General features: G+C 34.7%; 1 protein-coding gene and 1 non-coding gene across 10 annotated transcripts; both read right to left on the bottom strand.

The window, feature by feature from the left end:
• Positions 1–25,421: 25,421 nt before the first annotated feature.
• Positions 25,422–53,552, bottom strand: LOC110114366 (putative protein FAR1-RELATED SEQUENCE 10). 9 transcript variants are annotated; one of them, XM_020847229.2, is made up of 6 exons: positions 53,123–53,552; positions 52,706–53,055; positions 28,015–29,068; positions 27,486–27,929; positions 26,112–26,160; positions 25,422–25,844 (listed from the first exon to the last, which is right to left on the bottom strand). In XM_020847229.2, the coding sequence occupies exons 3-6, from the start codon at positions 29,035–29,037 to the stop codon at positions 25,837–25,839; spliced, it is 1,524 nt and encodes a 507-aa protein (XP_020702888.1). In that variant the 5' UTR covers positions 29,038–29,068; positions 52,706–53,055; positions 53,123–53,552; the 3' UTR covers positions 25,422–25,836. The 9 variants fall into 9 exon arrangements, with proteins under 9 accessions (XP_020702888.1, XP_020702884.1, XP_028548495.1 ...); XM_020847225.2 differs by lacking the exons at positions 25,422–25,844; positions 26,112–26,160 and adding exons at positions 26,254–27,212; positions 52,461–52,622 and having other exon boundaries at positions 53,123–53,550; XM_028692662.1 differs by lacking the exons at positions 25,422–25,844; positions 26,112–26,160 and adding exons at positions 26,254–27,212; positions 38,078–38,165 and having other exon boundaries at positions 53,123–53,550.
• Positions 37,137–37,242, bottom strand: LOC114579015. The gene has a single exon (XR_003699897.1). It is a non-coding gene; the product is annotated as a small nucleolar RNA R71 (small nucleolar RNA).
• Positions 53,553–72,089: the final 18,537 nt, after the last annotated feature.

The following is a 72,089-nucleotide window of genomic DNA, read 5'->3' as shown; positions in this document are numbered from 1 at the left end:
CTTAGAAGAATTCATGTATCACTTGATATTTTCAAATGCTTGATTTCAAATTTTGTGATTGTGATAAATTACTTTGATATATTATTTTATAAGATATTTTTCTGAAATGAAGTTTTGCACGGATCTCTTTTTCTTATACAATTGCTTTTTTTTTAGTTAGGTCTTCTATTTTCAAAAGATAATTTTGCCATGAGAGAAGTCCGAGCAAGGGCCAACATAATTGGTTATTCTACTATTTTTCAGATTTTGATGATGTTAACTCATTGTTCTTATAAATTTTTTAATTCTATCACATGGAGACTTCATTATATTCATGCTTTGATAAAAATACTTTATTTTTGTTCTTCTTTTTTATCTTCTATTTTACTTATCTTTTTTAGTTTTTTTCCTCCTTTTTATCATGTCAAAAGGGGGAGAACTAGGTAATGCTTGAGTTGTTTTGTCATACTATTTTACTTATGTTCATGTTGTATTTAGTTTTTATTATTAGCCATGATCAAGAAGGGGGATAATGTTGCGAATCTGATTTCAATGAATATAATTTTGATGATAGCAAACAATTCTATTTTTCTATGACTGTCTTGCCTACTAACATTTTAGGCCCACAAGATCAAATTATAAATCGAACCAGTTTAGAATTTGATAGAATAAGACTGAGTCAGTTTGTAATGTTTGTCAAGTGTTTTTTATTCTTTCTTGAGTCCTTTGAAATATTGTGGGTCCTGATGCTAAGTAATCTTGCACACACATAAACTTGGTGGAATATTTTTGTCTGATTGTCAAAAGTTTTTTGTTTTCGATCACATCATCCGGGATGATCCAAAAATCATCTTGGATGATTAATTAAAAATAGAAACCTTAATTAGGGTATCCTATTTAAGGCAGTCGCAACCAAGCAAATTGTCCTGGATGATAGTATCATCGTATGGGCTGATATGATCAAATCAGAAAGAATCATCCACCATATCTATTTCGGCATCTTTCATTTTAGAACATCATCTAAGACATCGTCCTGGACGATGCAGTATAATTATTCCTAAATTAATATGGTAATTAAGAAAAATAATTAAGGTTTGATTGCTCAATCATATCAGCCTGGATGATCGCTAGATTATCTGTGATGATTAGTTCACAAACCTAAGTTCTTTATGGATGATCAATAATTAGCCTAGCTCCATTCAAGGAGATGCTCTAGATGATAAATACTAAATTAAACTAATCATCTTGGAAGATTGTGAGATCGGCTTGGACGATCAAGTTATTTTTTTATCATCTAGACATCTATTCAGGGTAATCTTCTGGACAATATTTATCATTTTATACTAATCGGCTCGGATGATTATGAGATTATCCTCAATGATCTTGTTATTTTTCCATCATCCAGACATCCATCCAGGGCGATGGTCTGGATGATATTCAAAGACTTGAACAATTCTTACAGGATGATATACTATCATCCTGGATGATATGAACAAAGGAATATTCTAATCGTCTTGGCTGATTGATCTAAAATTGAACTAATTATATAGGACGATCGGTCGATCGTCTTGGATGATATTTGATGATTAGTTGCTAATTAGGGCAATTTATGGAGCTCTTATTTAAAAGATCTCTTATTTTCTTAAGAGAAAATCTTTTGTTATTGTCCTAACCTGAGAGAGCTAAGAGGAGAGGGAGAGTAAGGGAGAGAGAGAGGATCTTATAAGGGGGAGTTTGTGAGGGGTTTCAGAAAGGTTGCTCTAAGCAAGGATCAAAGACATCTTCTCCGATCTTCATCCTTAGTTCCTTAGATGTTTGAGAGAGGTCTACTTCAACAGCTGATCAGGTTCTCTGCCTAATTCTAGAGGAAGCAAAAGGAGTTGGGTTCTCTACCTTATCAGGGTCTATGGAAAGGAGTTTTTTTACGGGCTTCTCCGCCTTGCTGTGGGGGCAATAGGAGAGACACTAAGTTTAGTGCAATACTCAGAGGAGCGGCTCTAGGGAGTGGACGTATGTCAAGTTGATCGAACCACTATAAAATCTGGTGTGTTCTTTCTTATTTTTTTTAGCATTTAATTTTTCCACTTTGTTTCTCTTGTGGTGAATCTTGGTTTGATTGTGTTTGTATTTTTTCTTGGAGAAATTTTTAAATACCAATTCATCCCCCCCCCCACTTGGTTAGCCTCAGGACTAGTTCATAAGTGCTTAATATCCCTAACAAACTTTTAAAAAAGGATGGTACAATGCGTATGTGTATTATCTATAGAGAGTTAAAAAAGTTTCTATCAAGAACAAGTATGCACTACCAAGGATTAATGATCTATTTGATCAGCTTGTTGGATCTTTTATATTTTCAAAGATTTATTTGTGATTTGGTTACTATTAGGTGAAGGTGATGGAGGTTGATATGATGAAGACAACTTACAATACTTAGTATGGACACTACGAGTTTTTTGTCATGTTATTTAAGGTGATGAATGCACCAACTGTCTTTATGGATATGATGAGTATAGTATTCAGAGAGTATCTAGATTAGTTTGTGATTATTTTTATAGATGATATTTTGATATATTCTACTTCTAAGAAAGTTCATGTCAGACATATGAGAATGTATTGGAAATTTTGAGGTAGCACCAGTTACATACTAAATTCTTTAAATGTGAGTTCTGGCTGAGGAGTATTTCTTTTCTAGGACATGTGGTAACTGGTGATGGTATCTTTATTAATCCCCAAAAAGTTCATGAAGTTTTTGATTGGTTGAGGGATACTATTATGTGTAAGATACACAATTTCTTGAGTATGGCTAGATATTATAGGAAGTTTGTCTAGAGATTTTCTTAAATTTTTGAACCTCTAACGAGAGTGAATTAGAAGTTAGTAGCTTTTGTCTACACTAGAGTGTGAGGCTAATTTTTAAAGATTGAAGGATTGTTTGACTTTTACTCCAATTTTGGCCTCTGATGCAGAAAGATTTCATGTATTCATTGATGCTTCACTAAGAGGTTTGGGGTGTGTTTTGATGCAGAATGATCAAGTGATAGCTTATGCTTCAAGATAATTGATGTCGCATGAAAGGAACTATCCAACATATGATATAGAATTGGTTTTGTTGTATTACCTTTGAAGATTTGATAGCATTATTTATACAATGTCAGGTGTGAGATTTTCACTAGTCATTCGAGTCTTAAGTACATATTCACTCAGAAGGAATTGAATTTGAGGCAAAGGAGTTGGCTTGAGTTGATCAAGGATTATGATCTGACTTCAGTATCAAGTCGGTAAGGCTAATATGGTAGCAGACGCTCTTAATAAAAAACCTTCTGGATTATCATATATGCAACCCACTTGTAATGAGTAATTCATACGAGATATAGAGATATTATAGTTGGAGGTGATTTCTTCTACTGATTGGGATTTTGGTATAGTGACTTAGATGATCATTCAACCTTCTTTAAAAGAAAATATTCATGAAGCTCAAAAATTAGATGAAGAATATCTGAAGTTGATTGATCAAATTAGATCTGATAAAAAGTCTAAACTATGAGTTTCTAATTCTTGTACTATTATCTATAAGGATACACTTTGGTTTCCATTTTTTGGAGATATGAGGCAGGAGATTCTTCATGAGGAGTATTATTCAGGCTATATTATTCATCTTAGAAGTAGCAAGATATACAAATATTTAAAGGGTAAGTTTTGGTGGCCAGAGGAAGGTATAGTATCAATAACCAGGAGGTCTTTTACAATCATTACCTATTTTATAGTGGAAGTGGGATGAGGTAACGATGGATTTTACTATAGATTTTCCTACATCAAGGCAGGGGCATGATGCTATTTGTGTTATTTTTTATTGACTAACAAAATCTACAAATTTCATTTCAATTCAATAGACTGATCTGGTGGAGAGGTTAGCACAAATCTATGTTAAAGATATTATCAGATTGCATGATGTACGGAAGGTGATTGTATCTTATCAAGATGAAAAGTTTATCTCTATATTATGGAGATGTATTCAACAAGGACTGGGTATGAGTTGCACTTTAGTACGACTTTTCATCTGCAGATAGACAGATAGTCCAAAAGGACTATCCAAGTATTGGAGGATCTTTTGAGACAATATGTTTTGGATTTTGGGGGTAGTTGGGAGGTTTATATCCTGTTGATAGAATTTGTTTATAATAAATATTATCAGTCTAGCATAGTTATGGCTTATAATAAAGCTCTGTATGATTTAAAATATAGGACTCATTTGACTTTGACAAACATGGGAGATATACTTATAATAGGTTCAGCCTTTGTGGATGATACTACTATAAAGATCAATTTTATTTAGGAAAGGTTGAAATTTGCACAAGATAGGCAAAAGAAATACTACAATCAAAAAAATAGGTTGGTTTAGTTTTAGATTGATAAACTGGTTTATATCAATGTTAGCCCTATGAAAGATGTTAGTAGATTTGGGAAAATTTTCAAGCTCAATTAAAGGTATATTGGACATTTTCAGATCATTGAGCAGATTGGTAGTTCTACTTTCTGGTTATTATTAACAAATTATATGTCTGATATACACAGTGTGTTTTATGTATATTCTTTGAGAAAGTGGTTGTCTAATTCTGAGAAGAGATTATTTATTGATGATGTTGAGGTTTGTTCGAATCTATAATATATGCAAGAACTCAAAATAATTTTGGCGTTTGATGTGAGAAAACTTAGAAGTAAATAAATTCCTATAGTCAAAGTATAATGGAAACACAGGATTATTAGAGAGGCTACTTAAGAGAAGGAATCTGATATGAGACAATTGTATCCAGATTTATTCTGACTCATTCTAATTTATGAATATCAAAGATGACATCTTTTTAAGGTGTGTAGAATATGAAATCGTTAAAATTTTCAAGATTTTTTTGTTGACCTGGAGAAGTCCAATTCATAAACCATCCTTGCTATAACTTTTATAGTGTTGTGTTTTAGCTTTCCTATTTTTTTTATATTTTTTGACACTATTGAAATTTCCTAAAGAAATTGGCACCTAACGGTGTTTGTTTTGCAAACCAATTTAATTAGAGTTTTCTAAATAAAATTTACTAATTCATGAATATTTTTTTGTAATTTTTGGATTTTTAGATTTAAATATATAAAATAATTTAGATAAAATAAATATTTTGGATTTTATGTTGTCTACCATCATACAACACTGTGGAATTTGAATTCATGCTCAAGTACTCTTTAATTATTATGATGTGATGATATATGTGTATATGTGATTAAATTATATATGTTGGGAGCCATAAGGAAAAAGAATCCTCTGATATTATGTTTCTATCAGGAAATTACTGGGAGCTATAATGGGCCATAATCCTTAGAGATTTTATCTGAGATAGGGATATATGATATGTTCCAGTACTATAAGCACAAATGAAAAGGGAGTCATACGGGACCAAAATCCTTTGAGATTTTGTATGGGTCCGAGAAATGTGTTATGAACTGCTATGTGAAATGAATTCCAGTTTATTTATTTGTTCAATATTGTTATTTAAATCAGAGAATAATTGTTATGCATTTATTATTTTTCTTAGTATATTAATTTAGATTGATTTATGTGGCTTGCTGAGCTGGTGTAGCTCACTATAATTTTGCTTATGGTTTTTAGGATCTGGAAATGGGAAGAAGGTTATGGACAAGCAGTTCAAGTTCAAATCTAAGGTCAATGGTATTTTGATTTTTTTGTATAATTATGGCTAGTTAAATTTTTAATTATATAGCTCTTGCATGTAGTCAAGTACTATTATATAGATATTTATTTTAATAAAATAAAATAAATTTTTTGGATGGACTTAATTTCAATATTTAGTTGTTATAATAGCTCTGTAGTCTGTAATTTAATTCATTAAATATTGGCAGAAAATTTGAAAAAAAAATCAAAACTAAATCTTAGGATTTGTATGTCACGGCTCAACACAATAGGACCATTCCTGGCCTAGTTAGGTTGTGACATTAGTGTCAAGACTTACCAATACTTTAAGATCTAAAATATTAAGATTAAGAAGTTAATATGGGATATGTTGGAGGAAGAGATCATCAGGCTAACAGTTAGTCCTTTTATTAGCCCAGTCTTATTGGTCAAAAAGAATGATGAGAGCTGTCAATTTTATGTAGATTATCTGGCTCTAAAGGAGGAGACTTTAAAAAAAAAGTTTCAAATTTTTGTTATATACGAGTTGGTAGATTAGCTATATAGAGTGGTGGTGTTCACAAAGATGGATCTAAAGTTTGAGAGTCATCATATTTGGATGAGAGAGGAGGGTGCCCCAAAGATTTCTTTATGGACACATGAGGGACACTACGAATTCTTGGTGATATCGTTTGGTCTTACCAATACCCCTGCTACAATCCAATCCCTCATGAATAGGGTGTTTCGACGCTACCTCACGAATTTGTACTAATATTCTTTAATGACATCCTGGTGTACTATAATTCAAAGGATGATCATTTGGATCACTTGAAGGTGATATTGGAGGTATTATAAGAGCATCAGTTGTGAGCTAACAAGAAGACGTATTTCTTTGCACAGCCCACTGAGGAGTACATGGGGAACGTCGTATTTCAAGAAGAGGTGGTTGTTAATTAAGACAAGATAGAGGCTATGAAGAAATGGTCACTACCTAGAACTCTAAAGGAGATAGGTTTACCAGGGTTGATCATGTACTACAATAGATTTGTAAGATGATATAGCACTACAGCTTGGCCACTAACGGAGAGAAAAAAAATTAATATGGGGAGAAGTAGCTACTTGGGCCTTTGAGAGACTAATGAAGGCCATGACCAAAGTATTAGTCAAGTCCCTACCAGATTTTAGCTAGGTTTTTATGGTGGAGACTGATGCTCTCAAGGATTTACCATAAAAAATCCATCGGGAATACTAATTACATATGGATTTTAGTCATTTTTTTGGCAAAAAATGGTCATCATAAAATGGCATTTCTCCTAGTGTTTTAAACTACATCGATGAAAGAAATTGACTAGAAGCTTGCCGAAATGAATTTTTAGTTTATAGAAGCTTTTTACTTTCTCTCGAGTTAGCACCCAAATGAACAAAATTATTTTGGCATTTTGAAATTTTATTATATTTTGATATTTTATAAAATATTTATTGTTTGTCCCACTATGCTCTCAACCTAGAGCATGGAATCGTAGTATATTAATCCCAGAGTTGTACATTCCCAAGGAAAAAAAATTTTAAAATTAGATTTCATATAAAGAGACCCTTAGGATATGCTTCAGAACATAATTCATATATTTGAATACCTTTAGAACTTTAAAAAAAATGTGTCATGCTTTAAGTTATGGCATATAATAGATGTATTCAAGCGCCATATCGCTCAACTTTTGGAGCGTCACGGCGAAGCGGTTGATGAAATATGGAGTCATATTGAATCTACCACAAGACATGTCGATTCATCCAATAGTCACACTAGATCATTCGAGCACCACAATGGAGCCTATTCAATAGTGCTAAGGTACTAATTCATGTTGTAATGCCATGACGCCATCATGTCAAGCATTGTGGTTCTTGAGTCTATTAATATACTTAATATAAATAGTTTTTCATTTTTTTTATATGTGAGTTTTGTCATTTTTGTGAGTCCTAAGTACTTAAGTGTAATGCCACCTTAGAGCTAAGTCTAAGGTGGATTAGAGGAGAAAATGATATAATAATTGGAGTTATTGGCTGCATGAGTTGTTTTCCTATCAACACCATCTTCATCCTCAGCTCTAAACTCCTTAGAATCAAATTCATCAAACACTACATGAGTTGTCTCTTCCACTACCAATGTCCTCTTATTAAACACTCTAAAGGATTTCCTAACACTTGAATATCCTAAGAACACTCCATCAGATTTTGGGTAGAATTTCCCTAAGTGTGACTTCCTATTATTAAGAATGAAAACCTTAAAACCAAAGACATGGATGTGGGAAAGGTTGGGTGTCCTACCCTTAAGGATCTCATAGGGTATCTTATCAAGTATGACTCTAACATTCATCATATTCAACACATAACAAGTTGTGTTTACCGCTTTAGCTCAAAATTATTTTGGAAGTGAATACTCAACAAACATGGCTCTTGAAGCTTCTACTAAGGTCCGGTTCTTCCTTTCAGCTACCCCATTCTACTAAGGGGCCCTATGAGTTGAGAAGTTGTGGCTAATCCCCTTATCCTTATAAAAGTCTCCAAATCTCTCATTTTCAAACTCTCCCCCATGATCACTATGGATTGTCAAGATCTTACAACCTAACTTTTTCTGAATCCAAGTGAAGAAGGATCTAAACTCATCAAAAGACTCACTCTTATGAGATAAAAATTTAATCCAAGTGAACCTCAAATAGTCATCGACAATCACAAAATCATAGACTTTTTTTCTAAGTTGGCAGTGTAATGGGTCCAAACAAATTCATGTGAATGACTTCTAAAGGTCTAGAGTGTTAATGTCCTTAATGGAATGAAAAGAGGATTGGACTTGCTTCCCTAGTTTGCAGGCATCACATAGGTGGTCTTTGATGAACTTAAGCTTTGTGACACCTCTAACTAGGTCCTTTTGGGCCAATCTTCTAAGGATTTTCATATTGGCATGACATAACCTCCTGTGCCACAACCAAGAATCATCAGTAATAGTTTTTAAATAAAATGAAGCAAAACATTTAATATTATTTAAATCAAGCATGTAAACATAATTTATCTGCTTTTCCTATAAAATATTATTGTTATTCAAGCTAATAATGCATTTATTAACCAAAAACATTATGATGAAGCCCTTATCGCACAGCTAACTAATGTTTAGTAAGTTATGTTTCAGTCCATCTATAAGAAAAATATTTTCAATCAAAAGGTTCTTAGAGTTTTCAGTTATACCTTCACCCACCACTTTCTTGGTGGTGTTGTCTCTAAGAATGACCTTGCCTCCAGCAAAACGAATTCGTTGGCATCTCTAATCATGTGTCATGAGCATCCGCTGTCCAAGTATCATATGCTCTCACGATGTCTTTTGTGAGAGCAAGCCTATAAAATCATAAAATGTCAGATTTAGAAACTCAAATAAGTTTGGGACCCATCTTATGAAAAGAAGAATGTAATATATGTATGTTATATTGTGAATCATATAATTTAGGTCTCCATACCCAATGTGTATTATGTTGAATAGTGCAAGTGTGTGAAATATGGCCTAGCATGCCACATGAAAAACATCTAACTCTAGAAAAAGGGTTTACTTATATGTTAGGGTTATAGTACCTTTTCCTAGGTTTTGGCTTTGGATCAAGTGTGGGTGTAGTCCTATTTTTCTCAAGTGCATTCAATTCAATTTTAAACCCCGAGTTAGCACTTTCTAAAATAATATTATCAACTCTCAAATAATGCTCCCTACTTTCAGCTTCATCAATATATATTTTAAAATCAATTTCAAGTGAGGGGTAGGATGCTCTTAATGAATCATTCTCAATGATCAACTTAGAATGCTTTTTATTCAATTCATCAAACTCATCATATAATGACATGTGATTGTTAATAATTTGGGAGTGATCTTTCATTAAAATTTCATGCTGTTTTTGCAAATTCAACAACTCTAATTTAAAACTAGCATGCGATTTCTTAAGTTTTCTATATGATGTATGAATTTTCTCACAAACTTCAAGTAATTATTCATAGGTTAGTTCACATACCTCTTCTTGGTTAGACTGACCAAGATGATCACCGGCCATCAAGCATAAGTTTTTTGTCTCCTCCTCAGCTTCAGTCTTAGACGAGTCTGATGTAGAATTCGCCCATAATGACTTTTGGAACAACTTGTCCTTCCTGAACTTAGATTTCTCCTCACCCATCTCCTTGCTTGAGTGATCCTTAAGTGTAAGACAATCAACTTTGACATGTCTAGGCTACCTGTATTAAAAACAAAAAACATCAGAAGAACTTATAAAATTTTTACTATCCTTACCTTTTTTTTAACTTTTGATGATGCTTGTGATTTTTTCTTAGAAAGTTTTTGAATTGCCTAGTGATTAAGGCAACATAATTGCTTTCAGACCCGAAATAATTTGTATCCATATCGTTAGCTTTCAATTCCATAGTTTTCTCCTTCTTCTTCTCACCAGCATCAAGTAGTCTTTGGTTCACTCCTTGCTTGTAAGCAATGAGTGACCCAAGTAAGTTATCAATAGAATAAGTATTCAAATCCTTAGATTCAGTAATTATAGTAATCTTATCATCAAAAAAAGTAGGCAAGCATCTCAAAATCTTATTGACTCTTTCATAATTAGTTAGCTAGCTCTCTTCCTAAGGCATGCAATGAGGTGATAATTTGAGTAAACCTAGTATACATGTTAGAAATTAATTCAGTATGATTCATATGAAAAAGTTTATAGTCATACAATTAAATATTTAACCTAGATTACTTAACTTCATTTGTTCCTTCATAAGTAATACATAATCTATCCCAAATTTCTTTACCACTAGATCAAGTTGAAACATGCATATAATCTTTCGATTTCAAAGCATATAAAAAATAGTTTAAATATTTTGCATTCAGTTGCGCTAAATCCCTATATTCAAAAGTTCATTCAGTAAAACAAAGTTTAGTTTTAATTCCATTAATTTCACGTGTCAGAGGTGAATAATCATCCTTAACAAGCATCAACATGCGATAGTCAATTGATTGTAAAAACATAGACATGCAAGTTTTCTAAAAACCAAAAGGAGTATTATCAAACAAAGGTGGTCGGGTAATTGAATACCCTTCCGTAGTATTACGATTACCAAAGTTATCCATTGATCAAAATTAAAAAGTTTTCAAAAACTCATTTTTATGAATCCCGCTCTGATACCACTTAAAAGTTCGTTAGGGATGTTAAGCCCTTATGAACTAGTCCCGATGCTAAGTAAAAGGGGGTGAATTGGTATTTAAAAATTTCTCCAAGCAAAAAATACAAACACAACCAAACCAAGATTCATCACAAGTGAAATGAAGTGTGGAAATTAAATCCAAATAAATAATAAGAAAGAACACAATAGATTTTATAGTGGTTTGGTGAAGTTGACCAATGTCCACTCCCCAAAGCCTCTCCTACGAGTAATGCACTAAACTCAGTGTCTCTCCTTTTTTCCCCACATAAGGCTGAGAAGTTTATACAAAAACTCCTTTCCACCGACCTCGGTGAGGTAGAGAACCTAACTCCTTTTGCTTCCTCCTGAAGCAAGCAGAGAACCCAACTCCTTTTTCTTCCTCCAGAAGCAGGAAGAGAACCTTGATCATTTGCTGAAGTAGACCTCTCTCGAACCTCCAAGGAACCAGGGACGATGATAGGAGAAGATGACTTGGATCCTTTCTTGGAGCAACCTTTATGAAACCCCTCGTAAAATCCCCCTCACAATATCCTCTCTCGCCCTTGCTCTCCCTCTCCTCTTGGCTCTCTTAGGTCAAGACAGCAGCAAAAGATTTTCTCTTGAGAAAATAAGATATCTTTTACACAAGGGCTAAAAAATTGCCCTAATTAACAATTAATCATCAAATATCATCCAGGACAATCGACCGATTTCCCTGTATGATTAATTCAATTTTAGCTCAATCAGCCAAGATAATTTGGGATAGTCTAGACGATTAGAATGATCCTTTGTTCAGATCGTTTAGGATGATAGGATGTTATCCTATACGAATAGTTCAAGTCTTCGAATATCATCTAAACCATTGCCCTGGATGGATGTCTGGACAATAAAAAAATAACAAAATCATCCAAAACTATCTCATGATTATCCATGCCAATTAGTACAAAATGACAAATATCATCCAGAACATCACCCTAAATGGATGTCTGGACAGTAAAAAAATAACTTGCTCATCCAGGCCGATCTCACGATCGTTTAGGACAATCTCACGATTGTCCAGGCTGATCTCATGATCGTCCTAGATGATTAGTTCAATTTAGTACATATCATCTAGATCATCGCCCTGAATGGAGTCACGTTGATTATTAATCGTCTAGAAAGAACTAAAGTTTGTGAACTTATCGTCACGGATGATCCAGCGGTCGTCAGGATGATATGATCGAGCAATCAAACCTTAATTGCTTTCCTTAATTACCAAATTAATTTAGACATAATTGTATTGCATATCATCCTAGATGATGTCCAAAAATAAAAGTTTCCTAAATATATATGGCGGCTGATTTTTTCTGATTTGATATTATCGACCGGTATAATGATACTATCATTCAGGATAATTCGCTTAATTGTAGTTGCCTTAACCAGGATGCCCTAATTAGGGTTTCTATTTTTAACACATCGTCTAGGATGATTTTTGGATCGTCCCGGATGATGAGATCGAAAATAGAAAACTCTTAACAATCAGACAAAAATTTTCCACCAAGTGTGTGTGTGTGTGCAATGTTACTTAGCATCAGGACCCACAATAAAAAGACACTTGACATATATTACAAATAGACTCAATCCTAATCTACCCAATCTTGAACTAATTCGATTTGAAATTTGATCTTGTGGACCTAAAATATTAGTTTACAAGGCAGACATAGAAAAATATAAATATTTGCTATCATCAAAATTATATTTACATAAATCAGATTCGCAACATCTTCTTCATAAAGCCTTGCAGGTCTCACCACCATCTTATAGAATTTTTTCTTAAGTTTGAGGGGTACTTTTCTATCACAGGACAAGCCCGATGCATTCCTCCACTTCAACCATTTCAGAACACTCATTATTCTTCAAAACAATACTTTGATGATAACTTATTATTTAGCACTGAGGAAAAACACCTTTAACATCTCAAAACACTCATTATTCTTCAAAAAAATAACTTATGCTTAAAACTTCATAAATTTTAAGGTGTATAATTTAATGTTTAATTCTTTGGCTCATAATCACTTATAAAAGGAATTTAAGTTTGGCCAAGAAAAAGTAAGGCAATACAAAGCTTGATGACACCCATAACTATTATGAATGTATGTAGTTTTAATGCCTTATTAACTTTTGTTAATCATTTTTTTGATTTATTTCATTTATTGCACATCTTACTAATTACATGAATGGAGTACTCTATCATGCACTAGTTCTAGTGGTACCCAATTTCTAAAATAGGTTTAGGTAGAGTTGAATATAAAATTTGTTGTGGACTAGAACATACGTGGCAATAGAATTAGAAAGTTTTCGTCTCAGAGTTGTACGGATATCCAGCACACAAACATGAGAGAAATAAAGATACCATGATTTTTACTTGGAAAACCCTGGAAGGGAAAACTACGGGGTTACGCCCAATGAAAAGAGATCCACTAGTGTTTGTTTGAAGTAGAAGAAGCTAACTCGTCCTTAAAATTTAGGATGATCATATTATAATGCTTCACTTCTAGATTGAAATTATGTTACAAACGAGTTGTGTATTCGAGCTGAATTCAGATTCACTTAGAATTCTGGCGTCACTTAGGCGTCGGGAAGAATTTAGGCATCACTTGGACATCGGGCAGAATTCCAGCTTCACATGGGCATCAGGCAGAATTCCAGTATCACTTGGACAGAGTTCTGCGTCACCAAATTGTCGAGCAAAACTCCAACATTCCATGAAAGTTGGGTAGAATTCTGGTGTCCCGTGGAAGTTGGTTAGAATTCTGGGCGGTGGGTCGAGGTGGAGTTTCTTCCCTCCTATCTTTCTTCACTTCTTCTTCTTCTTGATTGGGACCCCATTTAAGAGAAATGAGGGGTCTATTTATAGATTTCTGGAGTGGCAGGGCCTGTAAATAGGTGAGAGATCAGGGGTAAATGGGGAGTGGTTTGATGGATGATCGATGTTAAATCTCTTGATCATGTACCATTCGTCAAATATTTGAAGGGCTTAATGATGTCAGAATTCAGCAATCTTAAGCTCATTAGAGTTGTTTCATCGAACCGCTTGATTCGACTATAAGCACATCATGTTTCAAAATTGTTTGGTAACTCAAATTATGGTTCAAACCTTCTAACAGTGCTTCGGATCCTTAATTTGGACTCATTTGGGCTCGGATTGAGTTAAATTTAGTGTCGTTGGGTTCGTATTTCCAAGACAATCAGTTTGACCATAAGTTTGCTAAAATCAGAGTTCAAGAGATCCTGGATTTAATTTTTGAAGTTTCTTGCTTGATTTTTCCTCGAGATTGTGCCCAATCAAGATAATTTTTTGATGATATATAAGTTTCCCCCTATTTTTGGACATTGAAGCTCCAGGAGTCTAAAAATACACATCACATACTTTGGAGAATTTTTCATGTGATTCAAAATCTGATCTTGCGCGTAGGAGCTCCAAATTGAGCGAGGAGTGTCAAAAAAAAGGTCCCCGGGACCCCAAAAACATCTGATTTGGTCTTTTTGGGTCAAAAATTTGACCAGGAATCATGTAGGTAGCCGAATCAGCCGAATTGGGGGGTCGGCCACTGCCGCTGGCGCGAAATCACCTAGATCTCACCTGGATTCATGCGCTGATGACCCGCCCACGACCTGCGCCTACGGATCACACCTGACCTGCCCGTGGCCCGGCTTTCCCTCGCCTGGCCCACGCAATGCCGTGTGTTTGACCACTATGCACAGTTTGGCCGCAACACGTCGTTTGGCCGCCGCACGCCGTTTGGCACTATGATTTGGAAACCGTAGGCCATTAATTTTATTTTATTTTATTATTTTTTTAACTTATAAAAAATTGTAAAAAATTCAAAAAACAAATTCATAAAATTTCGAAAAAAAATTGGAAACTTCTTTTCTCCCTCAAAAATGATATAAATACCCCCTTAGGGCTAGGGAGAAACTTGCACCTTCTCCTCTTCTCCTTCTGACTTCCTTACAACCAAGGCATTCCATTATTTTTTGTTAGGTGACTTTCCCTACTAAACTCAGTGCCTCTCCTTTTATACAGAAGTTAGAAATTTCTCTTTTTTTTTTCTTTTTTCTCCCCCATTTTTATTCTTATTCTATAGGCTTTTCACTATCTTTCATAGGTGACTTTTCCTACTTGAATGTAAAACTCTTCTTTAGTATAGGAGTTGAAATGGGTGATCACACATCTATAAGAAATACCCCAGACAAAGAAAATCACTCTGTTGCTCGATCTGAGGGTTTAAAAAAGACTGACAAGGCGGCGAAAACTGATGATGTTATCTCCACCATCACTAACAATTCTTTCATCGCTTTAAGGAAAAGATTTTATTTTCCTAATGATCTGGTGATGAAGCTGCCGACAAGATCTAATCGTGCTGGTTCTCCTCCCCGGGGATATGTGACTGTGTATGAACTTAGTTTGCAAGCGGGGCCATGGTTTCTAACATTTCCTAAGTTAGTTGATATTTTGATGATATATAAAGTGAATTTGTCCCAATTTTCTTACAGGGCCATGTCGATCATAATGGGACTGATCAAACTTTTTAGAGATCATGGAGTGGTGCTATCTTCAGAATGTCTTTCTTGGATAAGACGTCTGATTAGTAATACTTAGGGTCATATCTCTTTTAAATCCAAGTGAATGGACATTCATACTCGAGATCCGTTAAAAGGTTAGATCAATGACTTCTTTTTTGTACAAAACGACTGGAATCTTCAAGAAAAATGTGAAAAAGTTAGAGGAGTTACCCGTTCCCCTTCATATTAGAGCAGAGGTTTTATTGAAGAAACTCAAACTTTCTGATATTGATGCCCTATGTTATAAGGTGCGTTATTTGAGCAAATATATAGACAAATAATAGTTGTTCAAGATGGGATTATCTACTCAAGTAGGAAGATCACATGCACAAATGCTAAAAAAAGTCTGTGAAAGTTCTAGAGGCAGTTCCCCAACCTTTAAAAATTCATTCAAAACGACTAGGGAGTGAGGATGATTTGCATGCACCAAAAAAGAAGAAAGCGAAGGAAATTTTGACAGTCACTAGTAAAGGTTTTCATATATCTCCATCAAAGTTATATATTCAGAATATGTTTTAAAACATCAGTCTGTTGGTCGTCAATGGGTTGAGGAATTGGTGAGTTCACCTTTTCTTCTTTAATTTTGTATTTTTTTTCAAAGGATATGGCTCTTACAAAGTTTTATTTTTGTTGCTTTAGTTGGAGCAACATTTGAATTTCAAGCTTAAGATGACCAAGACCTTGAATGATTGGAACATTGAATTTGTAAAGGTCAAATATCTTTAGGGAGAATATAAGATGAAATATGATGGCAAAGTCCAGGAGATGAAGGCAGTGGATAAGCAGCTAGCAGAATGTAGAGTAGAGCTGGCTAACAGGATAACTTCAGCCTTCTAACAAAATCAACAGATGGATCGTCTACATATAAAGTTGGTGGATGCACAGGAGACAATCAACCAGCAGATGAGAGAACAGCAAATCCTTGAAATTGAAAATAAGAGGCTCTAGAGTATATTGTCCGAGAAGGAAGCTTAGCAATTGTTGTCTGCAGTCATAGAAGAATTTAATAAATCTTTTTCCTTTAAGATAATTGTTGAGGATAACATTCAGGAAGCTCGCAATCAAATTTATGACATGGAGGAGAAGGCTTTAGAAGCAGAGTGTATGGAGGAGGACTTCATCAGAGGTTTTATGAAGGGCGTGCGTATGGTACAACACAAGACTAGAGCGGATATAGAGGGGTTGACACCTATCCAAGCTTCTGGTGACCCTTCTTCAGACTCTGGTGGTGAAGAACTAGAGAGTGAGTTGCAGAAGGCCTTTTCCTTGGAGGAGGATGATGATGATATTGAGATCCTATCTAATTGCTCTAATGTTGTTTGTATCACTTTGTTTTCTTTCTAGTGATTATATGTGTGTTTGGGGTTGATGCTTCCATATGATGGATCGTCTATATATAAAGTTGGCGGATGCACATACGATAATCAACCAGTAGATGAGAGATTAGTAAATCCTTGAAATTGAGAATAATAGGCTCCAAAGTATGTTATCCGAGAAGGAAGCCCAGCAATTGACGTCTGCAGTCATAGAAGAATTTATGAAATCTTTTTCCTTTAAGATAATTATTGAGAATCATATTCAAGAAGGTTGCAATCATATTTATGACATTGAGGAGAAGGCTTTAGAAGTAGAGTATATGGAGGATGACTTCATCAGAGGTTTTATGAAGGTCGTGCGTGTGGTACAGCGCAAGAATGGAACGGATGTCGAGGGGTTGACACCTAGCCAAGCTTATTGTAACCCTTCTTCAGACTCTGGTGGTGAAGAACTAGAGAGTGAGTTGCAGAAGGCCTTTTCCCTGGAAGAGGAGGAAGATGATATTGAGATCCTATATGATTGCTCTGATGTTGTTTGTATCACTTTATTTTATTTTTAGTGATTATATGTTTGTTTGGTATTAATGCTTCTATATGATGTACTCAATGTTCAGATTATTGATATTTCTCTTTTTTCTTCTTCTTACATGCATATGAAATTGTCTTAGTTTTATTTTAATGAGGAATATTTTGGTGGTCCTTTTTTACTTGAGTGAATGCGAGAGATATCCTCCTTGAATATCTTGACCTATCCGAGGTTGTTAATTAAAGAATTAGTTTGATGATTTTTAACATGTATGGAAGAGATCAGATCAAATCCCCCTGGGATTGATCATCCGGTGATTAAGATAAAATGTAGATTGTGTATTTCTTGAATCATAGATAAAGAGTTTGTGGAGTTTTTTATCTTTTATAAGAGAAGATAATATCACAACAAAGTGAATATCACATTACTATATTATATAAGATAGTATAATTCCCTAATATAACTTAGGGATACAGGAACTAAAAAAGTTCTTCCACAATCAACACACAAGGGGTGTACAAAAGGCCAGCATAAAACTTGAAGGATACACATCATTACATCTTGGGGAAAACTTAACGCAAGATAAATAACACAATCAACAATGTAAGACAAAAAATATTATCATCATCTATTGATAAAACTTACGAAGGTTGTTAACATTCCAAGTTCGGGGGAGAATTTTTCCACTAGCATCCTTCAGTTTGAAGGTTCCAGGCTTGACCATGGCTGTCACCAAATAAAGATCCTCCTAGAGGGGAGAGAGCTTGTTACGCTGAGGGCCTTTTCCAGTAACTTCGATACTCCGTAGAACTAAATCACCAAAAGAGATTGGTCGAGGTTTCACCCTCTGATTGTAGTGATGAGCAATCCTTTGGTGGTATGCAGTGGTCCTGAGTAAGGCTTCATCACTTACTTCTAAGAGGAGATCTAAATTAGTTCTAAGTCTCTCCTCGTTGTTACTGAAGTCAAAAGTCTAAACTCTATTACTTGGGACTCCAATATCAACCGGTATGACTGCTCTTGTATCAAAATAGAGATTATACGGGGTTTCTCCTGTAGGAGTTCTAGCACTGGTACGATAAGCCTAGAGGATATTTGGAAGTTTTTCAGCCCATTGCCCCCCAGCCTTTCCTAGGCGTGTCTTCAGTCCTTTCAAAATTATTCGATTTGTGACCTTTGTTTGTCCATTTTCTTGAGAATGGGTGACAGCTGTATAGATGAGTTGAATGTGAAAATCCTTACAAAAAGATATAAACATCTTCCCAGTAAACTTATGTCCCATTATTAATAATGACTCTTGTAGGAATGCTAAGGCAACAGACTATATTCTTCCACAATAACTGTTTGGCATTTACTTTAGTAATCTTTGCCAAAGGTTCTACCTCAACCAATTTGATGACCCAGGATAATGAATTTTTTTTACTAGTGGCTATAAGGATAGATCATATTATATCAATTCCCCACTATGCGAAAGGCCAAGGGCTCTGAAGTGATGCAAGCTTCAGAGCGGGTGTATGGGTGAGATTAAAATGTAATTGGCAGTTTTTACACTTTTGAGTAAACTCAAGTGTTTCATGTTTCATTATAGGCTAATAGAATCCTTATCTCATGATCTTATAAGCCACTGCTCTTCCTCCGATATGTTCTCCACATACTCCTGAATGAACTTCTCAGAGTGCATAATCAGCTTCTGAAGGCTGGAGACACTTGAGATACCATCCGGTGAAGGCGCGTTTATATAACTTATCACCAATAATGGTGAAATTTGCTTATTGTCTCTGAAATCGTGTTGCAGCCATGGGTTCCTCAGGTAGTACCCCATCTTGTAAAAAAGATAAAATGGGATCGATCCAAGACTCTTCTCTTGGTTCATTGATTGATTGTATGACCCACAAACGTTGAATGCTTGGAAAGAAGATCTCATCGATACACTTTCTTTTATAAATATCTCCTGACATTGATGTAGCAAGTTTAGAAAGAGCATTTGCTCGTGTATTTTGCTCTCGAAGAACATGAATGATCTGATGCTCTTCTAATTGGGTTAAGAGTAACTTCATAATGCTATAATACTGGGTCAGTTGTGGATTATAAATATCAAACTCCCCCTCCACCTGAGAGGCGACTAATTATAAACCAGTGTGGACTACTAAGTTCTGTAACTCACAGTCGATAGCTGATCTCAATCCACTAATGAGAGACTCGTACTCAACTATGTTGTTCATTACTGGGAACTTAAGTCGAAACCCATACTCAAAGGTAACTTTTTGCGGAGAGAACAACAGAATTTTAGCCACAGCGCTAGAACTTCCAGAAGCTCCATTGACATGCAACATCCAAGATGGAAAAGAAGGTGAAGCACTTGATTGAATATCGGATACTAGGACGATGCATTCAACTACAAAATCTATAAGTGCTTGAGATTAAATATCGAGCCTAGGCAAGTAGTGGATATCAAATTCTCCGAGCTCTATAGACCACTTAACAAGCCTACCCGATGCTTCTGTCTTTTGCAGGATACTTTTCAGCGACATATTTGGGTAAACTCTGATTGAATGAGCTTGAAAGTAAGGGTGTAGTTTTCTAGCGAAATAAACTAACACCAATGCTATCTTATCTGCTAGAGGATAACGTCCCTCAATTTCAGATAAAATTTTACTAACATAATAGATGGGATGTTGTACATCATTTTCTTCTCGTACCAAGATCGAATTAATGACATAGGTAGAAACAGCCATATATAAATACAACTTCTTTTTTGTTGCCGATTTAAAAAGTAGTGGTCGGGATGCCAAATACTTTTATAGCTGTTCAAAGGCTTCTTGGCATTCATCGGTCCATTGAAATACATAGCTACAAGCACCTCTAAGTATCTTGAAGAATGGAAGATATTTATCTCCTGAACATGTCAGGAAATGAGATAGTGCTACAATTCTTCCATTTAGCCTTTGGACCTCCTTGATATTCTTCGGTGGCACCATATCCCTTAATGTCTTGATTTTCTCGGGATTAGCTTCAATCCCTCTATGGGTTACCATAAACCCCAAAAACTTTCCAAAAGTAATTCCAAAAGCGTATTTAGTGGGGTTGAATCGCATTTTATAATGTTGTAATAAGTGAAAGCACTGTTCAAAGTTTGAGATATGTTGAGCTTTTTCAAGACTTTTTATCAACATATCATCAACGTACACCTCCATAGTACACCCAATAAGGTCTTTGAAAACCTTATTCATGAGGCGCTGATATGTGGCTCCAGCATTTTTGAGCTCGAAGGGCTTCACCAGATAGCAGTATAACCCTTTGTCTATTTCGAAAGCTATCATCTCTTTATTAGTAAGATCTATCTTTATTTGATTATAGCCAAAGTAGGCATCCATAAAGCTCAACATCTGATGTCCAAAGGTGGTATCGACTAACTGGTCAATACGAGGAAATGGAAAGCTGTCTTTTGGGCTGGATTTATTGAGATCTATTAAATTTATACACATTCTCCAAGCTCCACTCCCTTCCAAACCATGACAATTTTGTCAAACAAGTAGGATAGTGCACCTCCCGTATAAATCCGGCTTCCAAAAGCTTATCCACTTTTTGCTCGATTGTTTATTGACGATCTAGCACAAAATTTTGTTTCTTCTAGATGATCGGCTTGCACATCGGATTGACTTTGAGGGAATGCACTATTACTTCGGAGTCGATTATGGGCATATACGTCGGACTCTATGCAAAAACATCTTGATTCTCATGTATAAAATCTATGTATTTTTTTTCTTCTTTTCATTATAGAGAATGGATCCAATATGCATAGTCCTTGAAGGATGTTCCTCTGATATGGATACAGTTGTAAGATCTTCCACATGAGATGCTCTCTGAGTGGTATCTTCTCTTTGGAGATCAAAGTCCTCGATGCTTAGGAAAACTATTGGATATGGTTTAACCTACCTAAGATAGCATGTTTGTGCTATTTGTTGATATCCATATACTACACTGACTTCTACTGGGATAAGAAACTTTATCTTCAGGTGAGGGATAGAGGCGATGATCCTAAAAATTGATTGGAGCGTCATTCCAAAGATTGCATTATAAGCTGATTCTAGCATTATAAGTCGATTCTGACTTTACTACAATGAACTAGATGGAGTGTGTAGTCTGTCGGGAAAATTCTCCAAGTATAACTAGGAGATTGATTATCCCCTTTGCCCGTACAGGTTGATTGTCAAACCCGTATTGTGGACATGTAAAAGGCTGAAGCTTTTCTTCTAGCGACCTAAATTGAGAAAGGTTAAGTAAAATAGGACATCTATGGAGCTTCCATTATCCACAAGAATTTTTTTGACATTGTAACATGGATCACCTATCCCCTAATCAATCACAAGTGGATCTTGATGAGGGGTTTTTACTCTCTCTAAATCAGAATCATCAAAAGTGATAGAGTGATCCATACGAGCTTTCTTTTACATTAGGTTTTCATCTACAACCAAAAAAACTTAATTAGAGAGAAAGAGGCCTCCTGCTATTATCTCAATTTCACCCATTATTATTCGATTATTCATCGGTTGTCTCTGTTGTTGATATTGCCCCCAGCGGTACGAGCTTCCTCTCAGGTAGGTGGATCTCAAATAAATTGTTGAATATAGCCCTGATGGATAAGTCTTTCAATTTCATCCTTAACTTTCTTACAGGCTTCGAAAGTGTGATCACGACAATGATAAAAGTGACAGTACTGATCATGATTTCATGTGTTCAGCTTCAAAGGATTCAGCCATTTCATTGTATCTTGATCTCGAATGGCCATCAATACATTTGCTCGATATGTGTTGAGTGGGGCATACTCATTCTCCTATGAGGTTGCCATCACGGGAATGGAGGCCTAATAGATAGATTATTCTTCCATTGCTTCTTTTGTTGTGAGAATGAATTATATATCCTAGGTGCACCTTTACGCTTCCCATTGATTTGCTCGAACTAATTTCTGTGAGCATTTATAGCTTCATCTGTCAAGATTTGCGCCTCCACATGATGAATCAGGTCGGCATATGAATGAACAGTATCCCTCATAAGATCCGAATAGAAGGGGTCAGGACAAAGGCCTCTAAAAAAGACCCCTCTCAGTAATTCAGGGTCTACTCCTGGAATTTGTTGAGCCTCGGTGGAAAATCGTTGAAAATACTCCTTCAATGATTCTCCTTCATTTTCACGGATCTCAGAGAGGTGGGAAGAATCCTTAGTAATTCTTCGATTGGCTGTGAACTATTCGATGAACACTTTGGCCAATTTGACGAATAAATGGATCATTTCGGATTGAAGCAAATAGAACCACTTTTAAGCCTGTCCTTTAAGGGTGGCAGGAAAAGCCTAACATAGGAGTGTATCCAAGGCTCACTGGATATACATGATGGTTCTATAGTGATTGATATGCTCATATGGGTCAGATGTTCTATCGTAGGATTCGATGCTCGGTAGTTTGAATCCAACCGGAATAGAGTGCTAAAGAATAGCTTCAGTCAGAGGTGATGACTCCTGTAAGTTCCACTATCGAAGAGTTTTCCTCACATCTCCTCCGGGGAACTCTTCCCGTACTAATCTCCACAGTTCATGGCGTAGGGCATGGCGAGGGAGCTCAGCAACGTGCGGTTGGGCTAATTCTTCTAGGAGGTCTGGAGGAATGCGAGGTTGTCGAGTTGTGGGAGAAGGATGGGTAAAACTTGTTGTATCAGCAAGTTTGTTATCCTGGTGTGATTGCGGATTTCTTCTTGGCGGAGGAAGATGAATCTCAGCTTGAAGATGTTCGGGTTGAACATCTTCGACAAGTGGTGGAGATCGTGGGAGAAGAACCTCCTCCCGTTGTGGTAATGCTAGATGTCGAGTCTGTCGCAAGAGTTGAAGGATCCCATTCTGAGATTCTTCCATCTTTCAAATTCTCTCTTTTAAGGAAGGTCTTGAGGTTCCTTCTCCAGCAACATTTTGCCCCCTGGGTAAAAAGAGGCAGATATTGGGCGTCTATGATTCATAGACTGATTTCTGGATTGGTGGGAGTTGGAGCGAGAAATTCCAATGATACGACTACTACGCTTGTAAACCATTAAAGCAATACTTGAAATTATGGGATAATGTTTCCTAGAGATGGTGCCAAACTATTATGAACTAGAATATACGCGGCGATAAAGTAAGAAAGTTTCCATCTCAGCGTTGTACGGATATCCAGCACACAAATATGAGAGAAATGAAGACACTAGGATGTTTAAGTGGAAATCCTTGGAAGGGGAAAATCCACGATGCCAAACCCAGTTGAAACAATTCTATTAGTGTTTGCTTGAAGCACAAGAGGCTGACTCGTCCTTAAAATTTAAGATGATCAAATTACAATGCTTCACTTCTGGATTGAAATTCAGTTACAAACAAGTTGTATATTCGAGCTAAATTCAGAGTCACTTAGAATTCTTGCGTTAGTTGAGCGTCAGGCAGAATTCTGGCGTCACTTTGGCGTCGGGCAGAATTCCGGCGTCACTTGGGCATCGGGCAAAATTCCGGCGTCACTTGGGCGGAGTTTCGGCATCACCGAAAATTTGAGCGGCATTCTGGCATTCCGTGGAAGTTGGGCAGAACTTTGGCGTCCCGTGGAAGTATGGAAGAATTCCGAGTGGTAGAGGTGTTTCTTCCCTCTTATCCTTCTTCTCTTCTTCTTCTTTTCATCTTCTTCTTCTTGCTTGGATCCCCTTTCAAGAGAAATGAGGGGTCTATTTATAGATTTCTGGAGTAGCATGGCCCGTAAATAGGTGAGAGATCATGGGTAAATGGGGAGTGGATGGATGGACGGCTGTACTGAATCCCTTAATCGTGTACCGTTCATTAGATATTTGAAGGTCTTAATGATGTCTGAATTTGGCGATCCTAGGCTTGTTGGATTTGTCTCGTCGAGCTGCTCGATTCGACTATATGCACGACATGTTTCGAAACTGTTTGGTAACTCAAATTGTGGTTTGAACTTTCCAACAACGCTTTGGGTCCTTGACATGGACTCATTTGGGTTCGGATCGAGTTGAATTTGGTGTCCTTGGGTTCGTATTTTTGAGATGCTCAGTTTTATTGTAAGTTTGCTGAAATCGGAGTTCAGGTGATCCTGGATCTAATTTTTTATGTTTTCAGCTTGATTTTGCCTCGAGATTCATACCCGATCAAGATAATTTTTTGATGATATATCAAATTCCTCACTGAAAATTGTTGCACCTCTTACATGAGAGTTGAACTTTAAATTCTTCACTGAAAATCTTATGAGCAATACATAAAATTAAGATTTATGTGTTGTTGATAGAATTCCCAACTAATACGAACATTATTTGATGCATGAAGAATTCATATTATTTAGTGATCATCACTCCTTTCAATTTTGAACTCTCAAAATATATATAATAAGGTGCATATGTGTTGGTTCTTATTTCCTTCTAAATCTAGTTTTATTTTTTCCATAAAGATGGGTCCCTCAATCATGTAGTTGATTTCTTGAATTGTTTTATTGGCCACCTTACTGCCATTCAAATGCAAATCTTGGCTTTCAGAAACCTCAAAGATTTAGATCTAATGGATAAAGAATTTGTTGAAGCATGAGAACATTGTCCCAAAAACAAACCATTGAGAGATTACTCTATCAACAAAAAAATAATATTCGAAGGCAATCGATTCGGTAACACAAATACCCCTATTCTAAAGCAGATAACAAAACACTTGCATGTTGGTGGTCTACTTGCATATATTGGAATAATAAAATGATCACCTCAATGGAAGATTGTTTATGTTGGCCAAAGTAAAACATGATATTTGTTGTTCGTGGAATGTTAATCCATATGTAAAGCATCCAAAGGTACCGCTTAAAACATTGAGCTTTATACTCCATTACCAGTTTACGATATCATATGCACTAAGATTTAATTTAGGTCGAAACCATTTTGAAAAATTCTACAATTTAATACAAATCATAATTTGATCTCCACTTTCATAGTAAGATTCAATGTTGGGGATTAAGTTATGAGCCATTTTCTCAAAGTAAAGTTCCCGACTGGCGTGTGCTCCAAGCTAAAACCCTCAAAGCTCAAACCATTTGACATAACAAAAAGAATCAAGGACAACGCCTACATAATGAAGCCCCTTTTTCTAGCCGACCTCAATATCTCAAATATTAATGCTTATGCCTTACATGATAGTCCGGATTAATTTTTTGAACTCAAGCCGAGTTCTTAAACAAGAGAGAACTAATGCAACATAAATCTTGCAGCTTATTACATTACATAGATTTAAGTATCATCTCCATCCTATCATAGTTATATGCTTAGACTATTTACCCTTCAACTTTCTCTCCAACCATTTTTTTATTACAAAATGGGGTAGATAGCCTTTGCACAGAATAAAGTTCTTAAATTGAAAAAAGTGATTTATATTGATTGCTTGATGCACAGTTATTCCCTCTGCTTTTACGCTTTCCTACTTTGATTCTACAACAAAATGGATATCCAAAGAGTTGAGTGGATAGGAATTCAGACGGAACAGTCGAGTCATCTATCTGAAATGAGAAAAACTTATAAAATATTAATAATAAAGAGCAATTATATGTGCATCAAAGCTAACACTCATATATTTCTATTTATGATACTTCCATCCAAATTTCTAGTTATTTGTGTTACTTACAACTACAAAAATTTGTTAATTCATTTTAAATCTTTGGGGAATAATTTTATAAATAAGGAATTTTAAGGTCTGCATATAAATATCAACAAAAAAAAAAATAATTGAGGTTAGAATTTCAAAATATTATCATCTTAGATCTTACTGGTGGAAACATCAATGGTCACAGCTCCTAAATCATTTGGAACAGCTTCCTGCGAACAACATCAAACAAAATCCTCAATAAAATAGTTGCAATAACATAATTAGATAAAGCATTTAATTAAAAATAAAAGAGGATCTACCCATACTAAAAAATTCTTAGCTATTTATACATCAAAATTTTTATATTTACTCATACAACACTCAAATCTCTAAATCACAACAAAAATATTATGAATTTTTATTTTAAATAAAAAAATATTTTTAATACACATATTTCAATGTGATTTAGATATAAAATAATATATAAATAAATATAAAATATAAGTATTAGGTAAATGCATAAGGAATTTTGTGGTATGCAAGACATGCAGCATTTGTTGAGCAATGCCTATGATTCCGCCATATCGAAGTTCACTTCAACTTCGGCTTGGGCAACATCTTTCAACTTCTTAGGCGTACCCCTGGCTGTTGTCCGTTTTGGTACAAAGTTGGCTGCCGCATCATATACTGAGCTTGGCTCCATATCTAAGCTTGTTTCATCAACTGTGGGCATGTCTCGCACATGAGTAAGAAGCTTGCTCATGTGCCACTGCACATAATCAAACCGATCCTTAGTTATAGATGATTCTTGAATTATGATTGACGCAAGAGAACGCAATGCTTGCGAGCGGAACTTGTAGCCCGAGCTTCTAGGAAACAAAGAACTTTCTCGACGCCATCGAATCAAAAGATACCTGTTAGGAAGCATGAAATAATTCTTCAATGAGAACACACGAAGTGTGTGTCTACAAAGAATTCCTGATGACTCGAATTCTTGGCAGCTGCACTGAATTTCATCTTCGGGTTGGATGCACCTTACGATGTGTCCTCCATCGACCATCAATCGATGGCGAACAAGATAATTCTCTCTTGCTGTTTCATAAACTGCATATTGCATTGATTCTATAACTTCTCTCTGAAACATGTCAAAGGCGTAAGGTGTGAGAATGTGCAATGCTTGTTCCTCGATTGGCATGCAAGTTTTACTCTTGATATTTTGGTAGTTCTGACGCAGTGTAGCTTCTTCTCCAGCTTGGTTTAGGAAATCAATGGCAATCCCAACCTACACAATTAGCTTTAGTTGTGTGCAATTTATCTTCAACATGCGTGCTGTAGCTTCTCCATAATTTTCTAAAGTTACCGACAACAAAACATGACATGCTTGAAATATTTCATATGATACTATCAGACCAACGATAAGAAATTACTACTTCCATCTACTAATTAAAAAACTTTATGCATCAATGCAGCATGATATTGATACATGAGATGCAACCACTCTGATGACGCAATAAGAGCCACCAAGCATAAAACCATTATAGCATGAAAGAGTTACCTGCTCGAAGAAATCCTTGAGACGCGTTTGAGAGTTCAGGGGTCCTTTGAAGAATGATTTGATTGAAGAAGGAAGACCACTTCTCATTAATCCTCCTAAGAAACAACCACGCAAATATGGCAAAGCCCAATACTCCCTATGAAACGAGAGTATAGCTATATGTCTATCAGAGTCGAGTCCAAAATCTAAAACCATCTGATTCCACTGAAGCTCAAATTCCACAATGCTATCCAAATTGCACACTCTTAGAAACTCTGACACGAACTTCTCAAACTGGGAACCAAGCAACGCAGAAAACCAGCTTGATAATTTCGATGTAAGATGCCATATTGCAAACACATGCTTTGCACTTGGTAGCTCACTCATCATAGCATCTTTTATCCCCATGTCCAGATCTGTCAGCACCGTTCGTGGGAACTTCCCATCCATCAATCTAACAAATGACTAAAGAGAAGAAAGATTAACATCTCTGACCCCACAATGGACACCAGAGGAAAAAAGAGAGAAATTTTCCAAAGAGCAAACAAACCTGCAAAGCCCATCTATGTGAATGGGGTTTAGCATCTTGCAGCAGAACACAGCCAAAAAATATGGCATTTCCATAGTTGTCTAATCCAAACCAAACTCCAAGCAGTCGATCATATGCATACAAATTATAACTAGTGTCAAATACCACAATATCTCCAAACAACCTGTAAGCTTGAATTGAATCTGGATATGACCAAGCAATGTGCTCAACACGGTCACTTTCATCCAATGTGAACTCAAACCGAAAATCTAGATGCTTGTCCTTCAAAGCCTTGCAGGCCTTAAGAAGTTCAGCTCCCTCATTTTCTTTATTAATGTTCTTAGAAGCCTGAAGAAAATTGCGAAGATCCCTCTCTGTAAAAGTTAACTGACCAGGCTTTACTCTTTTCTCTGTCTCGAGTGCCCTCATTATATGATTCACAGTAAAACCCCGCTTTGCAAGGGATAATATATTCTCACGATCAACTGAAGATATATTCCGATAAGCAGGAAGATGGCGTACTTCCTCGCTATCCAAGAGTTCATGATTATGCACATTGCTAAAATGGATAACCACCCATCGAGATATACCTTTCGAGACATTCTTCTTTATAATCATCTGGGCCTCACACTTACAACGTGACGATTTTTTATTTCTTTGCCGTTTGAGCTCGGCTGTCTTCCTTGGTAATGATTGGCCAGCACGATGGCAGACAAGCTCACGCTTGTAAACTCCTAAAGGATGAGCTGGATTTCCCTTTGACCTCTCCCGGCGAATAGCAAAACCATTCTTTCTAGCAAAATTCTTGTAGTAATCCTGAGCCTCATCATCAGTTCGGAAGGACCGGCCTACATGAGGCGGGCTATCAACTGACATTATTTCCGAAGAGAATTGAGATGGTCCTTCAGGTATGCTGGCCTCTACTAAAGGATCTGATGACAAATCATCTTCATCTACTTCAACCCTAACAAAACATGGTTCAACACCGCATGGGCATTGTCTCCTTTGAGTAAGACACCCATTTCTTGATGAAGACTTTGTCATACTTGCTTCTTTTAGCACAAACTAGTCCGTCCTAATAAACAGATGCGAAGAATAAAAAATAATTAAAATACAACAACAATAACATCAAGCCTTTATCCCACCACGTGAGATCAGCTACATGAATCCTTTTCTCCATTGCCTCATGTTAAAAGTCAAATTCTCATTTAAATCTAATAAAGAAAAGTCATTTATAATATTTTCTAAACAAGCCTTTTTAGGCTACCTCTATCTTTCTTAATATAAGCCAAATCTAATATATCTACTCTCCTAATCAGGTCATTGGAAGGTCGTTGTTTTATGTGACTAAACCATCTAATGTGACTAATCATATCTTCCACCGGACCTACTCTAACTTTCTCACTTATATGCTCGTTTTGTATCCTATCTCTACGAGTAAAGCCGCTCATCCACCAAAGAATCCTCATCTCTGCAACACTTAATTTAAATATTATGCATCTCTTTTAATGGCCAACATTCTGCGTTATAAAGCATTACAGGTCTCACCACCATCTTGTAGAATTTTTCCTTAAGTTTGACAGGTATTTTTTTTTCACACAACAAACCCTGATGCATTCTTCACTATAGTAGGTGTCAAACCAAAAGGAATGAGGGGTATGGTTATAAGCAAGGATAGCATAATTTTTCTAAAAGCACAAGCTTCTGAAAGTTTAAAGGTGCAAGTAGTTGGGCTCTCCTTATTGTGCTGTAGTAAATAAGAAGAGATATTTTATGTATTGAGGGATGGTAGCCAGTTAATTAGACGGACAACTCTTAGTATGTGTCAAGCAAAAAGGAATGAGTTAGGTGGCTATATATAGGAGGGTTTGAGCAATTTTTGTTGTTTTTGTTCTACTACATTTTGCTCAGGGGTTTGTGTGATGACAAGCAGTTTGGTCGATGATGCCATATTATATGAAGATGTTTTCAGGTTGGTATTAAAGTGTTAACCTCCATCCAAAAATTATGATCGAAGCATTGAATTGATTTCAGTTAGGAGCTTGAAATTTAAGAAAATAAGTAGTCATTAAAAAATTTAAATGAACTGAAAATCCCATCACTAGTAAGAAAAATCATCTAGAAAGGAAATACAATATTTATAGCCTTGGATAGAGAGAAGTGGGAATTTTTCTCATGCATCAAAGTGAATAACTTCAAGGGGAATAACTAGAGGAAGTTACGAAAAAAAGCATCGTGTGGCTATTCACTAAATGACATGAGTTGCATGAAAACTATTTTGAGGAGATGCCTTGAGAAACAATTAATTTAGCCAAAGTGGAGAGAATGGAATGTTCATAGATGGCCAAGGTGCTGCCAACGAGCTGTAGGGAATAGATGGGTGGTAGTGGCTCGACCATTGTTGTGCTGGAGGCTTGGGCGATGGCTGAATATCATAATACTTTATTGCATAAGCCTTTGTGAAGAGGAAGATTGGTCATCGATTCCTTGATTGTGTTTCTAAAGGCATCAAAACCATTGAATCAGGAATTATCAGTTGATAGTTTGTGAACAAGTTGTGAGACAGAAGAGCAATATAAATGAGAAGTGATAGAACAAGCTTACTAATTGGAGTGGGAAGGATGCCAAGTTCAATGTGAGAAATAGGTATTGCTTGGTTATTTGTAAGGGAAACTTGCTGGTTACCTTGGTATTATTGTGAATTGAAGAGTTGAATGGGGTCAAAAGTCAACTTGCAAGGTAGAACCAACGTTGACTAGCCATCTATGATGCACCGACACTCCGTCTAAAGAAGAAATGCAGTGTCGGACGCTTGATGGACACGGACACGTGCACGACACGCCATGGACATGTGTCGGACACGTCTAAGACGTGTCACATTTAAAAAATAAATAAATAAATCAGACATGCATGTCGTCCGATTATTTAATAATTAAAAAAACTTAATATATATCACTGTATAACACCCGAAGCCCTACCTTTTCACAATCCAAATTGCGGTCGTTTCATTTAGGGCGAGTGAGGCGAGCAGCCAAGGCAACTGGTCTCCCTTCCTTCGTTGTTTCCACACGAGCAAGTCTTTCCTTCAATGTTTCAGCGACCAAGGTTCGTTCCTTCGTCATTTCCACGTACAACCGAGGCTTCCCTATTCTTATTTCTTTCATCGCACTACGAGCAAACTTCCTTCTTCGACATTTCGGCGCGCAACCAAGGCTTCCCGTTCTTTCATCTTCGTCGCACCGCTAGCAAGTATGTGTCTTAAGTTTTTTTAATTTTTTCTAAAAATATTTTGATTGTTTTGGGTTTTGGATGTTGAAAGTATTAAAATGATTTTGATTTTTTTTCTGAAAGAATTCTAATGAGAAGATTTAAAAATACCTTAATCATTTGTTGGAGTTTTTTTTTATGATGATTACTCTCTAATGACATTTGCAAGAGAGTCATTTGTTGCCCTAGTTTTATGAAAGATGTATATTTTGTGCTCACTTTTAAGGTATAGCAGCTAAATTCATATATTATATTTGTTGACATGCTGTGTTAATAATGATCTTTGAATGCCAATAGAGTTTGAGTTTGTGGGCCATTGCAAGCTTGATAATGTGTCTTGCATATAATTAACAAAACAAGAGGTCAACAGCTTGCCAATTATCACTATATGAGGCAAATTCCTGATTTTTTTTCCTGAAAGTATTCTGATGAGAATATTTAAAAATACCTAAATCATTTGTTGGAGTTTTCTTTGATGATGTTTACTCTCTAATTGCATTTGCTGGAGACTCATTTGTTGCCCAAGATTTTATTTTGAACTGATATGATGAGTAGAACACTAGAACCTCTTGGTGGCGATGTATAGTTATGCCCTATTATTGTTAGTAAATTTTTTTTTAATGGATTGTGTTTAGATTGTTGCAAAATTGGTATTTTCCCCATCACTAAAGTGTATGGTGCCTATATTTTCTATCATTTTCTAAGTTGTTCGGTTGTTCTTCACAAAAGTTAAGAGAGTTATAACTGATCTTGATTTTATTAAGCTTTTATTTCTTCCATTTAACCAATGTATTTAAAAGAAAAATGAGCTCTATTGATAGTGGGAGTGGATTAGGTGAAGGTTCAGAAGCGTTGTTTGTAGAAACTGATAAGCCATTATAGATTCATGTTACCAAGTTAGGAAAAACTTTTGAAGGAGGGAATGTATAATTTAAATGCAATTATTGTCGTGGCACCTACAAAGGATTATATTCTAAGGTGAAAGCACATCTACTTAAAATTGCTGACCATGGAATTCGAATGTGTCTTAAGATTACTACGACGTAGTTGATTGAAATGCACATACAAGTTGATGAAGCTAAATCTATGATCAAAAGAACACTTCCTAAAGAGATACCTTTGTCATCAGCCCATGATTCATCCCACACTTCTTTCTCATCTGTAGAGTTTATCATTCATTATCATTTAGAAGTGAATGATATGAATCAAAGAAAAGAAAAGGAATTGTCAGTAGTTCTTTAGAGAAGACTTTTAACATGCAGCAACGAGAGGAATTGGATGGTGAAATTGCAAGAATATTTTTTTAGCGGGACTTTCTTTCAACCTTCCAAGAAATTCTTATTATAAAAATTCATTCACTTTTGCATGTAATAACAATCTTGCAGCTTATGTTCTACCTGGCTATAATGCAATAAGATCAAAATTATTGAAAAGGAAAAGAGCACATATTGAGACATTACTACAACCAACGAAAGGAGTGTGAAAAAAAAAGTGTTAGTTTGATGTGTGATGATTGGACTGATCCTCAAAGAAGAGCACTTATTAATTATATGATAGTTATAGTACCCAATGTTTATTAAAGCTGTGAATTGTGAAGGATACAAGGATAAATATTTCATTGCCAATTTAATTAAAGAAGTGATAGTCATGATTGTCCCTTCAAATGTTGTCCAGTTTATTACAGATAATGCACCGATGTGTAAAACTGTAGGATTATTGGTGGAGCAAACTTATTCTCATATATTCTAGACTCCAAGTGTTATGCACACTATAAATCTTTCTCTGAAAATATTTGTACAACGAAGAATACAGAGGCTAATAAAATCATCTATGTTGAATGTCATTGGATAACAGTAGTTGCAGATGGGGTTGTTCTGATCAAAAATTTCATCATGAGCCATTCAATGAGACTATTAATGTTTAATAATTTCTCACATTTGAGAATATTAGTTGTTGCTGAAACTCAATTTGCCTCTATAATAATCATGTTGAGAAGATTCAAACAAATAAAAAATGCTCTTCAATCTATAAAGATTAGTGAGAAGTGGTCTTGTTATCGAGAATATGACGTTGGGAGGGCAAGGTATGTGAAAGAAAATATCTTAAATGATTGTGGTGGGATGATATGGATTACATTTTAGCTTTCATTGATCCAATTTATGATATGTTGAGAGAGACTAACACAAATAAATTATGCCTACATTTGATTTATGAGATGTGGGACTCTATGTTAGCTAAAGAGAATGAAATTACATACAGACATGAAAGAAAGTCACATGAGAAAGACTCAAGTTTTTGGAGTATTGTATATACCATCTTGAGGATAGGTGAGCAAAAACAACACACATCTGCATTGTTTGGCTTATTCATTAAATCTAAGGTACATTCGCATTCATCTTTTAAACTAATTTTAAAATTTCTTGGTAAATGAATAAATAATTTTATATGTTTTGTATTATTTGAAGGTATTCATGTAAATAATGACTTCAAGAAGACCCTCAACGTGTCTCACCACAAAAAGATTTAGAAGTTTCAAATATGAGAAAAATATGCTTGAAATGATATTTCCCAAATAAGGATAGAAGAAAGATTAATATAGAACTTGCAAATTTTTTTGGATATTTAGAGAATTTTGGTGATCAAAAATCTTTGGTTGATAGATGAAGGATGGATCCAAAAATGTGGTGGTGGATTCATGGAGCTTCAGCACCGCTTCTTCAAACAATAATAATAAAACTTCTTGGCCAAGTATCATCATCTTCTTGTTGTGAGAGAAATTGGAGCACATACTCATTTATTCAATCAATGAAGAGAAATAAAATAACTCCACAACGAGCGGAAGATTTAGTTTATATGCATACAAATCTTCATCTTCTATCAAGGAAAACCCCACTTTATATGACAGGTGATAACAAGATGTGGGATGTTGCTGAAGATAGATTCAAGTGCCTTAATGATATGGGATTATTGGAGGTTGCAAATCTTTATCTAGATGAACCAGAGTTGGAAGCAATGATATTCAATAATGATGATATTGAAGGCCAAAGACCAACCTCTGAATCTAATTCTATCATTCCCTCTATTGAGTAGTTGAACCTTCATGTTGTACTAAATGATTTTTGCATCTATTTTTTGTCGTTGTAATAGACATTTTGCACTAAACATTTTTATTTTATAAGTTAAAAAAGTTATCTTTACATTGATTTATTATTGTTTGTCATTTCTAATATGATGTCAGCTTAATTTCTAATTTTTTATATTATATTAAAAAAATTATTACGTTGTGTCCGCGCCGCACCCATGATCTATATTTTTAAAAAATGGTGTCCCGTGTCCGTGTTGTATCGTGACCGTGTCGCCGTGTCTGTGTCGTTGCATCATAGCTAGCTATTCATAAATGCTGGATGGCTCCCTAGCTGAAAGAGCATCTATGTTGTGATTGGCATTGTCATTGTAGTTGAGATAGGTGCAGTGCTAACACTTGCGAGCAAAGTGACAAATCTTAGCAAATCTAACATTAGATGGGTGTAGAGGTTAGTTTCTCCTCCTTGGCTATAATGAGAATGTTGCGACCTCTCTAACATGCTAAGTGGCCACAATTGTGACAGAGTTTGTGCCACAGCTGTGGGTGGCAAATGAGTCCTATGTGATTATCAAAGGGCTAGGTGAATTAGAGAGCTTAAACTGTTTTTGTAGCTATATTGATTTCTTCACTATATAATAATGAGTAGAGTTCCTCTTAGCTGATGGGATGCAGTTATGTGCATTTTGCACTCTTAAATACTTGATAAATTAGAAGAAGATAATAGCATTGATAAGATCATAAGATAATTTTTTTTATTTCAAATTAATATATTATGTTATTTTGTGTTTGTTATGTGTTGTGTAGGAAAATAGAGAATAATTATGAAAATTGGACTAGTGCCGCAACGCCACATCTTCAACACCATAGTGTAGATCTTAACAAAATTCTACTGGAGCGCTTAGCACCAAAAATGCTACCCGGTCAATGTCGTGGGGCCAAATCACTCAGTGTCGTAGCAGGAGTCAGTTGGACCTGTGAACCGAGTGACTACTGCTGAACTGATGAGGCTGATTAGCAATGTCGCAACGCCATCAAGTTAGTGCCACTGCGCAATCAAGTTAGAACCACAATGCTCGTTCAGTTAACTTTTAAAATTATAAATAGTAGCTTTAAACTCTTTTTAAAGGGTTGGCACATTATGAATTCATTGAATGTAAATGTTTGTGAGTGTATGGGCTGTCTTGGTGAGAGTGCAACTTGTGCTCTTGTATCTAGAGTTTTGTATTGGAGTGGAACAAAGTGGAGAAGTGCTAAGGGGTTATAATTCAAATTATGGGTCATTTCTAAACTTAGTTTTATTTATTTATCTTGTTATCTTGTGCTGGTCATTTTATATTTTGTTTAGTATTCATTGAAATAAAATATTTTTTGTGTTTGTTATGTGTATCATCGCCTCCATGTGTTTAAACAAATTCTCTAAATCTATAATGATTTGAAAGGTATGCATTGCTTAGAGTAGATTTATATTTTTTATATATACATGTTATTTTTATTTTCTCTATGCTTGGTTGATTTATGTATTGGCCTTACATAAATTCAAAATATAAAGTAATCTTAAGCATCGACAGATGGACTAGAAGAATAATTAGAATTTAGAACGTAGTCCAGCCATGCATAGACATATGGCGTTTAGAGTTTGGGATCTTCATGTTATTTTTATTTTATCTATGCTTGGTTGATTTAAGTCTAATAGCACATTTGCTCTAATCCATAGCAACATTAAATAGTAAACTCTCTAAAACAATCATGTCATATGTTCAAAATTTTCTAAAACAAGTAATTTCATTTATGCAAAATGAAGCTCTTTACTTTTAACCTATATAGCCTTTTTAAATCATTCAACTAGATAAATTTAATAGTCTAGAAGGCAAGAGTAAAGTGAACGTCGAATAAATTTTAGACGATTCCTCAAGGGATCGACACTCTTTTTTCATCATTATATTACTTGATAGGTTATGCGCACTTGTGTTAAAATAGAACTTACACCGTAGACAAATTAACCTTCCATTACAAATTGAATTATGTGTGTATGCTTAAGAATGAAATTCTACATTCGCATAAGCTAGATAGTAACTGCAACACTGTCCTGCCATGTTTAGGGCATCATTACTCAGGAAATCACAACAAGACAAATTATTATCCAGCTTTGGATTTTATATTGATCAATCCATTGCTTTTTTAATCTAGTAATGTTTTATTTTTATTTTACTTGCTTAAATTGTCACTTGTTTGATATTTGTTTGGTTGTTCATGTTTAGTGTTTTATATTTTCTATTATGTGTCTTAGTGTTGCATGCATAATATTAAACAATCGATAAAATTTAATTTGGATGCTCAAATTGAAAAAACTTCATGAAAAATTAGAAATTTTTAAAAATTAGAAAAGGAGTGAAAAATGGCTTAAACTTCATGAAAATGACCAACCTACTATACAGCTTAGGAAATAAGTCAACGCATGGTTGAAGGTATTCAACAAAATATCAATAGACCTGTCATAAAAGCTAATAATTTTGAATTGAAATCTTTCATAATTCAAATGGTTCAAAACTTGTAGTTTGTGGGACATCTCCACAAGACCCTAATATACACAAAGCTAGTTACCTAGAGATTTGTGTAACCTTCAATTATAATGATATTAGTTATGATGCTATTAGACTTAAATTATTTTTCATTTTCTATTAAAAATAAAGCTAAATTTTGGTTAAATTCATTGCCCCCAGGATTAACAACAACTTGGAACAAACTTGCACATAAATTATTAATCAAATACTTCTCGCCTTCTAAAAGTATCAAACTTAGAAATGAGATCACATCATTTACCCAGTAAAAAGGTGAATCTATCTATGAATCGTGGGAAAGATTAAGAAGAAGCTTAGGGAAAGCTTTCATCATGCTTTTTAAATGGTTAATAATTCAAACTTTTTATAATGACCTAATATGTTCCTTTAGTTCTCTAATGTCAAAGGCCTTTAACAAGGCCTATTCTTGATTGAAAAAATGACTACAAACATTTTTAATGGCCTTCAGAACGAATCAACCCTAGAAAAGTAGCTACCATTTATGAATTTGATGCTTTATCAATATTGACTATTCAAGTAACTGCTATTTCTAGAAAATTAGATAACCTTGAAATTAATTCACATCAAAATTCACCTGTGAGCTTAGAAAAAATATGTGGAATTTCTAATGACCTCGAATGTCTGGAGTAGAATCAATTAATGCAATTAATAACAAAACCAAAAATACCTACTCCAATGCTTATAATCTATGTTGGACAAATCATACAAACTCTAATTGGATTAATAATCAAAATAATAACACTAATTTGAACTCTAATCAACCAAATCAAGTACGACACTGGAATCCCCAACCTCAAAATTTGTTAACCAAAAGTTTAATTCCCGCGAATTTAACTCCAATAACTAACTTAAGGATAAAAAAGCCTTCATTACCAGAATTAATTTTGCAAATGGGCATGTATTTGAAAGTTAACCTGCTTTCATTAAGAATGTTGAAAATCAATTAGGACAGCAAGTTGGATCTTTAACTAATAGACCCAAAGAAATTTTACCTAATAATATTGAAATTAAACCTGAAAAAAGATAAAAAATGGTACAAAATAATTCAATTGAGTGGGAAAGATTTAGAAAATGTGACTAGAAGAAAGGCTCAATCTGAGGAGAAGGCCACGATAAAAGAACAAGTAGAAGTAGCAAGTAGAAGTAGCCAGACCTAAGGAACCACCTCAACATGTAAAAGAAGTAGATAAACCTATAGGAAGCATAGTTGAAAGGCCACACCACAATTTCCCCAAAGATTCCTGAAACAGAATTTGTATAAGTAGTTTTCAAGGATTTTGAAAATCATTAAAACTTTGACTATTAACATTCCATTTACATAAACCTTATAATAAATGGCCACATAAGCTAAGTACATGAAAGATATCCTTAGAATAAAAAGTAAATTAAGAGCTTTTGAGACCGTAGCGATAACTAAGGAATGTAGTGCAATTCTGCCCATAAAAGCTTAACGACCCTAATAGTTTTACCATTCCTATGGATATAGGGGATCAATTATGTGGTAGAACACTATGTGATATAGGAGCCCATACCAATTTAATGCCCTTGATCATATTCAGAAAACTTGATCCAGGAGAAAAGCCCAACCTACCACTGTTACCCTTCAATAGCAAACTATTCATTTAACTCTCATAAGGAGATAATATAAGATATGCTAGCCAAGATAGATAAGCTATGATGCACAGACACTTCTGTTCAAAAAGCCGTGCAGTGCCCGAGACACATATCCGACATAATACACATCTGACACACCTCTAACATGTGTCAGATAGGCTAAAAACGTGTCTGATTAAAAATATATTAAATACAAATTGGACACGCGTGTTTTAAATATTTCATGATTTTTAATATAACTTCTTATATTTAAAATTTTTATTTATCTTAAATATAAACTAAATTTCTTATTTTCTCTTCACAACACAAAATCAATCACCCGCACTCAATATCCATTCATCGAATATTCTCATTTTCATTTCTCTTTGGCTGGTTGCGACTTTGGTTTCACAAGTACCTGATGTCATCTCAACATTGATATTTGACTTCGTTACAACATCAATATTTCAAATCATCTAAATATCAAAGTTTGACATTGTCTTGACATTCATGCTCGATGCTAAGAATTTCTACACACACAACTTGATAGCTCATCTTTATCCAACACGACGACCAACGCTCATTCAATATCGATGATAAATGCCCACTTGACATCAACGTCCAATACTTACTACATAACATCAATGTCCAACTCTTGATAACATTGTTAAGCCCGACACGGCATTAATACCCAACTCTCGACATCCTTATATTAATCATTTTAAACACAAATTCTAGTTAAATGACTTATTGTTTTTAATTTTTTTTTTAATTACACTTACTCGATTTTATACATTATTTTTAAAATACAAAAATTATAATACCATGTTTAACCCGTGTCTGTATCTTATACTTTCAATAATTGATGTGTTTTGTGTTCGTATCGTATTGTATCTGTATTGTCCTATCTGTGTACCATAGTAGATAAGTTTATCTTCCCTATGGATTTCATTGTCTTAGATATGGAAGAAGATAAGGACATGCTTATTGTTTTAGATAAACCTTTCCTAACTACCAGTAGGGCTCTGATAGATGTGCAAAGAGGAGAATTGACTATGAGCTACAAAATTAGAAAGTAACCTTCAATATCTCAAAGTTAATGAAGTTTTCTAATGACCAAAATGAGAGTTTTCATAAAGTAGACACAATTGATGATTATGTGTAAGATTCTTTGGAGGATTTGTTGTTAGATAGTTCTTTGGAGATTCCATTGTGTGATAAAGCTAGTGAAGAGGGAGGTAAACATTTTGTTCAATTGATTGGTGATGCTCTTAGGATTTTTAGGGATAGGTTTGAAGTGCTTAATACCTTATACCTAGGTAAACCTTTGAAACCTTCAATTCTAGAGGCACCTTTTTAGATCTAAAAGCCTTGCCTACCCATTTAAAGTATGCCTTTTATGAAAAGAATCAACTTTAAATGTTATCATATATGTTGAATTAGAAGAACAACAAAAGGATAAGTTGATTAGGTTTCTTAGTGAGTGTAAGAGAGCTTTTTGTTGAACCATAGCAAATGTTAAGGGAATATGATGTGAAACGTGTGTCGAAATCTCTGACGATGTCCTCATCAAAATTAGTCCATCATTATGTATACACAAAATTTTGATAGAGAAAATTCTTACCCTAAAGTCGATCCCCAATGAAGGCTGAAGCCTATTATGAAAGTATTGAAAATGAGATACTCAAGTAGTTATATGCAGGAATTATTTACCCTATCTTAAATAGTGCATGGGTTAGCCCGATTCATTGTGTTCTTAAGAAGGGTGGTTTGACTGTAATAGTTAATAAAAAGAACAAATTGATACCACAAGGGCAGTTATAGGCTGGAAAATTTATATAGACTATATAAAGTTGAAGAAAACAACAATGAATGACCATTTTTCTCTATCTTTTCTTGACCAGATGTTGGATAGATTAACAGGACATCCTCTTTATCACTTCCTAGATTATTATTCAGAATACCATCATATTTCTATAACACTAGAAGACCAGGATAAAACCACATTTACTAGTCCTTATGAGACTCTTTTCAAAGATGTATAATCTTAATATTTTTGTAATTAACTGAACATTGCATTGAGATTTTTCATCGACGATTTCTCTATATTTGGTACCACTTTTGATTCTCTCTTAGTACATTTTACTCTGGTTTTAAAAAGATGTGTTGAAATAAATTTGAAGCTAAATTGAGAGAAATGTCAATTTATGGTAATAAAATGTATTAGCCTAGGCCAAAAAAATTTTGAGAAGGGTTTAAAAATAGATAGAGCTAAAAGTCCAAGGGATTGAAAACCATTTTTAGGCCATGCTAGATTTTATAAAAGATTCATTAAGAATTTTTCTAAAATTTCAAAATAATTATGTCACATAAAAAAGATGTCCCTTTTTACTTTAATGAAGAATGCCTAAAAGCTTTTAACATTTTCAAACATCACTTAATCATAGTACATGATATTATTACACCTGATTGGATAAAATGTACTATTATTACACCTGATTGGATAATGTATTTTGAAATTATATGTGATGCTAGTGATTATGTTGTAAGTATTGTGTTAGGAAAAAGGAAAAAAAAATTCATCCCATTTATAATGACACCAAACCCCTAAACTCAGCTAAATTTAACTACACAAACACTATAGAAGAACTATTAGCCATAGTCCTTGTTTTTAACAAGTTTATATCTTATGTAATTGACACCTTTGTTCTAGTGCACACGCATTATTCTACTATTAATTTTTTTAAGACAAAGAAAGATCCTAAATTGGTGAGGTGAATTCTTTCGTTACAAAAATTTGATGCAGCATTTGTTTGTTGTGCATTTATCTGATATGCTGATATTATGAGCTACATTATTAGTGTGGTTATTCCTACTAACATATCTTATACTCAAAGGAATAAATTTATGCATGATGCTAAATTCTATTTTTGGTATGAGCCGCTCTTGTTTAGGTGTAAGAACCAAATCATTAGGAGATGTATCCCAAAAAAAGAAATAGAATCAATTGTTAGGCATTGTCATGATTCTGAGTATGAGGTCATTTCGAAGGTTTTAGAATTATTTCTAAGATCTTACACACTGAATTTTATTGGCCTACTATATTTAAGGATGTAAATGAATATGTAAAAAAATGTGATCATTGTCAGAGGATAAGTAATATAACCAAAAAAATGAATATCTCTTAGTATGATATTAGAAATCAAAATTTATTATATTTGAGGACTAGATTTTATGGGACAATTTGTGCAACCTTTTGAAAATAAATATAGTTTGATAGTAGTCAATTATGTCTCCAAGTGCATTGAAGGAATAGCAACTCCCAAAATAGATGCTCAGGCAATAAATAAATTTCTTAAGAAAAATATTTTTTTCTAAATTTGAAATACCTAAAGTGATTATTAGAGATGGGGGGAGTTTTGTAATAAAAGAATAGAGATATTATTCTTAAATATGATATTAAACATAGAATTTTAATTGTTTATCATCCCCAAACTAAAGGCCAGACTGAAATAAATAAGAGGGAGATTAAAAGAAATTTGAAAAAAAATTATAATTCTTAATAGGAAGGATTGGGCTTTGAAGTTAAATGATGCACTTTGGGTTATAGGTATGAATTTAAGACACATATTGGAATATCATCTTATAGATTATTTTTAAAAAAAGCATATCATTTACCTTTGAAACTAGAGAATAAAGCACTCTGAGCTGTGAAAGAATTAAATTATAATTTGAATAATGCTAAAGAGAGAAATGATGTAATTGGATGAATTTAGACATAAAGCTTATGAGAATACAAAAATATATAAGGAGCAAATTAAGAAATGGCATGATCGTAAGCTTATTAGGAAGGAATTTGAGCCTGAACAAGAAGTTTTGTTGTATAATTTAAAATTGAAGTTATTTTTAGAAAAATTAAAATCTAAGTAGTCAGGATCATTCACTATAGTTAAAGTTTACTCATATGGAGTGGTTGACAATTGAGACCATAAAACAACCCAGATTTTTAAAATCAATGGTCAAAAGTTGAAAACCTATTCAAGAGGAGATGTTGATCGCCTTAGAAGGTCTGTTGAGCTGACTCATCTTAAATAAGATTGTAACACAGTTTTCTTGAAGACTATAAACTTACAATTACTTGAGAGGCAACTGAATTGATTCTATGTTTGTTGATAGGTTGTGAGTGATTGGAGTTTTGTTTAGTTTAGAAATTCTGGTGGTTTATTTAGGTATAATTGTATCCATGTGTGTATATTCTAGCTGATTTTGGGAGTAAGAAATTTATTTGGAAAATTCAGCCTAATGTCGTAGTGCCATCCCCTAAAGCATCAACAACATACAACAACAACATCAAGCCTTTATCCCACTACGTGGGGTCGGCTACATGAATCCTTTTTCTCCATTGTGTCCTATTAAAAGTCAAATTCTTGTTTAAATCTAATAAAGAAAGGTCATTTCTAATATTTTCTAACCAAGTCTTTCTAGGTCTACCCCTACCTTTCTTAACACAAGTCAAATCTAATACCTCTACTCTCCTAACTGGGTCATCGGAAGGCCGCCTTTTTATGTGACCAAACCATCTAAGGAGACTCTCTCTAATCTTATCTTCTACTAGAGCTACTCCAACCTTTTCATGTATATGCTCATTTCATATCCTATCTCTAAGGGTAAAGCCACTCATCCACCTGAGCATCCTCATCTCTGCCACACTTAACTTAGATGCTTCTCTTTTAATGGCCAACATTCGGCACCATAAAGCATTGCAGGCCTCACTACCATCTTATAGAATTTTCCCTTAAGTTTGTGGGGTACATTTCTATCACATAATAAGCCCGATGCATTCCTCTACTTCAACAATCCAACTTGAATTCTGCTGATAATATCCCCATCTATTTCACCATCACTCTGAACAATAGATCCAAGATATTTAAAACGTATACTCTTATTAATGACTTGATCGCCCAAAGTCACAATCTCCTCACTAGGTCTATTACTACTAAAATTACACTTCATATATTCCGTTTTAGATCTACTCAAGCGAAAACCTTTAGACTCTAAGGTTGACCTCCATAATTCAAGTTTACCTTCAACTCCCTCTCTAATCTTATCAACAAGAAGAATATCATCAGCAAAAACCATACACCAAGGTACATCCTCTTGCAAATGTCTAGTGAGAACATCCATGACTAAAGCAAAAAGATATGGGCTTAAGGCTGATCCTTGATGTAACCCAACCGAAATAGGAAAATACTTGGTCAAACCACCTTGTGTTTGAACACAAGTAATAGCTCCTACATACATATCTTTAATGATTTGAATATAAGCATTATTAACTCCTTTCTTTTCAAGAACTCTCCATAGCACTTCTTTTCGAACTTTATCATATGCTTTTTCTAAATCAATAAATATCATATGCTAAAATCAACTACAATTTTTTTTTAATTTGATCGATTGAGCAAAAGGACTGGAGTAATCCAATGACGCAGCACCAACTCTCCCTTCGAAGCGTCATAGCGTGACCCCTTTAGCGACACAGCATTAAGCACTCCAATCATTTTACCGGATTGAGCAATGCAGTGCTTGACGAAATCTTAAATAGGGTAGATGGACTGCCGAGGCATCGGTCTCTTAGAGCATCACAGTTCTACCACATGTTAAGCATCATGGCGATCTGTCAATCAAAAAGCCTGCTATTCAAATTTCTAAGGGTAGCGTACCAGCGCCATCTATCCCCAACATCATTAAGCCTTTATCTAGGTTGACCCAAATTTACTGAGCATCGCAACACTACACAAGTTAGCATCGCAGCATTATCCATATTATAAAGGGGATTGAGGCTGAAACATAATGTTCATCTGCATTCTTGTTCCCTTGTGTTCTAGAAACTTGAAAAGTCATTTTTCTTAGATCCTCGATTTAGAATTCCTAGGTTAGAGATAGCCCCAAAGCTAACCATTGTTAGGAAGAGGGGAGGCTCCACCTCCTACGAAGCTTGTATGTCCGTAAGTGCGACAACCGACGAACAATTTAAAAACATGGTAGAAAGGTCCATCATTCCTGAGAGAGGATTCGATAATCATGAGAGGATTAACTAGGGTAAAATTATATATCACAATTGAGACTTCCTTGTCATGCAGCCTCGCCCTGCCAACATGTTATTGTCTAGGAATTCTTCTTCAACACAAAGTAGCACAAAAATGAGTGCATCTTCGTCTGAGGTAAGTGGGTTCCTTTCACTCCCATTGCCATTAACCAAATCTATCAAAACCCTAATTTCATATATGATTGGGACAAGTATTTAAATTTCGGCACCACTGCCATAGACTACGAGGAGATTATTAGGTTCCTTATTTGGAGGAATTTGAATGCCCAATGGAAGAGGAGAGAGGACAAAATAATTAATTTTTCTATTCCACCCTCACCAAAAAAATCGAAGGCTTGGCATTACTTCATATATGTTAAGTTAATGCCAAGCAAAAACATTAGTAAGGTAACCAAAGAACAGGCTATCTTAGGAGGCCAACTTAATATATGCTTAAAAGGTCAACTTCTATAGGGCTAGGACATCCCAGCTTAATGTGTGAACTTTGTGAACAAGTTGGGGTAGTAGGAGTTGTAACTCGAGCTTCCGAATTTATGATTTTGATGATAATAAATATTATTGATTGTATCTTTGTCTCCTAGTGGTTATACTGCATATTTGTTGTTGTGTACTAATATTTCAGGTACATCATGCATCAGCCAATGAAGATTCAAGGCTCAAGATTATGTAAAATAGGGCAGGCTGAAAGAGCCTGTAAAAATCATTAATGTATTTCTCTATTTCTTGAGTCAAATCCTGTAAGAGTGTATATTAGCATAATATGCACACACACTCAAAGGAATGAGGTAGTGAGAAAAAATCAGAAGAGAAATTCTTTGAACTAATCGTACTATATGATATGCATTGTATTATACGATCAGTTACTCAAAAATAATTATTAAATTGTCTAATTATGATAATTAATGCTATTTGAACTAATCGTACTATATGATCTTTATCGTATAGGATAATCAGTTAAAATCATGGATTTAACCGCCAATCATTATTTAAGAAATATTTTGAAATGAAAATTATGTACTAATCGTACTGTACGATGTTATCAAATCTTATTTAAATTAATCCTGTAATTAAAAACCAAATTTGAATTAATTTGTCCAGTGATATCGTACTGTGCGATTGTATAAATCGTATTGTACAACCTGATTCCTACAGGGGACGATAATTTATCGTCCCTGTATTATCGTCCCCAATCATGCAGGACAATAATCCAATTTGATTGTTTTAATCGTACTGGACGATTAGCTCAAATACCTAAAATGATCATAAAGCTTATTACTCTTCATACAGTACTAACAGGAATATATTGAACTAATAGTACTGTATGATATAAGATCGTACTGGACGATTAGAAATGACATAATTAAATTTCTTGGATTTCTTGAAGCCCTCTATTTAAGCTTTCTCATAAGACTTTGTAAGAGTCTTTTTGTCATTCATTAAGTTGTTCCTACTGAAAGCTTGAAGAGAGAGCCTTGAGCTAGGGAGAGAAAGGGTCGAGTTTAAGAGAGGGAGTAGATCCTTGTGGGTTTCAAGAGAGTGTGAGAGAGGTTCACACGATTGCTCCGGTGAACTTGCACCAGAGTTCCTCCATGTGTCAAAGGTTTTCTTGAGGGAAGTTTTGGGGAAGAAGATCTTTTTGGTGGCAAAGGACCCGGCTACTCCGCCGCACCGGGGAAGGTGAAAGTGATTACAATATTCTCTGCCTCACTAAGAGGGTGAAAATGATTCAAGGTTCTCTGCCTCACCAGGAGGGTGAAAAGTATTACAGTCCTCTGCCGCACTGGGTTGGTGGAAGAGATTTTGTAAGGGTTTCTCCACCTAGTTGTGGGGGCTAAAGGAGAGGGATTATAGTGACAGTGCAATACTCTGAGAAGAGGCCTCCGGTGAGTAGAAGTAAGTTATGGATTGACCAAAACACTATAAATTTCTGGTGTGTTTGTTCTAATTTCTTATTTTACACATTTTACTTTTCCGCACTTTTTAATTTGCTAAGATTTCATGATAGATTTATTTCTATAATAATTGTATATTGTAAATCTGTGGTTATTAATACGTTGTGTTGATTAAATTGTCTTCACCATTATTGTAATTCTTGAAAAGTTTATTAGATTTTGCATTAAGAGATAGTATTGCTTTCATATCAGTGTGCCTAGGGACAAGTTCACTTATGCTTAAAATCCTTATCGAACTTTCAGATGGAAACCTAGTGTAGGAGCAAGCTATACCTACTTATGCCCTTACTATATTTAAGATTGTCTTTCAAAATCACAATATTAAAGGGTGGCAGGGGATCTTGCCATGCGACCCAACCCACGCAACAACTAGGTAGAGATCTTAGGATGCTAGTATATCAGGTGGCAGACCTCCGAGATAGAGTGGATCAGATCGGGGTTTCTGCTGATCACCCTAGCAATAGTTAATTAGGCTAGAATACAGGATGTATAGACAGTACGACCACATGATGCTCTAACAACAACAATAGTACCAATATTAAGCTGACTACAACGTAGGCTTGATAAAAGCATATTTAAGAGCTGGGAGTGATCTCCCACGATCAGTGGAACTTCTTTCCTAGCGCACCCCTCTTTGCAATGTACCCTGGAATAGGAGCAAAACCCTTAATATCAAAACAAGAAAAAGAAGAAGAAGGAGACAAAGACGATGGGAGGGAGAGCTCTACTAATAACCTCGTAATTTTTAATTTTTATTATTTTATATTGTTTGTACTTTTTTATTTTAATTTCCTAGTTTTACTTATTTTGTCTCTACTCTTTATTATCAATTTTTGTAATTTCTAGTATTATTGAAATTGTAATTTTTGTAATTTCCTACCTATTTTTTTTCTGGAATAAATTGGTAATTTGAAAAAAATTAATGAAATTAAAATTTCTCTAAATTTTTCTTTATTATTTGTATTATTATTTTACTTTTTGTTTTAGTTATAACTTTTGAAAAATGTTAAAGGGAATATTTTTAGGTTTTTTTTTTAAGCTTAGCAAATTGCATTAATCAACAAAAAAGAAGAAGATACAATCAACTAGGAAACAAGAAGCCTATCACAATCCTTCCTAATCAACTAAACAAATGTTGATGGAAGTTCACTACCCAAAAAAGGATCCCAATAGTAATCCCCCAATATGGCATGATGTAAACAAAAATCAGCCACATTATTACATTTTCTAGGTACAAAATGAAAAATAACATTCTTAAACATTTCAAGAAAAGAAATATCCAATATTTGCTTCTTCTTATTCGAGGAGACATCTTCATGGAATTCTGAAGAAACTTTATGATATTCACATTATCTCCTTCAATAATAATCCCAATGTTGACCGACATCCAATGCTTTAAAAAAATTTTGAAATTAAGTATAGCTACCAACTCCAAGTATGCAACGTCCCAATGAACAACTTGCTTCCCATAAGTACAAAGAAATCTGCCTTAGCAATCTCTTAACACGCCTGCTATGCCCGCCATATTGGACTTTGTTAAAGCAGCATCCACATTAAGCTTGATCCAATCTTTAAGTGCGGGACACCAAGTATTCAACAGCTCTTGTTGATTAATATCCCAGCTCTTTTCAATTGGAAACATGTGCAAAAATGAATTGGATGAAAGAATTTTAGCAGCAACAATCAAAGCAACAGGACATGGTTTACCATGTTTAACAAAATTTCTGGATTTCCAGTTTTGATAGACAGCAGCAATATAGATTCTAGCAAGGCATGGCTTCAATCCAATTCCTTCCTTCAAGTCTTCATGACATTGGGATAAGCTATGGAACTTAGGTAAATTAATCCCCCATCGTCTCAGCAAGTCTAAAACAACATATAATTTAGTGCATTGAATGGAAATATGTTCTGAATCTTCAATTGCATTACATCCTCTCGGACAGCAGAGATTCTCTTGCAGCTTTCTCTTATACAACCATTCATTAATAGGCAATGCATTATTAAGTAATCTCCACCAAAATAGATATTCCCTGATAGAGATTTTCAATTTTTTCATCCACTTCAAATCAATCAAGTTGTTTTGCTGGATAGAGGAATTAGCTTCATACACCAAAGCAGTAATCGATTTGCCAGAATTTGAAATGATCATCTCCAACTCATCTTCTTCTTTTTCAATAGATATAGGAGTATTCACAATAAGTCTTATCATGTCTTATCATGTCTTCAGAAAAATAAGTTCTTAAAACCGTCATATCCCAATTTTTCTCATCATCAAGAAGAATACACACCTTTTTGTCTCGTAAATCAGTCAAATTGCAAGTGGCAGGCCATTTCTCAAGTCATCTATCCAGCAACCAGATGTCCTTCATAATATCAATATGAGTACTAGCAAATACATTCCATCTAACGATCGGCTTCAAGTGACAAGCTCCAACCTTGATGATCCGCCAAGAATATTTTTAGGTATTTAACAGTACACAGCTTGCAAAAATTTTCTAATGAAATAGTTACTAGTTACAATATAACAACTAATCCTTTCATTTTAAAAATTAAGTAATTTAAGATAAGTAAATTTGTAAAATTCATTTAAGAACTTGACAATTTATAAAGGAATATTGACTTTATGATTAATGCAAATTAAGTCTTTATATTAATCTTAAATCACCTAAATGCGTGTACTTACGGTATTATGAAACTTTTAACAAATTTTAGATTGGTATATTATGAGGATGTAAGAGACAAATATTCAACACCAAAATAAGTTATTTTAGAAAATAAAAAGAAAAAAATGAAAAATAATGAAAAAGGTTAAATAACTTAATATCAAAAATTAGTATCTGCAATATCTACTCCTGTTTAAAAATATAGTAGTAGATATCCATTCAAAATCATTATTAAGTACTTAGCCGAATAAAAAAAAAAGAAAAAATTAAAAATGTTTAATACTTAAATATCAAAAAATTAGTACTTGTAATGTCTAGCCCTACTTTTGTACTTCTAGAAAGAATTATTGAAATCCTAATACTTAAAGAAAGTTAATAAGATGATTTGATGATTAACTAAATGAATAATTTCATTAATTCTTAAAATTCAATAAACCCAAGTAAGCCACTCAAAATTATTCACCATAGAAATTCATATTAGAAAGTATATTAATTTAAAATGAGGGATCATGATGTTATAAATTATTTTATTGGAAAATCTTCCAATTTATGTATTATATAAATACTTAGATTTTTAATTTAATTTTATTTCAAAATTTAGACTTAGTACAAAAGATAGTTTTTTTATCACAGTGCAATTTAATTATTTGAGGAAAAGAAATATCTTAAAATTTGGGGGAATTTGATAAGATAATTTTTTTTTCATTCCATTTTACTTTTACTTTTAACCTGCATAACATTTTTAAATCATTCAACTATATAGATTTAGCAGTCTAGTAAGCGGTAGTAGTATGATATTTCTAGGCTGTCCTCGTGGGTTTGACACTCTTTTTCATCATTATTCTATTTGATACGACATGTGCACTACAGTTAAAAAAGGACTTATATCGTAGACAAATTAACGTTCCATTAGAAATTGAGTAGCGAGTGTAAGCTTAAGCACGAAACTTTGCATTTGCAAAGGCTAGATAGTAGTTGTAGCAATGTCCTGTCAAACATATAAAGTATGGCATCTTCTAGATCAAGGATGGCTATGATAACAACAATGAAGCCTACCTTGGCTTTTATTGATTAATAGGTGCAATTGCATGGATTGATCTTCCATAGAGATATGGTAGAGTTCATTTTTAAGGTGGATAATATATAACATATTGGTCAACTTTAGCGTTCCATGGTTTTCAAGATGTAATAATAGGAGTCAAGTTATAGGATGTAAACTTGTATGGATGGCCATTTAGGCTAAAGCTAGATTTTAATCAATAAGGATCCAGTGGTAACAGTGTAGGATGCTAATAGAGCACCATCATAACCGACTATGATTTTGGCCTAACCGCATTGATCCATCAAGATAACCATCAAAGTTATTCATTCGAAAGAGTTTGAGGAGTCATGACCTCTAGATTGGGCCATTCCCAGCTCTAATTTGTGTTGATAATATTTTTGAAGTTGTCGATATGCAACTTTAGTTGGGAGGGAATGTGATTGTAACCATGGTTTAAAATTCCGCAATATGAGGCTCGCCTTGAAGCCCGCCTTTGCGCAATTCCATTAAAAAACGCCTCGATGCTTACGCCTCGAATTTTTTTTATGAGGCTTGCTCCTCAACTTGGTTGAGGCCCGCCTCGCCTCACGCTATATATATTAAAACTTACATAAATCTTGAAGTAAATGCCCAACATTGGACTCTATAGGAGAGGAGGAGGGGAGAGAGCAATTCACCATAATGATGATTAAAACGAAGAACCCCTTAGTGATGACAATGCTGATGACCTATGAGTTCTTATGTGATATGTCATTGTTATTTATTTTTTGAAATTGGAATTGTATGTTAATGAAAAGAATAAGGATTTGGGAAAGATAGAATTTTGAGTTGAACTATATTTCATGTTGTCTTATTATTGAGATATTTTGATTTGACTTCATATCTTATGCTTTTTATGTTTTATATTATTCACTAATTAGTATATAAAAAATTTATCATTATATGTTTAGGCAATCTTTTGATTTTGAGGCTTACACCTTGAGGCTTACGCCTCGCCTCACGAATGAAAAATGCCTCAATACCCGAATACGCAATTTTAAACATTGATTGTACCAATCTTAAATGGAGTGTGATCATGGTTGTTATCGTTGTTTGTGGTTGAGGTAGTTAAATGGTCCATGAAGCTGCAGCAAAGAAAAGAGATGGGGGGAGTGGGATGCCACTAGGTAAGAGCATTGATACAAGATAACATAAGAGTAAAACCGCCACAATGTAATTAGAGAGAATAAATAAATGTAGGTGAAGAAGAATAGATCTTCTACTCATATTTCTCTGGATGCATAGAAGGTGTAGCATTGTTTTATATAAGATGTGACAGCAATAGTTAGCTGAAGTTAAGGACACGTGATTGTGATTGTGATTATGCTTGGAGAAGTAGTTTTGTTTGAGCTGCAGCAAGGGAAATGATCTGTAAAGGTGATTGGGCAAAACATTTTTTGTTATTTCCATTATTATGTGTAGAGTTATTAACAGTAACATAATTTAAGAATAATAAATAGAAAAAAAATGTGCTTTCCAACAAAAAAACAAAAGGAAACAACTCAACAGCTCCACACTCCTACCAACAATCTCGTGAATCTGAATCCTCCAATGCCAACTCAGAATTATATCTCCAGTCATGCTCTTCATAGGACTCTATTTAGTTAACTGAACTATTTATCTGTGTTAAAGGGGATCACTGTAGTATTTTTCTTCCGCTGATTGCTGAAATCTCCATAAACATCATTTTTTTCCCCTTTATGCAGGCTACAAGCAATATACCAAGGGTGCACACAATATTTTGAAGGAAAAAGTGAATATTTAATTTAATTTGACTATAGTTGGTAACAGGTTTCACTAGTTGCCCCTGTGGCGCTGCCTGTTAGTGCTAAAATAATAAAAAAACAGCAACAAATGAGCATTTACATACATACCACTTTATGTCATGCTATTTACATATTTAACACTCAAAACTTTAATATTTCATGTCTACCATCCATAGAAAACTTCAATGTCAAATATGTCATTCATATATTTCATTCATATCACTCATACCACCTATAAACTTTAATATTTCTTTTTTTAAAGTCATATTTGATTTATGGGTTGTAGGCCTGAAATATTAAAGTTTTGGATGTAAGATATATAAATAGGAAGATGCATATTGGTATGTATGTAAATCCCCCAACGAAAAAACATCTTACCTCTAAAATAAAAAGCTTTAGGAGAAAATCAATGGGTCTGACTAGATTTTGCATGTAGTTGGAAATTTAAACTGTGCTCTCCACTCTTTGTTCCTCACGTTTCTGTAACTTAGCCAGACAGGGAGATCCCTCAAGTTTGAGGGCGGAAAACCAAAATAAAGTCTGATTGCGATAGAAACAGAAAGAAAGTGATAATAACTGAATAAGGTGGGAAAGGAGGCAGGACTGAGTTCAGGAGACATTACTAGTTGCCAAGCTGGTAAGTTCCGAATCTTAACTGCACTGATGCACTGAAACATCAAGCTGCTAATGTCCGCAGCATTTGAAGCGTAACAAATCACTCAGCTGAGATGGAGAAGAGCCAAATGCGGGCATTTGCATGATGTAAGCTGTAAAGTACGACACCAGCTTGGACACTTCTAAAATAAAAAGCTTTAGGCAAAAATTAATAGGTCTGAGTAGATTTTGCATTTAATTGTAGATTTAAACCGTGTCCTCCAGTCATTGTTTCTCACGGTCCTGTAACTTAGCGAAACAGAAAGACCCATCAAGTTTGAAGGTGGAAAACCAAAAAGAAGACGGTTTGCGATAGAAACTGAAAGAAAGAGAAAATAAATGAGTATGGTGGGAAAGGAGACGTGACTGAGTTCAGGAGACATTACCAGGTGCCCAAGCTGGTCAGTTCCGAGTTTCAACTGCACTGATGCACTGAAACATCAAGCTGCTCATGTCCACAACATTTGAAGCATAGTGAAGCACTCAGCTGAGACGGAGAAGAGCCGAATGAGGGCACTTGCATGATGTAAGCTGCAAAGTATGGTACTAAGGTGATTTGGAGACGGCCTTCGGAACGGAAATAGACGGCGTGTACTGCTCGGAAGCATTTGGATTTCTTATTTTCCGGTGAGTAAAGCAACCGGCGGACGAGTAAGAAGAAGTAGGACCGAGCTCGTCTGGGGCTAGGGTTTGATGAGTTTGTCGAGGGAGAGCAAATTTCTATGCTATTTTTGACCTATTTAAGATTTTGCGTTCAACGCGCTGTGCTTTTGGAGATAAAGTTCAACTGTCGTGAGGAGAAATTATTCTGGGTGGAATTCGTTCAGAGAGTTATGTTAGATGCTTACGTGGAAAGTGAGAAGTTCCGATATTTATCTTGACTTGTGTCAACCCGACGATACTTGACCCGGTCAAAATCATTTTTCTTACAGCCAGACTCAGGCATAACGTTAAATTTAGGATTGGCGTTTCTTTTTTTTAGAGGCTTTTAAAACCGGACCGGTCAATGAACCGGAAGAAGGAGGGGTTAGAGGTTTGATGGTTCGATCGGGGTCGAATCGGAGTCGAACTGGATGACGTAATAAATATTTATTATATTTAAATATTATAAAAATGACACACATTTATAAATATATAACAAAAATTGAAAAAAAAAATTATAATACTTTTACTTATCTTATAGAGAAATGTTAGTCAAATAAATTCAAACATTTAAGTCTAAAGGATAAAAACTATATTACCATAGATAATGCTAAACCAATAGTTCCTAAAAGCATAATCACATCTATTTTTCGTTCCAAAAACATAACAATCAGTAAATCAAACAAGTTCCATATATGAATCAAATATAATAGCATTTGGTAATAATTAAGAAAAACATAACAATATTTTTCACTTGAAGACACAACCAATCATAAAAAGATGCAAAATTACTTTATACCAAGTGATAACAAAAACATAACATATTCATAATTAAAATCAAAGTTCACTTTCTCCAATTCAATAGTTTCAAAAGATCTCCTAAATTAGCATCATCAAATCTATCTATATAAGTTAGTCTCCAGGTCTTGATTCACAAAATGTTCAAACTCAAATGCATCTGATTGATCAGCCCGGTTATGTTCCTACATCTCCTTCATTCTCTAAAATACCTTCACCAACAAATAAGAAATATAAAAAAGATATTATTTTTGCTTTCAATTAAATAAATATTCAATTTCATTGTCAACTTATAATGTCCTGGCTTATCAAATGATATATTTTGTTCTTCAACAACTTGTATTGCATCCTCTTTATATATCTCATTTTCCAAATCCTATAAGTCAAGTTCTGGAGTTGTTTCATCTTCAAGTATCCAAAAATCAACCATTTCAACACATGTATAGTCCAGAGGATCATAATGTCTTTTTTTAAGTTGAAACCTAAAAAATGAATAAATAATTTTATGTTAAGATTAACATACTACTTAAATTGACACTTGTTCATAAATTTAATGTTAGATCATACCTATTCTTTAAAATTCAAATTATATCAAACATATACAAATCGTTGAGTCGTTGATGCTCTAAATAATTCTGTCTCTTTGAGTGGATTGTTCAAAAACACTCCAATTTCTTTCGTATCCTGATGAAGATGATGTTTGGCTGAGAATTCTTATAGCAACTTTCTGCAAGCTTGGAGCACTTGATCCAAACATCTTCCACCACTCATCTACATATTATCAAGTTTGAGAGTTTAGTGAATAAGCATATTTGTATAAATATATACACATGTTGAAAGTAAAAAAGAGAATTACCAGGTTGCATTTCTTTCGTCATTATCAGTGCAATTGGTTTTCCAAAGCTTTCTAAGCCATCATGAAATAATCTGACTTCATTCATTGCAACGGTGGGCTTAGAGCAAATATCTTTATTTCCAATTAATTCAACTAAACCTTAAAAAATTCCTGGCTTTTGACAATAGTTCTCTCTATCATACTGAAAATGAGGATTGAGAAAATATACTGCTGCATGGATGCCTTGTCTTAATTGAGTATCCCATCTTCTTTTTATTATAGTAGTAAAAGGCTTATATGATCTCTTTACATTTCTGAACATAGCTTTAATTATCTTTCTTGCTCTATAAATGCCATCATATAAATATCCAAGATATGGTTTTTCATTAGAGTCAATAATATGCAATAATTTAATCAAAGGGTCTGATATCTTTGAAATAATAAGACAGTTATCCCAAAAGTTCAAGTCTAAAATAATTGAAAATACCTCTTTTCCCTTGGAAGTTTTGGATATCTTTGAATCCACAAAGAACTTGCTTGTGATAAGTGTTTGTAGGTCATGATGATGCTCATGCACACTTTCAAACTTATAAATGTTGTAAAACGAGTTGCTCCAAGACGTACGATCTCCTTCCAACCTGGCCTTTTCCTAAGCCATGCAAGTATGAAAATATGATTATAACAAAAAATTGTCAACTTTGATGCTTTTTTTGCTAGGTCCTCTATAAGAGGCATACTGCCAATATCTTTCAAAATTAAATTCATACAATGGGCGGCACAAGGAGACCAGTAAATATTATTGAATCTTTCATGTAATAGTTGACCTGCCTTTTTGTAATTAGCTGCATTATCAGTAACTATTTGAACAACACTCTCTTAACCAACCCACTCAACAACCTCAGCAAATAAAGAGCATAAAGTGGTAGCATCCTTTGTGATGTCTGAAGCATCAACTTATTTTTAAAAAGCTATACCACGTGGACAATATATCAAAAAATTGATTAAAATTCTGCTCCTACTATCAGTCCATCCATCTGCCATAAGTGTACAACATGTTTCCTTCCAAGTTTGTCTATAACTATCAATGAGTAGCCTGCATTCTTCCTTGCAATCCCTAAGTAAGTTGACTCTCATGTTATGATAACTGGGGAGCTTATAACCAGGACCTATTGCAGCAATAGCATCAACAGCTTTCTGTGCATATATTGAAGTAAGAGCATTAAAAGGAATACAAAAATAAAAAAACCATCTTGCTAAAGCCATATCTGCACGGTGCACTACTTCCTTAGATGCTAAAGCACTCTTAATTGAAGATTGGGCACCTCGTGTAATTCTAGGAGCAAAGAATGTATCTATATCAGAAGCTTTTCTTTTTCCCTTACTAAGTTCTGAAACATGTGCATGAGAAGATTATGTTTTTGGTAGCGAGCAAGAATCTCTCTCTTCATCTATAGCATCATCCACAGTAAATGGTGTACTGTCTAACTCTTCCTGTGCTTGTTGTTTTTTCTTATAATTTCCTTCAAGTTTTCATTCATTTGATATCTAACATCATCTGGAACCTTTTTGCAAGTAGTTATATTCCCCTTTACACCTGCTAAATGTTGTTTCATTCTATTAATTCCTCCTCCCTTGTATGAAATACCACATTGTAGACTCTTAAATTGTTTCTTCCCATCAGGTCCTTTAACTTCAGCAAAATAGTTCCAAGCAATATCTATTTTCTCACGCACAACATAAGTTGAATTTGAAGTCTGATTACTAGGTGCTTCCATTCTAATTTGATTTACCAAATAAAATCACATACAAATAAATTAAAACCATGCAAAGTAGAAAACTACAAAGTAAAAAAGTATAACGTAGAAAATAATGGAAGGTAGAAAAGTTTTGAAAATTATGCAATTTAAAAAATCACAAAGCTAAATCAACACACAATGCATACCTCAAAGAGCCGAAATTTTATATCACTTGAAGTTCCACCACAACCTAAAGTCACCAACCTATAAGAAAGACAAAAATATTACACAATTCAATGATTGGAAAAACCTAGTAATAATACTAAGAAAGACAAAAGTATCACACAATTCAATGAAGCCTTAAGGGAAAGATATTGTGTTTTGCATTTTTTTGTTTCAGAGAAGAAAGGCAATAATACATGAAATATCTTATGCAGTTTAAACAAGCAAGGGATCCTATTGAATGCTCTATAGGTCACTGTTTAACAACAAATTATCGGCAGAAGATTGAAGATAACAAATTTAACAATAAATGAGTATAATATCAGTTAGAATAACAAATTTAACAACTCTATTTTGGCATTTATCAACAAAATCTTAGAAGCCAAATTTAAGCAACAAATAAAAATAAATATTAGAAGATTATTATTTAAGGAGATTAGCCAACAAAGATTTTGATCTTCTAATAATAAAATATTACTCTGCATATGTTATCCAACCAAATAGGAATGTTTACCAGCCAACTAAGTAACTAACTAAAGAGAAATGCTTATTGGTGTAAAAAGGATACCATAAAAAACATCAAATGAGAATATGAGATGAAGATTGAAGATCATATATGAATAAGATAGAAACTTCAGTCCAGTTTATGAGAAATTTACTCTATAGTCACTGTTTCTTTCCCTTATTTTATATAGCGTGAAAGCTATCAAAAGATTCAAAACTAAATTGAGCAGATATAGATAGAGAGAGATATGGTGTCCCTCGACTCTCTTTCTCACACAATCTCTCTCTCTCTCTCTCTCTCTCTCTCTCTCTCTCTCTCTCTCTCTCTCTCTCTCTACAAGCCCGTCGTGCACAGCCTCTCCACTATATTTAATTTGCACAGCCTCTCCTTCATAAGATAAGAACTTAAAAAAATCAAAAAACAATTTAAGAGATTTCGTCATTTCGGTTTAAAAATAGAGCAGATACAGATAGTGTTTGCTGCTCCACAAATCTCATGCATTTGTTGATGTAGAGAACACTAAAGAGTAAAGATTTTGAAATTGCAAATTTATATTGCATTTTATTGGATATTCCCGAATGCAAGGAGAAGAAAGTTTGGCCTACTACCAAATGCAAGGAGAAGCCGAGAAGGAGAAGCATGTGAAGAACTCACAGTGGTTGGAGAAGATAACTTGAGCACGAAAGGGAGCTTCGATTCCTGGTCGGCTTTGAGAAAGAAACGAGTCGTCACTCAGCTTCGCGAAAGAGAGAGGGATTCAGAAAAGTGGAGTGGACCGGAACGTCGGGAAGAAGAAGAAGCCGAACGAATGTGAACAGTAGGATTTTTTTTTGTTTTAATATCAGCTTGATTCATCCAAACCGCATGAGCAAATCCAACGGTACAAAATACCTGTTTGCCCGAACCGTCCGGTTATCCGAAACTGGAGCCGGTTTGTCGGTTCAACGGTCGAACAAGCAATTCGACCGGTCCAACGCCGGTTCGACGCTAAAACATTTTGATGCCAACCATAACCGGCCGGCCGGCCGATTCGTGGTTCAACTGGTTGAACCGGCCGGTCCGGTCCGATTTTAAAAGCTTTGGAATTTAAGGCGTGAATCACCGCAATATATAACGCTTTCAGCCAAAATTTTCGCAGAAAAAATGGCGATGAAGATGAAGATTGATCTGGATTTGGAGGAGGATGCTTGTTTTTTTAGCAGACAATATTCTCACAAGGCTCGGAGGAAGCCGATAACCTAAATGCAGACGTCCAGGAAACGAGCGCACATGAAGCAGAACAGTTAAAACCAGAGCGACTAGACAGAAAGTTCAGCTTATCGGTAAAGTTTACCTCCTTCCAAGTTTTTTTTACAGCAATGTTGCCATTAAATTTCTTTACAGAGTCAATGTTGCCAAGTTTTATTTACAGCGTACTTTTATCAACAATGTACATAATGTTAAATTGTAATTGACTTAAAAAGAATACTCGATAGTTTCTATTTTAAGTAGTATTTAGCTATGGTATAATAAGGAATTTGTTGAACGATTTTTGCATTGTTAAGTTTTGTTGCGTATTCATTGCTTATTTGTTTGATATACATTGGGTATTTTATTGCTTATTTGTTGAGTATACATTGCATATTAATTGTGTATTTACTGAGTATTTATTACGTATTTGTTACGTATTGTTCTGCTTAAATACTACTTATTAGTTGTGTATGTATAGTTTAGTATTTATCAGGATGTTTATGTTAATGAGAAAGAGGCATACGAGGCTTATTGTAATTATGAACAAAATCTTAATTTTAGTGTTCGTAAGGATCATCACAGTTACTGTCCAAATTCCAAAAATTTAAAATCCAAGGACTGTTTGTTCGAAAGCTGGTTTCAAGAAGTTACCTGATCTTAATATCCAAAGGAAATATCGAAAATCAGACACCTGAACTGGTTGTCCAGCATTGATTAGGTTTACAATGGATGAATCTGAATCTTGGAAGGTGAAAAAATTTATTGAAAATCACAATCATGATTTGCCTAGGCCAGAAGACTGGCATCTTCTTAGATCATGCACGAATGTGTGTGATGAAAAAGCTTCTGTTCTTAAATCAATGACAGAAGTTGGGATAAGAACCATTGATACATTTTTCTTCCTTGCTGATGAAGTTGGAGGTGTCAAAAATATTAGATTCATGAGGGATGCGTATAACTTTATTTAAAAAATAAAAAAAGCAAAAATTGAATTTGGGGACACTAATACTTTGATTGAGTTATTTAAAGAACGTTAACTTAATGATAACATGTTCACTTGGGATGTCCAGAATGATGAATTTGATAGATTGTTAACTTTTTTTTGGGTTGATGGGATTGGTAGGATAGATTATGACTGCTTTGGTGATGTGGTAATTTTTGATACAAGTTATAGGCTTAATAAGTATAATTTGGTATGCGCACCATTTGTCGGGATTAACAATCATCGGCAAAACATTTTGCTTGGGGTGGCTTTCTTGTCCGAAGAGACAATTGAATCATTTACGTGGCTGTTTATAACTTTTGTGAGAATGATGGGTGATAAACATCCAAAAACAATATATACAGATCAAGACTAGGCAATGGCTAGGGCCATAGAAGTTGCACTACCTCACAGTCGCCATAGACTATGCCAATGGCATATCCGTAAAAAGGCTCCATCAAAAGTATCGTTCTACAATACCAATAACAAAGTTAAAAGCCTCTTCAATAAGTGTTTGAGAAAATGTGACTCTGAGGAGGAGTTTGAGAATACATGGGCTGAATTGATTATACAAGGGAACCTCCAAGCTCATGTTTGGTTGCAGGATCTTTATATGATAAGGAATAAGTGGTCAACATCCTTCAATAAGGATTGTTTTAGCATGGACATTCTATCCACACAATGTAGTGAGTCTACTAATAATGTTTGCCATGACATTTCTAAGCCCACAAGTTCTATAACTGATTGCATTCTAGGTTTAGAGAAGGTAATGAGGAATTGGCGCCGGAATGAACAGGATGAGGATTATAGATGCAGCCAGTCCGAAATAGAACCTGTAATAAAAAACTGCTCAATATTAAAGTAAACTGCTCAATTTTATTCAAAGAAAATATATTCATTTTTTGAACAAGAATTTTTATAAGGTGTGGGTGTAATGAGTGTAGAGCTTCAGTCTTATGCTTCTTCTAAATTTTTTGTCTATTACACAAAGAAAAAGGATCATTCTAAACCATGGGTTGTTGATTTTTATGCACAAACTGGTAACATTCAATGCTTATGCAGAAAGTTTGAAATGATGGGTTTATTGTGTTCTCACTGCATAATAGTTTTGAGGCAAATGACTATTGGGAAAATTCCTGAAAAATACCTACTATTGTGATGGTCAGCACGAGCTCGACAAGATATATATTCTGATCAAAATTTGAAAGAAAATTGTCAGAATAGCTCTGAAGCTAGTAGCGGATTCATATTCAGAAATTATATCACCAGGTTTGCATATGAAATGAGCACACGAGCACAGCTGAATGAGGAGGGTGAACAATTCCTATTGGCTTCGATGAAGGATATATATGAAAAACTCAATTTGATTGTTTATGGGAAGAGAAAGAATGACAAGTTTACACAGGGTGGCAGTGTAAAACTGAAAGATCCTCTAAAGCGTAGGCCTAATGGCATATCCAATGCTAGGCTAAAAATCCACTGGGAAAAGAAGCCAAAGAGTATAATTTTATTTTCTGACTAATTGATTTATTGCCTATTATGACATATTGTTATTAAATTTTTTAACAAGGAAACCACTAGTGAAGAAAAACACAACAAAAATTTCTACTCCTTCAAATCAATGTAATTTCACAAGCATGCCCGAATGCTTAACGGGGGATTTCATAAATTCTGTACACTCTAATCAACCATCAGCTCAGCAGTGTAATTTCACAAGCATGCTCGAATGCTTCACCGAGGACTTCATAAACATTGTACATTCCAGTCAGCCATTAGCTAAGCAGTGCAATTTCACAAGCATGCCCGAATAGTTCACCACTGGATTCATATCCAGCATACCGTCTAGGCAGGTATCAGTACAGCAGTTCACAAGCATACCCGAGTGCATGACCAACGAATTTATAGCCGGGGAACCGTCCAGTCAGCCATCAGTAAAGTGAGCAAAGCATTCTAATTTTACAAGCATACCCAAATGCTTCACTGAGGAACACATAAAAGGTGTACGTTCAAAAAAGCCATCAGCAATATACTTGAAGTTGATGATGGATATCATTAAATCAGAAAATTAAATGTAATAAGAATATTTGTATTATTATCTTTAGAAATATTTATTTAAATAAGAATATTTGTTTTAGCTGTAAATTTTGATTTGCGTATGGCCTGCATATGCAATGCGTCATGGATGCATATACAGAGCATATGTAATGCGTATTTTCTATGTTCCTCAAAATTATATGTTGCCTGCTTCTATTATTCACGAGACAAAGATTTTCCATTATTATTTAAGAATTTTAACCCATTATGAATGTAAAATTTTTGTAATGTTTCCTATGATGATAAAATAATTGAAGGAATACATTGAAACAATTAAATTCTAATTAAATAATTTTTTAAGAAAAAATCAAGGAACCATGATTTACGTATGAACGGCATATTAAATGCGTATAGAATGTGTATACGGAGCATATCGAGTGCGTACTTTGTTAAGCCAAAGAAAAACCTTTTTTAATCACAAGGAATCAATGATCAATGGTGAGAAACCTAATATTCAACGCTTCCTCATTCTTTTCTTCACGAGATGAAGCATTCCAAACTCCTTTGATTCTTCATATATCTCTATTGAATGCTAAACCAATGAAATATAACCCCCACTCTCTAGAACTATCACTTGTGTAGCACAAGGGTGTGCATGTATCATTGAGAAAATTTATATAATCATTTTATAATGATCCTAAAATGAGTATTTAGAGGATTCATATTGAAGGAATACATTGAAACAATTTAATTCTAATTAAATAATTTTTTTAAGAAAAAAGCAAGGAACCATGATTTGCGTATGGATGGCATATTAAATGCGTATATGGAGCATATCGAGTGCGTACTTTACAAAGCCAAAGAAAAAACTTTTTTAATCCCAAGGAATCAAGGATCAATGGTGAGAAACCCAATATTCAACGCTTCCTCATTCTTTTTTTCACGAGACAAAGCATTCCAAACACCTTTAATTCTCCATATATCTCTATTGAATGCTAAACCAATGAAACATAACCCTCACTCTCTAGAACCATCACTTATGTAGCACAAGGGTGTGCACATATACTATGTATCATTGAAAAAAATTTTATAATCATTTTATAATGATCCTAAAATGAGTATTTAGAGGATTCATGTTGAAAGAATGCATTGAAATAATTAAATTCTAATTAAGTAATTTTTTGAAGAAAAAATCAAGGAACCATGATTTGCGTATGGATGGCGTATTAAATGTGTATGGAATGCGTATATGGAGCGTATTGAGTGCGTACTTTGCAAAGCCAAAGAAAAACCTTTTTTAATCACAGGGAATCAAGGATCAATGGTGAGAAACCCAGTATTCAACGCTTCCTCATTCTTTTCTTCACAAGACGAAGCATCCAAATACCTTTGATTCTCTATATATCTCTATTGAATGCTAAACCAATGAAACATAACCCTCACTCTCTAGAACTATCACTTGTGTAGCACAAGAGTGTGCACATATACTATGGATCCTTGAGAAAATTTTTATAATCATTTTATAATGATCCTAAAATGAGTATTTAGAGGATTCATATTGAAGGAATGCATTGAAACAATTAAATTCTAATTAAATAATTTTTTTAAAGAAAAAATCAAGGACCTTAATTTGCGTATGGATGGCATATTAAATGCTTATGAAACGCGTATATGGAGTGTATCGAGTGCGTACTTTGCAAAGCCAAAAAAAACCTTTTAATTTATTATTTTTTTTAAATAATACGCCTATCATACGCATAGAACACGCATCAATTACGCATAATATATGCATATCATACATAGGCGATACGCATATCATATTCATAGAACACACATCAATCCTAATATATTGCGTATATTATGTCGTATAAAATGCGTCAGAGTTGCTTATTATAAGCGTATCATGTGCGTATTTACTAAATCCAAAGAAAAAAATTTTATACACAGATATTTTACATATATCAGTTATTTACACAAAAATACTATATGAAAAGTTCATTTCAACACTGCATAGAATAATGCGTATGAGAATTCTGCCCTATATTTTGGCATTTTTTCCTATCAATCTTTACTCTCTCTCCACTTGGTGTTGTTTTGTTCAATAATATTTTCCATGCATTTGCAAACAAATATTCCGCAATCTGTATTGTTTGACTGAGTTGGCGCCTTCTTGATTATCTTGTAACTCCATTTGTTGATATCATCATCAAAAGATTTTTTGCAATCCCTATATAAGTTTCTAATCTGAACAATATATGGAATAGAATTTAGTTCACTGAAAAATAATTTCAAAACTTTTTAACAAATGATATCAAACTTACTATCTTTGTAGCAATACTTCTATGCATAGGGTTGGGAATAGAATCGTAAAATTCCCACTTTTTCTTATTTTGAAACCCAACTAGAAGGGTCTAGTGCGAACCGTCAATAATTGGATTAAGTATAATATTACTTGAATGAACAGAATTATATTTTATGTGTTCGATAAACAATTTTAAACTTGGATCCTTCAACTTGTAATGTTGTAAGAATTAAATATAAGAATAAAAATTCAAAAAAAAAAAATATTATATATAAGATAAATAAGTATACTAACCAAGTACATTGGTGAGATGCATAGAAATTTATGGTACTTGTCTGGGAAAATTTTAGCTTTCTCATTTAATAAAATGGTAAAGGAATCTACATGATCATTGCCAAGGTAACTATTGGATAATATTTCATCCATCCCACGTCTAGAAATTATAATGTTCCGAGCTTGAAATATTGGATTGCTACTGAAATCATTAAGCATAAAATACGCATTAGGACTCAAAAAATATTGGATTACTACAAGTTACGCAATAAATACGCACATGTTACGCAAGCAATACTCACAATTTACGCAATAAATATGGACAAGTTATGTATAGAAAATACCTATCAAGATTATTCTTTATGTTCTCCCTGATAAAAAGTTCCTTCTCAGGACTCAACATCTCTAAGCCAATGTAGTTAACTGTAGGACTTGCATGTGTAGGATTTACTATAACATTATCAACGTTGATTACTTCTTTTGGGGATGGTTCTTTTTAGAAAAGAATAATTTGGGATGGTTCTTATTAGGGAGATTCTTTTGGAGATGGAACAATTTGGGATGGTTCTTTTTGGGGAGGTTCTTTTGGGGAAGGAACTTGTTGGGATGGTTCTTTTTATGGAGGTTCTTTGGGGGATGGAACTTGTTGGGATGATTCTTTTTAGGGAGGTTCTTTGGGGGATGAAACTTTTTGGGATGGCACTTTTTGGACATGTTCTATTTAGGAGGGAAAATCTAATTTCTACTTTTTGTACACCCTTTCAATTTTTAATAAACTGAAATCCTATTCTAAGTCAGTAACCTTTGTCATCTCTGGGTCATTGATTTTTTCTGGGATATTGGACTTCTCCGGGATATTGGAATTCTCTAGGGCTTGGGTCTTTATGTGTTCAAAAGATATCCCAATATTCTTCATTGGATGGTGAATGAATGATGATGAGGAGGGAGCAGGTTGCTGATCAGGATTAAGATTTTCTTGAACAATACAATTTTGGAGATTGTTATCAATAAAATCAACTCTTTTTACAATTTACTCAAAATTCCTGCTCAGCCTAGCTTTAAATTATTGGAAGAGGTTTTTGTAGGTATCCTGGACAATTTTCATTATTTTATCTTCAAGAACATCGAATGTTTAAGGTGAATATGGAAAGTTTGGATGCTTAGGTGATTGGGGTTGGGGTTGTAGGTTAAATTTGGGTTCGGGTTACTGGGGAGATTGTGGGGGAATATGATGTTTAGGTGTGTTGGTTTGAATGGGAGAATGAGGGCTTGATGGATATTTCTTGATACCCAGAAGATTAGCTTCTTCAAGGGTAACTCCCTGGAGGTCAACAAAAATCTGTGAAAAATTAATTTGTAAGAAAATTTGTCATCAAATAATTTCATTATTGCGTATATATACGCACTATATACGTAATAAAATATGCAATATATATACATTCTATACATAATATATGTGCAATATATAGCAATACGTACGCAAGACATATGCAATAAATAAGCAATATATAAATATTTTCACAATATATACTTGTCTTCTCTTTAAATTAATAAATAATTTAGCTGCCTTCTCAGTGTTATATACTATGTCATCAACCCATTGAAGGAAATGGGACCTTCTCTCAGGGTACTTTGGGTAATGAATGGAAGTGTGCACCAGGAACCAAACCTGCATAAAATAAAAGTAAATTTTAGCAAATCAATCAGTCAAATAAAATATTAAATTAGCAGAGGTACAAAACCATTGACGTAACTTGCTGGCTTGTTCTTTGATATCTTCATAGATATATTATTAAATTTTTCAACTAGGCATTCCCAAATTGACCATGCCAAGTTAATTAATGAAAAATCATCAACATTATTTGATATTATTTTTAACAACCTAGGAATTTTGAAGTTGCTTTGTTGGAAAATTAAATTTGAACATAGATACATAATAAATATTTTCAACATAGTCTCTGGGGCGCTTTCTCTAGTCAACTCAAGCATTTTAGACTTTATATCCTTTGAAGTGATGGTTGTAGTGGGCAAGGAAAGCCATGTAATCTCCTCACCTTTATTTGGAAGACCAGTAAGGAGGGACACTTTATCAGCTGTGAAAGGTATAATATGACCCTCTATAATAAAACTTTGCTTTGGAATATTCCACATGTCATGAGCTGGTAAATCAGTGGGGCTTTTTGCTAGAATCCAGAAAATTGAAAAAATTGGTAGATATTTAGGTTCTTCAATTTTTCTTCAATTTCAAGAGGAATTATCTCAGAAAAAGAATCACGGATTGTTCTAAATGTGGAAATATAGCAGGGATAAGATATAGGATGGACGTAAATCTGCATAAATTAAGAAAATAAAATTAATTTAGAGAAGCAGGTGATACACATTAAATACACATATAAAACACAATAGATACGTAGCGTATATGTCACGACCCAACCCGACCGGAATGAATCCTGCTCGCATCGGGTCGCGACGGAACTTGAAACTTGAAATCCAGGATCTAGTTTTGGGACTTGCTTCGGAACTTTCTTCCAAATGTAAAAACAAACAGAAACACAGAGCTGCTATAGACTTCCAAATATACAGAACAGTTCATCTATATTTCTTTCATCAAAATAATCATGTACAATACAGTTCATGGCTTACAGACAGAAAGAACATAACAGAAAAGCCATGACTGTACAAAAATCAAAAGTACAAAATACCTAATCACTGATCAGACACAAAACTTATAGTCCAATACTTCTTTCCCTTTCCCAGAACCTGAAAGCCACGCAAAAAATAAGAATAAGCTAATAGCTCAACAAGACTACACTCACCAATCAAAATCTCCAGAAATTCACATCAGAAAACACATCAGAAGCAGTTATTCAAATAGCCATACATAAATCAAATAATCGTACAGAAATCAAAATATCAGACATAATTCATATAATCAGACGGAACAGATACTTAAATTTAGATCAGAGTGCAGAATAGATCTTATAAAACTTATAAAACTTTCAAATCACAGAACAGATCGGATCGTACAAATCAGAATTCAAAACAGATAAAATCATATTTCAGACAGATATCACATTTCACATATCACATATCAGATATCCCTGACCCTGACAGAATCTCGACGGATTCTGGCCCCTTATGCTCCCCTTCCCTGACATTGACAGAATATCATATTCTGACCCCTTATGTCTCCATTTGTGCTTATAGCATTAGAACATAACAGATATACACAATTTTCAGAACAGAACTTATTTTTAGATTTCTCAGATTTCCCGGACCCAAACAACGGAATCCCAAAGGATTTCGGCCCCTTATAACTCCTTTTTGATATCACAGCATAACAATTCACTCAAATCAGAAAATCGGATTACGTCAGAAAATCATCAGCAGCATAACGGCAGTATACGAAATTTCCACAAAATTCACAGATTCAGAAATTTACCAAATTACCACAGATAGTACACAACATCATTCTAAGACTTTCATTGTACTGAGACAATAAATTCAGACATCCAAATAATTTTTTATTCGATCAAAACTCTGAAGAATTCAAAATACATGGTAAAAATATTCTAGAAAATACTCAAAACATGCACAATTATCATCTCAGAAACATACCAAAAGTTACGCGATAAAACCTTTATCAGTACAAAACGGAATCAATTATTCGCTAACGGAAATAAAATCCGAATTAGAAAAGTCATCAAAATCCTTATTTCTGAAAATTGATAAAGGCGGAATGTGCCTTAACTCAAGTCGGACAACTTTCACAACTGCAGCTACGGACGGAAACGGACAGAAGTTGCCCAAAAATCACTTTTCTTCCTTTTTTCCTTCGATTTTCTCTCTCCTGCCTTTTTCTCTCTCTTCAAAATATCTCATTTCCATATATATCCAACCAGATCGTCCCGGACAATCGCAAATCATCCCAGGACGATTTGCCCACTGGACAAAATTCGTTCAGACGTGTATAGTAATCATACCTGGACGAGTTGCTCTCGGAAAAAATTTTTTCCAAACGAACCCCAATTCATCTTGGGACGAACTTCTCTGTCCAAAAATTCCTTTACAACCTGTACCGATCATCCCGGACGATCCAACTTCGTTCGGACGAATCTGGAAGGAAAAACAGCTTTCACAATCTCCCCAATTTCAGAAAAATGTCGTCCTCGACATTTACAAAACAAAATTGAGTCAGAACAGATGTGGATATGACTATCTCATATCCGACTCTTTCTTTCAAGTAGCTTCTCGTGCTGTTCTGTGCTTCCACTGAACTTTAACCATCGGAATTTGTTTATTTCTTAACTTACGCACATTATAAGTCAAAACCAGCCTAGGCTATTCCTTATACTGCAGATTCTCCTGAATGTCCACATTATCAACAGAAAATTTCTTTTCAGAGTCAGAGATTCACTTTCTCAAAGAGGATACATGAAATACATTATGTACGTCAGACATTTGATCAGATAATAACAGCCTATAAGCAGACTTTCTAATCCTTTCGAGGATTTTAAAAGGTCCGACATACCTTGGACTAAGCTTGCTTACCCTTCCAAATCTGCTAACACCTTTCATCGGACTGACTTTAACATACACAAAGTCACTAACCTGAAATTCCACCAGCCTATGCTTCAAATTATAATACTTCTATTGTCTATCTTGTGCAGCTTTCAATCTTTCTTTAATCAGATTGATTTTCAGAATAGTTTCATCCACAAAAGTTTCACCTATTTCTTGTCTATCTCCCACTTCAGTCAGAGTCAAAGGGGTTCTACACTTTCGACCGTATAGAGCTTCGTAAGGTGCCATACCAATACTAGACTGAAAACTGTTACTATAAGCAAATTCTATCAAAGGAATGTGATCCTCCCAACTACCTTCAAAATCCAGAACACATAGCCTCAGAAGATCTTCCAGTACCTGAATAATCCTCTCAGACTGTCCATTAGTCTGCAAATAAAAATCCGTACTGAAATGCAACTTCGTATCCAAGCCTTGCTGAATACCCTTCCAAAGTCTGGAAGTGAATTATCCATCTCGATCAGATACAATCACTTTAGACACACCATATAATCAGACAATTTCTTTAACATATATCTGAGCTAACTTGTCCACCAGATCCGTCTGTCTGATCAGAAGAAAATATGCAGACTTCGTTAATCGATCTACAATCACCCAAATGGCATCATGTCCTTTCCTTGATTGAAGAAAATCCATAGCAAAATTCATTATTACCTCCTTCCACTTTAACTCAGGGATAGGCAACAACTGCAAAAGACCTCCTGGTCGCTGATGCTCTGCCTTCACTAACTGACGGCTTCACATTTTGAAATAAACTTTGATACATCCTTTTTCATTCTAGACCATCAAAATAAACTCTTGTGATCTGTAAAGATCTCACACCTGACGCCATACAAGTAATGATGCCAAATCTTAAAAGCAAATACAACTGCAGCCAATTCCAAATCATGCGTCGGGTAATTCTTTTCATGTGGTTTCAACTATCGTGAAGCATAAGCAATTACTCGACCATGCTACATCAGAACACAGCCCAAACCTTTCATTGAAGCATCACTGAACACCTGAAATCCTTCCGTACCTGATGGAAGTGCTAATACCGGAGCAGATGTCAAACAATCTTTCAATCGCTGAAAACTAGCTTCACACTCCGATGTCCAAATAAAAGCTACTGACTTCTGAGTCAGTCTCGTCAAAGAGGTAGAAATCTGAGAAAATTCCTTCACAAACTTTCTATAATAACTAGCCATGCTCAAGAAACTACGTACCTCAAATACCGTAGTAGGCCTTGGCCAAGTAGCAACAGCTTGAACTTTCTAGGGATCCACAGAAATACCTTCATCGCTCACTATATGCCCTAGAAAAAAAATGCTCTTCAACCAGAATTCACACTTGGAGAACTTAGTATACAACTGATGATGTCTCAAAGTCTCCAACATAATCCTTAAATGTCTAGCATGGTCTTCTTCAAAAGCAGAATATAATAGAATATCGTCGATGAAGATGATCACAAACTGATCCAGATACTCCTTGAACACTTTGTTCATCAAATCCATAAAAATAGCAGGTGCGTTGGTTACCCCAAAAGGCATAACCAAAAACTCGTAGTGCCCGTACCGATACTGAAAGTTATCTTCATCACATCAGCTTCCCTTACCTTCACTTGATAGTATCCATATCTCAAATCAATCTTTGAAAATACAGAAGATCCAACTAGCTGATTAAACAAATCATCAATTTGTGGCAACGGATACTTATTCTTGATTGTGACTTTATTCAAATCTCTGTAATCAACACATATGCGCATTTTCCCGTCCTTCTTCTTTACAAACAGAACATGTGCTCCCCAAGGAGAAATACTAGGACGAACAAATTCTCTATTAACCAACTCTTGAAGCTGAACTTTCAACTCTGAAAGTTCATTCGGTACCATCCTGTACGGAGCTTTCGATATTGGAGCTGTACTCGAAAACACATCAATACAGAACTCAACATCTCTATCCAGAGGTAAACCAACCAACTCCTCAGGAAATACATCTGAAAACTCTCGTACCACTGGGATATCAAAAATAGAACCCGCATCCATGTTCATATACCGTACTGAGGCCAAAAATACTATACAACCCTTCTTACACATTCTTCTAACTTCCAAAACAGAAATCAAACAGGGGAGAATGCCTCTTAATCCTTGGAATACACATCTCTCACCCTTCATAAGCAAGCTCACTTGCTTCTTCAAACAGTCAATCTGAGCCTCATACAGACTCAGTCAATCCATACCCAAAATCACATCATACGAAGAAATCGGTAAAAAAATCAAACTCGACTTTCATTTCTTGCCAGAAATTTCAATCTCACAAAAACAAATCTTACGAGCAATCAAATTATTTCTAGACGGCAAAAGAACAGAAAGAAAAACGGTAGCAAAACAGAATCCATATGCAAACAATCAAAATAACGCTCGGACAAAAATGAGTGACTGGCTCCAGAATCAAATAAAGCATGACAAGGATATTCAGAAATATAAATCGTACCTATCACCTCATTCGGAGCATCACGAGCCTCTTGCTGATTCAAACTATATATACGTGGCTGAATTGGAGCTGGGGCCACAGAACCACTAGATTCCCTCTGAGTACCGCAAGGTGGTCTCCTCTCCACATAACCTAATCCACCAGGTCTACCAGATGATCCCTCAAAAATAGTACATGGAGGAACTGTCCTCGGCCTTCCTACTGATCTGGTAAAACTATCAGATCTGGACTCAGATCGTCGATCAAATCCAGCCTATGGACACTCAACAATCCGATGTCCTGGCTGACCACATCTGAAATAATGACCAGTCATCCTGTAGCACTGGCCAAAATGCCATCATCCACAAGTCTGGCACACAGGTGCACCCCTGACTATGAAATTGTAGTGGACACAGACTATCCACTCCTCATGGAATCTCTAGAAGCAAATCTCTTCTTGCCAAATACAGAAAAACCACTACCAGAAGCATCACCACTGAATCTCTTCCTACTAGCAGTCCACCGCTGCTGAGTAGCCATCTGATCGTTTTCTATCAATAGAGCTCTCTCAATAAGCTTAGAGAAATCAGAAATATGAAATGGTATAAGGGGCTGCCTTAGACTATCTCGTAGTCCCCTCAGAAATCTATAGTATTTATAGCCAGAAGTACTCACCAGTTGCGGAGCATATCGGGCCAAAGCTGTAAACTCTGCCTCGTACTGCATCACTGTCCTGCTCCCTTGAACCAACCTCAAAAAA

This window comes from Dendrobium catenatum, unplaced genomic scaffold (genome assembly GCF_001605985.2).
Source record: "Dendrobium catenatum unplaced genomic scaffold, ASM160598v2 original_scaffold_253648, whole genome shotgun sequence".
Classification (NCBI taxonomy): domain Eukaryota; kingdom Viridiplantae; phylum Streptophyta; class Magnoliopsida; order Asparagales; family Orchidaceae; genus Dendrobium; species Dendrobium catenatum.
Note: the sequence above shows the minus strand (reverse complement) of the source record. Positions and strands in the feature narration are given on the sequence as shown.

Bases quoted from the DNA above. Each gene is read 5' to 3' on its own strand.
- LOC110114366 (XM_020847225.2), bottom strand. From the start codon at position 29,037: ATGACAAAGTCTTCATCAAGAAATGGGTGTCTTACTCAAAGGAGACAA. The intron at 27,930-28,014 runs GTTTGTTTGCTC...TCTTCTCTTTAG, and splicing joins CACATAGATGGGCTTTGCAG to TCATTTGTTAGATTGATGGA. The intron at 27,213-27,485 runs GTAACTCTTTCA...CTAATTGTGTAG, and splicing joins TCAAGGATTTCTTCGAGCAG to GTTGGGATTGCCATTGATTT.